At 41.0% G+C, this 71,194-nt stretch overlaps 4 protein-coding genes and 1 pseudogene across 10 annotated transcripts; 2 read left to right on the top strand and 3 right to left on the bottom strand.

Annotated features, from left to right (window-relative positions):
- Positions 1-2,787: 2,787 nt before the first annotated feature.
- Positions 2,788-15,463, bottom strand: ADIPOQ (adiponectin, C1Q and collagen domain containing). 3 transcript variants are annotated; one of them, XM_084872686.1, is made up of 3 exons: positions 14,968-15,019; positions 5,921-6,153; positions 2,788-5,054 (listed from the first exon to the last, which is right to left on the bottom strand). In XM_084872686.1, exons 2-3 carry the CDS (start codon positions 6,132-6,134, stop codon positions 4,534-4,536), a joined length of 735 nt encoding a protein of 244 aa, XP_084728812.1. In that variant the 5' UTR covers positions 6,135-6,153; positions 14,968-15,019; the 3' UTR covers positions 2,788-4,533. The 3 variants fall into 3 exon arrangements, with proteins under 3 accessions (XP_084728812.1, XP_084728813.1, XP_084728814.1); XM_084872687.1 differs by lacking the exon at positions 14,968-15,019 and adding an exon at positions 9,675-9,738 and having other exon boundaries at positions 5,921-6,142; XM_084872688.1 differs by having other exon boundaries at positions 2,789-5,054; positions 5,921-6,142; positions 14,968-15,463.
- Positions 15,464-25,903: 10,440 nt separating this feature from the next.
- Positions 25,904-26,602, top strand: LOC311615000 (histone H3.3A-like; annotated as a pseudogene). Its single transcript has 2 exons — positions 25,904-26,064; positions 26,283-26,602. The product of its transcript is annotated as a histone H3.3A-like (transcript).
- Positions 26,603-39,836: 13,234 nt separating this feature from the next.
- On the top strand, positions 39,837-58,879 carry RFC4 (replication factor C subunit 4). Its single transcript, XM_084872987.1, has 11 exons — positions 39,837-40,085; positions 41,547-41,689; positions 44,328-44,406; positions 51,402-51,481; positions 53,457-53,576; positions 55,500-55,643; positions 55,839-55,959; positions 57,021-57,146; positions 58,371-58,451; positions 58,529-58,645; positions 58,731-58,879. The coding sequence occupies exons 2-11, from the start codon at positions 41,559-41,561 to the stop codon at positions 58,824-58,826; spliced, it is 1,095 nt and encodes a 364-aa protein (XP_084729113.1). The 5' UTR covers positions 39,837-40,085; positions 41,547-41,558; the 3' UTR covers positions 58,827-58,879.
- LOC311617531 (large ribosomal subunit protein eL15-like) lies at positions 42,340-43,054 on the bottom strand. The gene is given in 2 exon segments (XM_084873886.1): positions 42,340-42,903; positions 42,905-43,054. Coding segments are annotated over 2 exon segments (627 nt in total). The 5' UTR covers positions 43,022-43,054; the 3' UTR covers positions 42,340-42,393.
- Positions 58,874-65,627, bottom strand: EIF4A2 (eukaryotic translation initiation factor 4A2). 4 transcript variants are annotated; one of them, XR_014794028.1, is made up of 12 exons: positions 64,950-65,091; positions 64,109-64,154; positions 63,890-64,022; positions 63,472-63,611; positions 62,560-62,728; positions 62,361-62,470; positions 61,979-62,122; positions 61,538-61,675; positions 61,203-61,292; positions 60,907-60,986; positions 60,380-60,490; positions 58,874-59,661 (listed from the first exon to the last, which is right to left on the bottom strand). XR_014794028.1 is itself a non-coding variant. In XM_084872985.1 (11 exons), exons 1-11 carry the CDS (start codon positions 64,976-64,978, stop codon positions 59,517-59,519), a joined length of 1,224 nt encoding a protein of 407 aa, XP_084729111.1. In that variant the 5' UTR covers positions 64,979-65,627; the 3' UTR covers positions 58,874-59,516. The 4 variants fall into 4 exon arrangements, 2 of the variants coding, with proteins under 2 accessions (XP_084729111.1, XP_084729112.1); XR_014794029.1 differs by having other exon boundaries at positions 60,384-60,490; XM_084872985.1 differs by lacking the exon at positions 60,380-60,490 and having other exon boundaries at positions 64,950-65,627.
- Positions 65,628-71,194: the final 5,567 nt, after the last annotated feature.

Raw genomic sequence — 71,194 nt, 5'->3', positions numbered from 1 at the left:
AATATAGGGAAAATAAAAACATTTTCAGATGAAAGGAAGTTAAGAAAAAGTATCACTAGCAAAAAAAAAGAAAGTTTTTGAGGATGAGGTGAAATTATATCAGAGGGAAATGTACAACTTAAGGAATAAAGAAAGAACAAGAGCACAACTGGTATAGCTCAGTTGTTGTGTTGACCTATGCACTGGTTTGATTCTGGTCAGGGTACATGCAGGTTGCAGTCTCAATCCCCATCAAGTGGACATGCAGGAGACAGCTGATCGATGTTTCTCTTTAATTGATGTTTCTATCTCTCTCCCATCCTCTTTCTCTAAAAATCAATAAGAAATATATTTTAAAAAAAACACAAGAAAAATGATGACTATCTGAATAAACAGAATGTTTTGTATTCTTAAATTCTTTAAAATATATATGACTGTTGGAAGCCAAAATTATAACAGTGTTTGTAATGCTTCAATGTATCTATATATAATCCTATATAATAAAAGGGTAATATGCAAATTTACCCTAATGGCTGAACAACCAGGAATGACTGTTCACTATGATGCACAGTTACCACCAGGAGGCAGACACTCAACACAGGAACTGCCCCCTGGTGGTCAGTGCACTTCCAAAGGGGGGCGCTGCTTAGCTAGAAGCCAGTTCATGCTGGCAAATGCAGCGGCAGGGCAGGAGCCTTTCCTGCCTTCACAGCAGCGCTAAGGATGCCCAACTAACGGCTTAGGCTCTGTTTTCATAGTATAAAAGAAGTAGATAAAGAACCTATGTGGTTATAGACATCTATATTTTACCTGAAGTGGTAAAATATTAGTGCTATGTAGACTATGAAAAGTTAGGTATACATTATTATCCTGAGAGCAACTATTAAAAAATACAACTAGCCGAAACCGGTTTGGCTCAGTGGATAGAACATCGGCCTGCAGACTGAAAGGTCCCAGGTTCTATCCCGGTCAAGGGCATGTACCTTGTTTGCGGGCACATCCCCAGCAAGGGGTGTGCAAGAGGTAGCTGGTCGATAATTCTCTTTCATTGATGTTTCTAACTCTCTATCCCTCTCTCTTCCTCTCTGTAAAAAATCAATAAAATATATATTTTTAAAATATAACTAAAAAGCAAACAACTACATTAAGATGAAATACTGCAAAATATTCAAATAATCCAAAAGAAGCCAGGAAATAAAGTGAAACACAGAAAATAAATAGAAAACATATAAAACAATATAAACCAATTAAGTGAAAGATATTTTCAGATGGAATAAAAAAATAAGACCTAATCACATGCAGTCTATAAGAAAACTTATTTTAAATATAATAATATAAATAGATTTAAACTAATGTGATGGGGAAAGACATGCTATGCAAATAATAATTAAAAGACAGTCAAGTGCCTATATTAATTTCAAATAAAGTAGATTTCAGAAAAGGGAAAATTACCAGAGATAAAGACAGACATTATATAATGACAAAGGGTAAATTCACCAAGATATAAGACTAAATGTGTATGTATCTAACAAGACAGTTCCAAAATACATAAAGCAAAAGCTGACAGAACTGAAGAGAAATAAAAAAATCCACAATTAGACTTGAACATCATGGGACCATTAATCCAAAATTCTTGCCCACAATTTCTCTCAGAAGGTGTTATAAAAATTGACCCTCTCTGTTCACACACACACACACACACACACACACACACACACACACACACAAAATGATCCTCCTCCTCCAGGGAGTTTAGAATGAGTGTGACATCGTGTTCGGTGCTGTGAGAATCCCACCATAGTCAGGTGCAGAACTGTAAGCATGGTCAGACATTAGTTACTTGATGAAATTTTAGAGAAAATCAATAGTAATTCTCCAGCAATATCTCTCTGAGAAAACTGAAACATAACATTAACAGTTTCTTGTAAACAAATGTTTTTACATTCATCATCTGTTCTTCCACTTCTGGTAACTGTATTCAGATTTTGCTTTAGGGAAAATACCCCTTCTCCAGATTGAGTCATGATCAACTTAACAGTCCAGCCCAGCTGGTGTACTCAGTGGTTGAGTGTTGATCTGTGAACCAGGAGGTAGGTACAGTTTGATTCCCAGTCAGGGCACAGGCCCAGGTTGTGGGCTTGATCCCCAGTATGGAGTGTGCAGGAGATAGCCTATCGATCATCTTCCCTCATCATTAATGTTTCTGTCTCTCCCTCTCCCTTCCTGTCTAAAATAAGTAAATATATTGTGTGTGTGTGTGTGTGTGTGTATGTATGTATATATATATATATATATATATATATATATATATATATATATATATATATATATATTTATTTATTTTAAGTAAGGGTAGTCCATCCTCCTGACTCCGGTGATTGGTCAAGGATGGACAGATAGCCCAGTCAGAGCCAATGAGATGCAAGAACATATTTGCTGGGGCTTCCAGGAGAGAACACTTCCTCTCTCCTCCTGGGAACCACCAGAAAAAAGAGGGTGTCCCTTTGGCTAAATTATGTGGTGAGAGTGTATGACAGCTGGCAGGCTACAGTCTTTTTTATATCATGAGGGAGAATCTAGAATTATATTGTGTAGAGCCTGAGGTTGAAGCCTGTGCTGTTTAAGACAAAGTGGAAGAACAGACAGAAAAAAAGAGCCTTTAATGACATCATTTGAGCCTCTGACAGAACAGCTCTGATATTTCCCATTATGCAAGGAACATTTTTCTTTTTTTTGCCTATTAATCTGAGTTGAGTTTACCCCTTCATTCCTCTCTAAACCCCATGTCTTACTCCAAAAATAAAAACAAAAGCCATGTGATGCAAATGTTTCTACCTTTAATGCTGAATGATACATTTATCTTTAGAAAATAATAATATAAAAGCATTCAAAAAGACAAAGTTTAATATGTAGAAATAATCACTGAATGAATATCAATGCATATATAAAAGGGAATCATTCAGAATTTAAAACTGTAAGCAAAAGAATGGTTTTACATTTCTATATTTATTCAGAATGCTATTAATTCTGCTCTTGCTAAAACATTTGAAGAACATCCTGAGAAGATATTTACCACTATCAACCACTAGTAGTTATTTTTTTTTCTTTTTGAGGAATATTTTATAATTAAAATTTTATATATTTAAGGGGTATAATTTGATGATTTGATATAGATATACATTGTAAAATAATCACCACAATAAAGATAATTACCATATCACCTCCAATAGTTTTGGGAATTTTTGTGTGTGGGGATTTTTTTTTAATAATTCTTAAAAAATAAGAATAGACTCAGAAGGGCAGGTCTTCCCAAAACCAGTTGTTACTCAAGGAAAGAATGGTTTTCAAATTCCTTCATGGGTTTTTGCATTACAGACTCAAACTATCTCCTCAAGGAAAAATTCTTCAAGTGTTCTGGAAAGCACAGTCATTCCTAACCTTGGTGAAAATCATTCAAATTATACAGTGGAACAAACATCAGGTGCTTAAAATAAGAGAGCTCCTAAAATAACAATATTTTTGTTGATAAGAATTAGTTCCATGAAGAGGCTGAAATGGAGTTAATTCTGAATTGATGTGGTCTTTGTGAGACATTGATCAAGGTCCTGCAAGGGGACTCAGACATGTAGAAAGCGTGGTACTTCTGGGAAGATGTCCTTGCTCTGAGCTGTCTCCCATGCCCAAGGCTCTCATCCAGAATCACACATGAAGAAACACAGGGGTGCAGTATGTGAGAAAGGTTTGCAGGGAAGAGCTTCCTGACCAGGTGGCTTTGAGAACCAAGGAAAACTTCAGCATGTGGAAATGGAGGTAGCTTTCTGGATTAGAGAGAAGAGCACGAGGAAAGAGAAGTGCAGGGGCCATTGAGTGGTCCAGCTAAAATAGGACCTGGTTATAGAACCACTTGTTCTGAGGGACCTCTCCTGGGGGAAAAAAAAAAAAAAAAAAAAAAAAAACTTAACTCGTGATGAGTTAAGGCCCTCGGGTAAGATGGATGAGAGATGCCCCCTATCAACATTCTAAGGAGAGCAAGTACTTCCAAAAAAGGACACAGTATAATAGAAAAAGTTCATGTCTCCGAGTGTGATTTCTAGCTCCACCACTTTATACCTGGATGACATTAGGCATTCACTTAACTCTGTAGATCTCAGCACCCCAAAAGTAAAAAGAGCAGAATAATATATTTTCTGTGTACCTCAGAGGATTGGCATGAACTTGAGGAGACTGTGGGCACAGAACAGCACTGTCAAATATTTTCCTGTGTCAGTTATCTTATCATGTATGTTAAGTTCCCCAGTAAATGCTATTATCCTTCTATTGACTTTATGTACCAGATCCTTGCAGCCAGGGAACATATCTCCTTTAGGATGGAGAAAAAACTATATAACTTTTTTTTTTTAAAGCACTTGGTGAATGAATGAGTAAATGCATGAATAATGTTCAGAACTCTCCAACTAAATAATAATATCAGTCTCCTAACTACACTGAAAACCTTTGGGCTATTCTTTGACTTCTGGGTTATTTGGCCCAGTGGAGGCTCTGGTTAAGTGGTCATTAATTGGTGTCATGGTAAAGAAGGAAACCTGTGAAGATGGAGTCATTTTCATTGTCTGCATAGATCCCATTATTCTCCCCTTCCCCATACACCTGGAGCCAGACTTGGTCACCCACATCCAGATGGAGGAGCACAGAGCCAGAGGCTTGGTCCACATCCTTGTCCTGGTATTGGTCATAGGTAAAGAGCACAGCCTTGTCCTTCTTGTAGAGGCTGACCTTCACATCTTTCAGGTAGACTGTAATGTGGTAGGAGAAGTAGTAGAGCCCAGGAATGTTGCAGTGGAATTTGCCAGTGGTGCCATCATAGTGGTTTTGCTGATTGTAGAAGATTTTGGTAAAGCGAATGGGAACATTGGGAACAGTGACCCGTGTCTCCAGTCCCACACTGAACGCTGAGCGGTACACATAGGCACTTTCTCCAGGTTCTCCTTTCCTGCCTTGGACTCCTGGAAAGCCTCGGGGACCTTCAACCCCAGTCACTCCAGTTTCACCAGTGTCACCCTTAGGACCAGCAAGACCTAAAGAATGAAAAGACCTCAGTGACCACAAGAAATAGAACCCCTGCCTAAGTTGATTCCAACCTAAAACACTGTCCCTATGGCCCCTATATACAACTTGCTTCACTTACAGAGCAAAGAACCAAAGGGGAGAGTTATACCTCCTATTTCCACATCCTCCCCATCAGGCTTCCATTAATTCTTTCCAACATTATGTCCTATAAGTCTCCATCATTGACCTGTCAACTATGTACTGTCTCCACCAACCATACTTTTGCTCTTCTATCCCTTTGAGTAGGATGCCCTCCCTTTTTTACTCGGTCCACTCATCTTTTAAGACCTAGCTTAAACCCTTCCTCCTCCTTAAAGCCTCACTGTTAATCTAAGTTTGCTCTAAGGGCACCTTTTCTCTGTTCCATAATTTAGAATTTGTTCACATTCAATTTGGCATAGTTGGAGTGGATTTCCCAATAGTAACTTTTCACAGCCTTGTGCATTAGGCGTCTCTTCTTAAGGAGCTCTCTAGGAGCAGGACTGTGACTGCAGGAGGTGAACACTAAATGTGGTTGAATGTCACTGCATGGAATGGAAATTAAGGACAAATAAATAGAAATAGGAATATGAACAGATTGGGACTAGGGATGGATGAGGGTGGGATGGGAAAGGGGACAGAGAAGAAGATACAGATAGAGCAGAATTAAGGATACTTGATTTTTCACAGGTACACCTATTGTCACCACTGGAGGCTAACCCAAAATCCACTTTAGGTTGCTTATGAGTTACATAAAAAAATAATAATAATAAATAAATAAATAAATAAATAAATAACTTTGCTTCTTTCCTATGTCTAGACCTTAGATAGAGAAGACCAAAAAACTTGTTCTTACCTGCATCTCCTTTTTCACCCTTCTCACCAGGAGTGCCATCTCTGCCATCACGTCCTGGGACCCCATTGTGGCCAGGATGCCCTGGGATGCCTGCCATCCAACCAGTGCAGACCCCCTTAGGCAGGGGAAGTAGGACTCCAGGTTTTTCGGTCGGGATATCTTGACCATGACTGAGCAGGACTAGTAACAGTAGAACAGCTGACAACAACAGCATCCTGATCCCTGAAATCAGACTAGCCATAAGAGACAGATCCCACATAGCACACTCATACTGGATCTAAGCAAGACTCACACCACCTCAGCAGAGTCCACTTCTGAGACTTACTCTCCCAATACTCACCTCTTCCAGGAAGACTTTTCTATTTCAATCTACCTCGATCATTTTCTGCCCTGATATTTGCAATATTTAACATATTCCTTATGGGTAACCACACTTCTTCAATAGGATTGTGAGTTCAATGATGGCACAACAATGTTACTCCAATTTTCTCATATCTGAGCACAGGACCAGGCACAGAGAAAGCTCCAAGAGTCAACTTGTCAAGAATCTTGCCGGGACCGGTTTGGCTCAATGGATAGAGCGTCGGCTTGGGGACTGAAGGGTCCCGGGTTCGATTCCGGTCAAGGGCATGTACCTTGGTTGCGGGCATATCCCCAGTAGGGGGTGTGCAAGAGGCAGCTGATCGATGACTCTCTCTCATCGATGTTTCTAAGTCTCTATCTCTCTCCCTTCCTCTCTGTATAAAATCAATAAAATATATTTTAAAAAAAAAAAGAATCTTTCCCTTGAGTTTTCCAAGGATGTTGACTCATATCATTGCATCCAATTATTTTTATTTTTTAAAATATTTTTCTTGATTTCTACACTCAACCACTAAGCCAGGACATTCCATTCTATTCTAACTGACTCCTCTCTCTTGGCTTATTTTGGTTTCTTCTTTACTACCTTGTCCCTTATTTTTTATGTATGTTCCTCCTTTTTCTCCCATTCTCTTCCTTCCTCTCCCCTCCTCCAACATTAAGCCATTTGGTATATTTTACACACACACACACACACACACACACACACACACACTTGCCTTGGATTAATCAGACAATAAGAGATACATTGTCCATTTGCCTGGGCCTCCCTTATCTGCATCTCCTCACATGTCTGATACCTATCCTTCAGGACAGTTAAGATGTCATCTCGCAGGAACCCTTTCTGGTTATCTCTCCCTCAACTGGGTTGGTTCTTCCTCCCCTGTGTTCCCCAGTGGCCTCACTTATCTTCAGCATTGCATTTCTTTCACTGTACTGTAATTTCTGATTTGCTCTCCCATTAAACTATCTGTGTGGGGGAAGGCAAAGCCTGACACTACCAGCATTTTCTTATAATAAGAAAAAGAAAGAGCAAAAGAGCCAGAGAGATGAAGGAAGGAGGAAGAAAGGGAATGAGAATAGAAGAAGACAAGAGGCAAGGAGTGTGGAGTATATTTGAAATATAAATTATAGAAGCTAAGCAAAAAGTTTAAGTGACAAAGGTGGCCAAGACTCTTTGTCTTAGAATCCCTCCATAACCTCTTCCCAGAAGATGTTCCTTTACATACCTAGGGACTTGTACCCTCATAACTTCTGCCTTGATATTAGGGTGATCTTAGCTCCCACATCTGATTGCCAGCTCCCCATCTCTAAAGTACACCAGGGAGTTGGAAGCACCAAAGAGGGAAATAAGTCCTAGGACCCTGCATCACAGGTATTGCTAAGACCTTCTGTCTAGTTTGAAAGGTGGTTATTCCCAAGAACCTGATATTAAATAAACACAGTCCATATGTAGTTTATTTTCCCTGAAGATACTATTTTTCATCAGGTTGATTACATCTTATAGATTACATGAAATCTCCAGGGTTTGGCTTTAGGAGACAACTCCTCTGTGAAGGGTGCAGGAAAGACCCTGATTGGCAATCTTACCTCCAAAGATGTGCATGGTGTCTGGAATCCACTCCTATGCCCTATTACCTGAGCTATATGTGACAAAACAGCCTTATCATCACATATATATACTCATCTTCCATATATATATATATATATGGAAGATGAGTATATATATGTATATATATGTGTGTGTGTGTGTGTGTGTGTGTGTGTGTGTGTGTGTGTGATGATAAGGTTGTTTTGTTAACATATTGTTTTGTTAACATAACAAATATATATATATATATATATATATATATAGATATATAGATAGATAGATAGATAGATAGATAGATAGATAGATAGATAGATTTTTAAACACATATATCCACACACCTGTGTGTGCATTCATTAAAATTAATAATATAAACACTTTGGAAACTACAGAAAACAAAAAATCCTCCATCCTAATAACGTCTCTGCTTATTTTTAAACATAGTGAAACATACTTTACATAGAAATTTTATTCCCCTATTTTTGTCTTTTCTAGTTTTTGCAGTCATTGTTTTAAATGTGTATGTGTCAGTCCATTAAATGGATACAGCTAAAATATATGTAACCATTTCCATTTTATTGAACTTTTGGGTTATTTCCATTTTTAAAATATTATTTTTAAATCTGTAACAAATAGCCGAGACCGGTTTTGCTCAATGGATAGAGCGTCGGCTTGGAGACTGAAAGGTCCCCGGGTTCAATTCCGGTCAAGGGCATGTACCTTGGTTGGGGGCATATCCCCAGTAGCGGGTGTGCAAGAGGCAGCTGATTGATGACTCTCTCATCGATGTTTCTAACTCTCTATCTCTCTCCCTTCCTCTCTGTACAAAATCAATAAAATGTATTTAAAAAAAATAAATAAAATAAATAAATCTGTAACAAATATCCTTAGGCATCATATAGCTTAACGCTAAATTATTATATGACATATTCTGAGAAGTAAAATTACTGGATCAAAAACTATGAACATTTTTTAAGTTCTTGATGCATATTCCCAAATTGTAGTTTGTTATATTGTTACCCAGTAGCATGTCAGTGTGTGTATCAAAGAGCCTACCATAACTACTCTTACCAGCTTGGGATATTATCATTAAAAACGTTTTTGTTGTTAATTGACTAAAAGAAATGATACCTCATTACTTTGATCATTAGTGAGTTATACATTTTATTAAGTGCCTATTTTCTAACTTAATTTCCTATTCTAATTTAATTTTATCATTCATAATACCCCTGTTAGTGTTTTTTACTTATGTAATTAGGACACAATATGCTTTTTAAATTAATTTGTGTGAGCTCTTTATACAAACACTTTATTACATAGCTGTGACTCTTTTCTCTAGTATGCAGATTATTTTTTGTTTATCCTGATTTTTTGGTGACAGAAGTTTTAGTTTTTATATAGTCAAGTCTGTTGATATTTTCCTCACTTCTTATATTCAACAGACCTTATTCATGCTAGGGTTTGATGAATATCCTACTTTATTTTCTTCTATTGTTTAATAATAAAATGACTGTTTCACTCTTTAGTCCATCTCTAATATTTTGTTTTAGTGTAAACTACGATTTAAAATACTCAAATGATTTCTTAGAGATATTTGTTTAAAGACATTTAATTAAATTAATTCTCTCTAGTGATCTAATGCATCACTTATCAAATATCAAGTTCAAATGTGACCTTATATATTAAGTGAGAATTGAGAATGAGATGGGTGGACAGAGCAGAGCACAGATAGATGGAGTCAACACAACATAGATAGGGATGCTGCCCCTTGTTGGTCATGAGTCTCTTGTCAAGGCTCACTCTTACCATCTACATGTACCTTTGTTGCCCTCTACTGGATGTAGAGTCAGGAAAGTGTTCTCAGTAGCTCCTAGGAATACAATGAGATGGCTTAGGTTTAGCTCATGTCAAGATAAGAAAGTGGGGGAGGAGGGAGATAAGAAAGAGCTGAGTTAAACTAGAAGCCAAAGAAGAGAGAGACCAGCCAAGCCCCTTTTGTAATTAGGAAGAATATTTGTTTTGAGATTTTTTAAATTTCATGTCTTTAAACTTTCCCACAGTTTGTCACCTCCATTCTTTTTCCTTATAGGATTATCACTAAAACTCCTGAGAAGACCCCTGAGAGGCTCTGTGCTTGTTTCTCCAGAAATTAGAAGGGTAGAACCAATGAGACTGTGTTTTCTTTTCCCACAGAGAGACAGGAGGAGAAGATCCAGATCGTGAGAATTGGAAGAACCCCAGAGATCATAGCAATGGAGGGCTGACTCCAAAGCTGTTAGGAATGTATTCTCCCAGCTTAAGGGATGGCATTCTGTTTCAACACTTCAGTGTGATCTATTTTTTCCACTAACAGGGACAGTGGGGTTCCATGACAGTGGCATGAGGTGAAGGTATTGAAAGGAGGTGGGGGGGGGGGGGGAGATGGGTACACGATCATAGAGAGTTCCTGAATGGAGGAATAGATTCTGATTAAACCCAAAAATTGTCTTCCAGTCTGATTCTGGGTGGATAATTTTGTAATTGATAAAAATTGACAGTCAGTACAGAGGTGCCTATATTTCAAAAAATTATTCCAAAATTGTTTGTGCTTTGTTTGGATAAAATAATAGTTACACTTTGATTTTGAAAGACTTCTTTATTAAAATTATTAAATGAAACTGTATTATCTAAGACTCAATTGTGTATATAAATAATGTATAAAATAATGTATAAATATATAAATGAATAATGAAGATCAGTGCCAAGTTCCACTTCTAATTCTTCATTGGGTAGAAAGTCTTACCTAACTTGATATTTCATCTCACAACCATTTTGAGAGACAATATGAGGCAGAAATAAAGAGCACATGCTTCATGATCTTGGTGCTCAGGTGAAAATCATTTGTGTTTACATGTAACATGTTTCAGATGAATGTTAGAGGATCTTGTGGCATAATCCATATAATGTACTTAGAACAGTGCCTAGCACATGTCATTGTTCAATAAATGTTAGTTCTGGCCCAGCCAATGTGTTCAGTGGTTGAGCATTGACCTATGAACCGAGAAATCTTAGTTCAATCCCCAGCTGGGGTGCATTCCTGGTTGTGGGCTTGGTCTACAATGTGGGGCATACAGGAAGCAGCCAATCAATGATTCTCTTTCTCATCATTGATGTTTCTCTCTTCCTTTCCCTTCTTCTCTGAAATCAATAAAAATATATTTTTTAAATGTTAGATCTGATTGTATTCGTTTTAGAGATGAGAAAAGTGATCTTCAAGGAGGTTAAGTGACTTGGCCCATGTCTCCGAACTACACATAGAGGAGCTGGAAATCAAACTCTGGCCTTCCAAAGCCCAATAATGAACTCTTAGGCATAGCCCAGAGGAGGAAAACAGCATCAGGGTCACACCTCTATCTTTTGCTATTCCATCCATAAGATGGAGACACCCAAAACATGAACAGACCTTTAGATCCTAATGCAAGTGACCTAGCTCCTAGTCTAAGCTCCACATTAACTTGCTGGGTGACTTACTTACCCCTGCTCCCTTTTGGACACCATGCTCTTTGCCTGAAAATGTGATTATTAATCTTTATCTCATTTATTTCACATTATTATTGTACAAATCAATTGACTAAAAGTATAAAAAGTATTTTTTTATAAATGTATGAAGTGTTCTGCACATGTAAGTGAAAAGAATGAAAGCAAACAAATATTTATGGGGAAGCTTTGTGGACCAACCCTTTAATCTCATTTCATCCCCACAATTCCAGAAAGTAGGACTCAATGCCCACAGGAGAAATCTGAGAACCAGAGAGGAGTGATAACCTCTGCCCCAGGATAACAAGTGGAAGCATGCAGAAGTGCCATTTGAAATGGAAGACTGGCTCCTCTCTACTGCACCAGTTTTCATGGCCCCATGCATAGGAACTGTTTGCTTTTAAAATTGCAAGGGCTTGTATGCATGCATATAAGCAGAACCAATGGACACAGACACTAAGGGGGTGAGGGCACAAGTGAGGAGGGCAATGGGGGGATAAGAACACATGTAATACCTTAATCAATAAAGAAAAAAATAAAATAAATTAAAAATCACAAGGGGATGATCAAGATGTTCTTTGAGTCCTCAAAGGCCATGTTATGATCTCTCATTTTCATATTGTATGTAATAAAAGCCTAATATGCTAAGTGTCCTGTCATCTGGTCATCCATTCAACCAAAGCATAATATGCTAATGATATGCTAAGGCTGCTCAGCTGCTTGCTATTATGTGCACTGACCACCAGGAGGCAGATACTCCAACCAGTAGGTTAGCTTGCTGCTGGGGTCTGGCCTATCTGGATTAAGCATAATGGGCCGGACATGCCCTGGAGCCCTCCTGTGGTCCCTCCCCAGCTGGCCAACCTACTATGTTCCTCTCCGGCTCTGATCATGTACCTGTGGGGTTGCTCGGCCTGCCCTGCACCCTCTTGCAATCCAGGACCCATCAGGAGATGTTGGAAAGCCAGTTTCAGCCCTATCCCACAGGCCAGGCTGAAGGGACTCCACTGGTGCACAAATTCATGGACCAGGCCTCTAGTATTAAAATGTATGAGAAATTCCACTTTGACCTGCTGGAATTTCAGTAACAAGAGCAGAATCTTGTGAAATACAAGGATGAGGTTTCCTTTGGGGCTGACAGGGGACAGAACAGTATTGGGGGAAGAAGTTACTATGCCAGGCGCTAACTCTTCCAGCAGGAAAGGGCAGTAAAGCACAGTTCACATAGCCCCTGGGAGACAAGAGGGCCCTCCAAAACCATCTCACCCCTTCCCTGCTTTTACAAATGAGGGACTAAGGGCAAGGAAAGAGTTGCATTTATTAGATTAACCTAGAAACTAACTCCCACACCAGGAGCTTTTACACACTATTCATTTTATTTATTACTAAATAGTATTTTAATCTTTATAAGAACTTCATGAAGCAAAGAAAATAACCCCAACTTTTGGGATGGGGAAATAGAGATTAAGATGTTTCCTGTGAGATTCCCATCTGGTTTCCAAACCAGTGAGCTTTCCATCACATTATACTGCCTTCCCAGACTCAGCTTCTTAATCTGCTAAACGAGATCATGTAAGATGAGTGCCATGAGAATACTTTGAAATTAGCAAGAGTACTTTGGAGCATAAATTGCATGAGGCACTTTTAAATCTGATTTCATTTAATCCTCCCTGTACCCTCGCTTTTTATTCCCCTATATAGAAGAATGAAGAGACCCAGTTGCTGGTTTAAAAATCATACTATTTTTAATATTTTTTTTCTCTATTGATTAAGGTATTATATATGTGTCCTTATGCCCCCATTGCCCTCCCCTGACTCTCCCACTCATGCCCTCACCCCCTGGTGTCTGTGTCAATTGGTTAGGCTTATATGCATGCATACAAGTCCTTTGGTTGATCTATCCTCCTTATCCCCGCCCTCCCCTACCTTCTCTCTGAGATTTGACAGTCTGATCAATGCTTCTCTGTCTCTATCATACAACTCTTAGTTTGTATTATATGAACTTGCCATTTTTAAATGTCAAAAAAAAGGTAGAATACTGGCAATTTCACATGTGCGACCTTATGCTAACTGGCAGAAGCAAGCATTAGCTCAGCTCCCAGGAGGGTTACCTAAAAGTTTTCACTCATCCCTGGGAAAACTGTCAGCATCTCCAAGCCCAAATCTCTCTGTCTGTCACACACACACACAAATATAACACACACACACACACACACACACACACACACACACACACACACATTCATTCACTCATGTTCTCAAAGAAGTAGTAAAGCAGAGCATCCCTCCACCACATTTTTAGCATCAGTCTCTCTGCACATGAAGGAATTCCTGACTGAAAGTTTCTTGTCTCCAGAGCTTCTACCTCCTGACCTCTGCCAAGTGTCTGTCTGAAGCTGCTGGTCTCCTGGCTTGACAAGGAGTAGATGGAAAGTTTGTCCCTGTAGCTACCTTAGAAAGAATAAGAACCAAGTCTTGTGCCTCTCTTTACAACTCCTCAAGAATTCTGGGAGAGTGGCATAAGGACTGACAATTAACCTGTAGAGCTGGCTTTCCACTGTTTTTGCTTCAAGAACAAAGTGGATACCCTCAGGCTCCTCTGGGCATATTGTGCCAGCATAAAGGGATCCCCTGCTCCCCAAACTTGTTAGGAGGAGCCAACCTTACCACTAAAAAAAGTAACCAGGACAGAGGCAGCTACACCCCATGCAAGGCTTGATCTTAAAACCAGAACCTTCCCGACGAGGGGCCTACGTCTTCTGACATACAAGGACTGGCCTGACATCTAAAGTGCCCCACTCTCGCCTCTACATTCACAGCTGGAAACAACCAGGATGCCTTAGACACTGCTCCAGGATGCCTTAGACACTGCTCACTGGGGAGAGCAGAATTGAGTTTGGCAAAGCCAGGCAGACCCAGCTGTTTCTATCAGAAATTGTCTTCTAAAAATAAGATTTTTCATAAGCCCCTCCAGTATATGCCAGGCCCTTTGCTCACTTTGTCTCATTTGAACCTCTTGATCACCCTTTGAGATGTCCCCCACATCTCTAGATATCTCCATATCCACAGATACTCCCAGATCTATAGGCAACAATGTCTCATTCATCTTTGTGTCTTGTGAACCTGTAAAATCTGCTCGGTAACATTTGCTGAGTAGAATCATGGGGTAGACCTGTTTTTCAAATTCAGTCTGAGGTCGGGGCTCAGACTTTTCCCAAACTGCCTCTTCCTGTGCTTCTTTCTATGAGAATCATTTGATCACTTTCTCCTCTTATCTAATTGGACTTTGGCACTGGACCATTCCTCCAGCTCACTAACCCTAACTTTTTCTCTTATCACAGAGGCATCGTGTCACAGAGTGAACTGGTCAAAACTCAAGATGGTCCCAGGCATTTTGACCAGAGGAATAGTCCCTTTTCTCTTGGAGCTGTGAGAGAATCAAGAAAGCTATCCTGGCTGAGCTTTGCTGTATCATTCGCCATGCTGCTGCAACAGAAGAGTATGGGGGCACCTGAGCCAGAGGCCCCCAGGCACAGCAGCCATCCCCATCCCCAGCCTCAAACTTTAATCACATTGCTCTTACCTCCAGGTGTGCGATCCACAGACTGCAGTCAGGATGGAAGAGAGGAGGAGATGTCTCGGCCTCAGCAGCCTGCTACTCATGGGGGCAGGCAGTCCCCACCTCACAGCTGTTCCTTCCCATTGGCCAACCCTATGAGGGCCAGAGACCAATGGGCCAGCACCTTGCCCCTGGCAGCTGCCCAAGTCTCTACTCTAGGGAGCTGGGGCAGCCCAGTATGGTCTGAAGAGGCCAAGTGGAGACTCAGTCAAACCCTCATGTTCCTTAGCCCTTATTTTTGTTTCCTATAACAGAAAAAAAAAGATGGGGTAAGGTTCAAGACCAGAAGCAGGAAAACAATATATTTCTGCATCATGTGAGAAATTTTCTCATGTAAAAGGGAATCATCCAATGGTCCAGGAGACCTCACTGCCCCATAGATTTGCCCTAAAAGTCAGAGGCACCAGTTACCACTATCACACTCCTGGTCACTGCATATGATGAAGTGTGAAACTGTATTGGCACTACAGAAAGTGGAACAGAAGAAGGAAGCTGCAATAGAGTAAGAAATAGAATACATCCTCCACTCCCTAGCCTGGCCCCCAGATTTGTGAGAGACTTTGTGTGTTAATTCTGAGAACTGACGTGAGGGGAAGTTTCTGGGTGATGTGGGACAGGGCCAGATTATGACCTTTAGAGGCCCTGAATTCTAAAAGATTATGGGTCCCCCACCCCTATGTAACTCATATTCAATATAACAGAAAACTTACATAAAATGTGATATTAGAATATTATTTACCAAGATATTTCTGGTTCCAAAATTCTAAATAAGGCTTTGAAAGCTAACTTTATGGTGTGGGTGTGTGTTTTCTTTTATCAGTGCCTTAACCATGTGTCTAATCCACCTATTAGGAAACCTAGCTCTGGGCTGGAGCAGCCTGGAGCACCAGACGCTGCCATCCACATTGGTGTTCCTAGAAGGCTTAGGCTTGAACTAGCAACATTCATCACTTTGGACTCTTTCTTGGCTGACTCAGGTTATTTTTTTGAAAGGCAGGATCAAAGTTGGTTCTTGCAAACCAGAACTTCTGATGCATTAAATGATCCCAGCAGGCCTTAAGATCCCAGTAACAAATTCTATAAGACATTCAGAAACAGAGTGTTTTCAGGCAGAGGATGGGCAAGAAAGTGTCTGCCTATCCCCCAAATATCACCTCCACTGGCAACACAGAGCCTAAAAGTCCACTGGCAAAGTAAAATAAAAGTATGATCCAAGGCATTGACTTTCTGCTAATATAGTAGGTCCTCACTTAATGTCATCCATAAGTTCTGTTTTATGAAGCAACATAAAACAAAACCAATTTTACCATAGTCTAATTGATATAAACAGAAGTTTGCCAAAACCGGTTTGGCTCAGTGGTAGAGCATTGATCTGCGGACTGAAAGGTCCCAGGTTCGATTCCGGTCAAGGGCATGTACATTGGTTGCGGGCACATCCCCGGTAGGGGGTGTGCAAAAGGCACCTGGTCGATGTTTCTCTCTCATCGACGTTTCTAGCTCTCTAGCTCTCTCCCTCCTTTCTGTAAAATATCAATAAAATATATTTTTTTAAAGGAAAAGAAAGAAAAAAAGAAACCAAGTTTTTTTAAAAAAGATATAAACAGAAGTTAAGTTCCTACAGCATCCGTAAATGTTAAAATAAAACATTGAATGAAATGATGTTATTTTAGGGCATGCTGTATGCAGATGTTTCCAGAGAAGTCACATTGAGCCATTAACATTTTTTTTAATTATTGAATTTATTGGAGTGACATCAGTTAATAAAATTAGTAGATTTCAGGTATACAGCTCTACAATACATCATCTGTATAATGCATTGTATGTTAACCACCTAAAGTCAAGTCTCCTTCCATCACCATTGGACCATTAAAATTAATCATGAGACCCTCTCCAATGGCCTACTGGCTTATATAAGGGGCCTGTGAAAATTATGTTCTATATAGTTTACTAGGTAGTTTGAACCAAAGAAAAAACACAGAGAAATTGCAGCAACTCTCTGTTTCATCACTGTTTCATTTTTATTGTGGCATTTTTCTTATTTATTTTGGTCTGTGTTACTATCTTTCTCTACATACTAGAATGTAAACTTTATGAAATCAGGCACATTTCCTGTTCAATATTGTGTCCCTTTGGCCCTGGAATAAGATCTATTACAAGTAGGCAATAACACCATGTTGAGTCAATGAATAAGTGAATTTGTTATAATCTTCCCTTGGAGATAACTATGATTGTTTCCCATTTTACAAATAAAGCATCTGGAGTTCAATGAGGTTAAGTGATTTGTCCAAGGCACAGATTCAAGATCCATCGGACTACAAAATCCTTAGGCTTTGTAAGAACTCATGTTCTTCACCCCTTCGGGTGAACTCTGAAACCCTAAGTTTTGTGCATGTATTTTATGGTAGTTTTAAGATTGGCATAAAAAGTATTTTTGCCCAGCCTTAGGGAGTACAGCTGGTTATTGCAGGCTTTAACTATTGCACAACGTGCAATGACTTTAGTTCTAAAATCTCACCGCGCCTGTGCTGGATAGAACTGTCAGCCAGTGACATTGCGAAAAGTCTGGCGTTCCGAGGCCCCAGGGAAATCTGCCAGCTACTACAAAGGCCACCATGTGGAAAGGAGCACTGCTGCTGCATACTGGTTTAGAGACTGTAACTGAAAAACAGTCAGAAATGTCTGGAGGCTAATCTTTTTCCCAGGACATAACTGTTACTAGAGTGAAATAATAATAAAAACGTGATCATTTCCTCCAGGGTATCATGGCTACTGTTCAAACCTCTTGAAATAGCAGGCCAATTGTCCATGAAGCATGGCTAAATATTGTGATATAGTTTTTCTTGTAGTGATTTTTTAAATATAATCTTAATTGAGCAAGAAGCATAATCACCATTTCAAAAAATAATACAGAAGATTGGAGCAGGACGGCAGAGGAAGCATACTCTGCAGCCTTCCATTTCATCCCCGAATCCTCAGAAATGTCAAAAGCAGAAAATATTCCTTTATATCTTCCAAAAATTTGTCTACAATTGCACTCTATTCAAGACAACCCTGGATACGAACTTAAGTATCTCTTTTGTCCCTCCTGCTTTAGACTAATAATAACCCACTTCTACTGGCAAGGAGGCCAGTTCAGATAAGAACCTTGCATTTATATCTATGAGAGCCTATCCCCTTGGACTACTTCCAATACCAAAATACTGTATCCAGCAAGGAAGTTGCTACCATAATTTTGGAAAGGCTAGAGAAGCAAAGGGAGGGAAATGGTGCAGAGAACCAATTCCAGCATGTAATAATTACAAGAGTTCCATCAAAAGGTTGATGGGACTTGGGAGCTCAACAGGGTTGAGTCAAATGTAGTTTACCTGTTGGAAACGGCTAAATGGCACTTCCCCCAAACCTGAATAGAATAATAGTTTGCTGCTAGACAGCTCAGGGCATTTTATTGCCTCCTGTTGGCCAAACACCTAAACAGCTCTGTAGGCTATTCCCCAAACTGACAATGCTCTGTACCCTTTGATACCTTACTCTTTGAAATGTATATTTCCACCTTGCCTTAGGTTAAATTGTGTTGAAGAAAAGCATGGTTAAGTTCCCTTTAGCTGAAGCTCCTCTACCCAATGCCTTTCAAAAATACCTTTCGTCCTTGGACTCCTTCTTAATCATCTATGCATAGCCCCTTTCTCCAGGATGCTGAACCCTTTGTAAGGCTGGGAAAAGAACCCTGGCATTTATTGTGCCCTAATGAGGGTCACCAAGATGGTGTTGCCCAGACATCAGGAAGTAGCTACAGTCCCTGAACTGTAGCCCATAAGCCTGAATTCACTGCCTGAACAAGGGCCACTGCCACGGGCACTGCCTGAAACACAATACTTCTCCCTTCTTCCCCCCTTCAATCATGTGTGACTGTCCTTCATTTGTAGAATCTAACTAGCACTCACTTGGCAAGGGAGTCCAGGATATGTCATTTCAGATCCCCAGCTTCAGGAATACAAAGGGGATTATAGCAAAGTGGAAAACCCAGATGGAACTGGGAATTCTGACTAAATCGATGAAGTAGAGCAATCTTCCTACATGCCCTTGACAGTTACATGAAATAGGAATAAACTTAAGTCATTATATTGTTGGACCTTTTTGTTACAGCAGCTGACTAATACACATGGCATGTGACATTCCACAAAGAAAAGAGTTCTGTAGTCAAAGAGTTTGAGAAATGGCAGGGTTAATAAAAGTATGCAAGTTTTCTTCCTATAAAAATTATTTGAGCTAGAATAAATGATTTCTTTTTCTCCCATATTGCAACTTGAGGGAAAATATTCTTACTGGTTCTGAAAGGCACATCTGGAACATACTGATTTGGATGATTTATATTTTCTCTAAATATTGCATAATGCACAGCTAGTGTTTGGTATACATTCAGAATACCACCAAATTTTAGAGAATCAAGGCTGGCTTTACTCCAACCACTTCAGCCAGAACATGTCATTTCTAGGGGGAGACAGGGAATATTTTAAACCATAAAGAATGTGAATAATTCTTCCAAAAAGTTTAGATTTTGATCTCATTGCTCTGTATTCTTTCTCATCAAACAAATGGAAAGATGACAAAAGTTTTGCCCACAGCAGAATCATTTCTTATTTATTTCTTTTCAAAGGGTTTTAAAAATGCACTATAATAAGAAGAATTCATCCAACAACATTTCCTGTGTGGCAACTGTGCATGAGGCCTTTGAAAAGATACAGGGTCCACTAGGTTGAATGGAAGGCCAGAGAGGACCACCCAGAGAGCCTAGGGGAGACATCTGGGAACACCGGCCATGAGGCCTGGCATCGCACTGGCTCCTCTGGCCGTTCACCTGGGATGTGAGGTTTATGGAGAGCATCTTCCTGGGGGTGCCCAGGGGGTTGGGCACTTTGCACTCAGCAGGTATGGCCATTTTCAAAGATTCAGAAAACAACAATGGTCCAAAGGATGGAGAAGGCTTTGGGCTGTGTTTCTGTAATCAGTGGCTGGCTAATCAGTGGAAAAGGTGTTTCAGAGGATGCAAGTTATGTGTTTCCCTACTGTTCTAATAGTCAGAACCCTGAGGATTCTTCTGTCCAGCTCTAGTTTTACAGATCCTCACCGAGAAACGCATGTCTTGTGATTGATAATGGGAGAGGCCAAAGCAGAGAAGTCTGCTGAGAAACCTGCATCAAGACTGCCTGTATGAATGTGCACTATTGCTGGGGCTCACAGGCAGACCCTGAGCAACAGATAAATGATTACTCTGACACACATTTCTGTGAAAAAGAGGGCTAAGGGACTGCTTGGTTTAAGAAACCAAACAGCCCTATTCACCTGCCTTCTTAGGCTTTTATTGTAACAACAGCTACAGTATCTAATTAACTATTAGATACTATTAGTAGGGTAATCATCCTTGAGAAGACACATGCGTCTGTAGAGTCCTTTAAGCAAGGATATCTAAAGACTAAACAAAGATTCCAGTAAAACACTGGGGGCTCATACTTTTTGGAAAAGTCAAGGCAGGGGCAGCTGCCTTTGGCCAGTCCCCCATCCCCAATAGGTTCCAATCTTTTGGAGATTCCTCCTTACAAACTTTCCAACCAAGTTCTGTGTTTAGCCACATCTCCCTTTTTTGTTTTTCTGGCTGCAGAAGACAGGGGGAAGTGGCAAACTTTCTGCTTTGGAATGTTAGGGTCCGTGAAGTACATTCACTGCTCAAGTTCCAATTTTGTAGACTATAAGATAAATAAGGTCAAAACAGGTTTGGCTCAGTGGATAGAGCGTCAGCCTGCAGAGTGAAAGGTCCCAGGTTCGATTCCGGTCAAGGGCATGTATCTTGGTTGCGGGCACATCCCCCATGGGGGGTGTGCAGGAGGCAGCTAATCGATGATTCTCTCTCATTGATGTTTCTGACTATTTATCCCTCTCTCTTCCTCTCTGTAAAAAATCAATAAAATAATTTTTTGAAAAAGATAAATAAGGAGAATTACAATGACAGCAATGGTTAGTCCGATCAGGTATCAATTGATTCTAGGAAATCATGTGGTAGGGTCTATATGCTCCTTTATCATATTCTAAGCAGAAATCTGTTTTTTCATGTTCATTGATAGCAAGTAAGAACTCTTTAATTTGCCTTTGTAACATGTTTACTTCTTCAGTAAGGTTATCATGAAAGATTTCCCATAGATGCTTTTTAACATCACTCCACTGATGGTGACTACTGCTCTATTTTAAGGGGGATGACACATATATGCTTATGCTCCCAATCACAATTGAGCACTTGCTTGTATATTATAGTGTCCTGTCTTTCCCAAAATATTCAATGGTTGCCTCTATTACCTGTAGTCTAGCTAGTATTTTTTTAATCTATGTGTTGTTGTATAGTGAATTCCCTAGTTACATTATAGGTCATACTGTCTACAAATGTGGCCGTCGGCACAGACTCAGAAAGAACCACCACAGCGACACTGGCAGTAGTAAGAATAACAGCAGCTGAGCCAAAACCGGTTTGGCTCAGTGGATAGAGCATTGGTCTGTGAACTGAAAGGTCCCAGGTTCAATTTCCAGTCAAGGGCATGTATATTGGTTGCGGGCATATCTCCAATAGGGGGTGTGCAGAAGGCAGCTGGTCGATGTTTCTCTCTCATCGATGTTTCTAACTCTCTATCCCTCTTCCTTCCTCTGTAAAAAAGCAATAAAATATTTTTTTTAAAAAAAATATTAACAACAGCTGAGATGATGGCTGCAATGAGCATTCCCCAAAATCTTTTGGACTGTGATTGGCTCAATGCTCTTTCTAAGATTTTGATATCTGATGAGTTTTGCCATTTCCTGGTGAGATTAACAGGTATTAGGATTTCTGCTTGTCTCCTAAGTACTATAATAGTGCTGATGTTCAACAGTTTAATAGTACTGGATGGTAATACAGGATACAAAATAAGCTCCTTCTCCAACCTGTATTAGAAAAGATGAACTATGGTTGATTAGTAGATTGGGCCCCATAACAAAGACATAGGGGTGAGTGGTGCAAATCAGGCTATTGTCAATATGATTATCAGTAAAAATCATACTATAGAAGCTCAGGGAGTTCTGGTAGTCACTGTGCCACAATTTCAAAGGGCTGAAAATATGGCTTAATCTCCATAAAGTTTCCTGAATTGGCAAGCCTTGAGGTCATGGGGAACTCATCCCTCCCTCAGGCCAAACCACAGGCATGCTTGCACAACCTATGTAACTACCCTGTTTCCCCAAAAATAAGACAGTGTCTTTTATTAATTTTTGCTCCCAAAGATGCGCTAGGTCTTATTTTCAAGGGATGTCTTATTTTTCCATGAAGAAGAATACAGTACACATTTATTGTTAAATGAAAATAAAGGAAATTTATTACCTGTATACGGTACGGTAATACAGTAGTTGTCAATACAAACCAGACAAACTGTGAATCCTACAGTATCAAGAATTTACTCATTTATTCAATGACAATCATGTCATCATCTTCTGGAACATCATCATAACAATCCAATTCCTGAATTTCCTGGTGAATTTCTTGTGACTCCATTTCTTTCAGAATCAGTGGACCAAATCTCTCATGTTTAGCAATAGCAATGTCTTTAAATGAGTACTTCTTGTCAAGGTAGCCTGCTCGCAGTATATTTGCAATGCAACTGTCAGTGATTTTCTCCCATGAATTCTTCACCCAAGTCACAACTTCTTGCAGTTTAGGTTTCACAAAGTTTCCATGCTGATTTCTCTCCATTCTATTTTCAATGTAGTCATTAATTTCCATATGCAAATTGTCTTTGAATGGCTTGTTTACTGAAATATCAAGAGTCTGGAGATAGGCCATCATTTCTTCGGGAATCATTATCTGATTTATTTTTCTTTCGTGAAGAAATGTCTTCATGTCTTTATCGCAGTGAGTGCTGGCTGCATTCCAGACTAGCAGACCTCTTTGGCTCCCTAGCATAACAAGCGGCAGCATTAAATCGACCCACTTCCTTATAACTGCTTGTGTGGCCCAGGCTTTTCCAGTTTCAAGAATAAAAACGCCCAAAACACGTTCAGTCTTTTCCTTCTTGCCCTTAGAAATGATTAAAGGTGGGATTTTAGTGCCATCCAGATGAATTGCCAAAATACAGGAAACATGTGCACTTTCATAAGCAGTGGAGGGAATGTACACCCGCTGTTCAATTGTTGTTTGAGATGATTGGCCCATAAACACTGCAGTTTCATCCATAGCAATCATGTTGGAAAGATTATTTAGAGAAGTCAGCATCATCAATAAAGGACTTGAATACAAGTGCTCACTTAATAACTTGAGTATCTTCCAACCTAAACAATGTTGTACCGGTAGATCTTCTTAAAAACAGTTCACTTCACTGAAGGAAATTATCCAGCCAGTGTTGTGATGCTTTGAAGTCTTTGGGGGCCATGTCAAACTGTGGTGCCATTGCAAGGGCAAATTCTTGAATCTGAGCCCTATTCACAACCAAAGCCTTTACTCTCCTGTCAACAACCCATTCACAGATCAGGTCTTCCAGCTCAGAAAATAATGGTTGCCAACCTGATCCATACTTGCGCTTTTTAGCATTTCCCTTGTCCACTTGTTCAATGAGGTTACCATACTCTGCTTGCCATTTTCAGACCAATCAGATACTCAACATCTTCTCTTTGCAGAAAGCAGTAAGATTTTGGCCCCAAGAGTCCTCCACGATTCCTTTCTTGTACTCCACGGAGTAGATTTTTCTTTTTGCGTTCATTTCTAGGGGTAAAAAAAAAAAAAAAAAAAAAAAAAAAAAAAAAGGAATTGGGATATCAAGGTGGGGGGAAGGGGATCACTTAAAATGACACAGGGGGGATCAGAGGGAGAAATCAAAATGGCACAGGAGAATCAGAGGGGGGATTACCATTTTAGTAACCCCTTTTGATCCTCCTGTGTCATTTTGATTGCCCCCTCTGATCCTCCTATGCCATTTTAAGTGATCCCCCTCTCCCCACCCCTGTGCCACTGGACACCTTCACCAGACATCCCCCTATCCCTTTATCAGACATTTACCCCCTGGGGCCTGCCTGGAGACTGTCACTGGGCTTGCTGGGGCCTGGATCTGGGCTGGAGCAGGGTCTGCCACTGACTGAGAACCTTCAGTCATCATGAGGGCGGCAGTGAGCATCAGGTAGCGTCACCAAAGACAGACCAACACTCACCACCTTCGCCGCATCCTGTCAGCTCTAATCCTCCTGTTCTTCTACACGCATCTGTGAAAGTCTCCTCCTCTCTCCCTCCCCGAGCTCACCTCTCACTCTGACCTCCACTCCACCTCCATACAGCAGTGACGGCAGGACTCCGAGTACCTTCACTGGTTGCTAGACGCCAGTTGGGGCGGCCCTAGCGACCAGTTTACGGTAAATTAATTTTCATTCTGAGACAGAGCCTAAGGGGGCCTTATTTTCGGGAGGATGCCTTATATTTTACTCAGAAGGAAACCTATTTTCAGAGGATGTTTTATTTTCGGGGAAACACAGTGTATTAAATGCACAGTGTACCAAAATGTCAGTGTGGTTGGCTTGCAAATGACCATGTGGGCTCCAATCTATAATCTGTTGGTCCCCTAGAACCATCAAATGGGCATGATTTCCTTGACAATCTTCCCAATGGAATGCTTCAGCACAGGGGTCCCACTGCTTATTTTGCTTATATGGAGGGGTGGGAGGTAAATAGTATTAGTCAGATTGCGGCAGGCCAGACTGCCTGCTGAGAGAAAGGCTGGGTAGGCTTTAATTTGATCATGTTTAGGAATGATATGTAACCAAATCTGATTGTGAGCTCTCATACAGTACGGAGAGGAATTGAGGAGGAAACACATAAGAGTAGTAAATTGGAATGAAAAGAGGTATTGGAGGGACAGGGAGAGAAATATATAGTTTACTAAATTGCTTTAAAAATGCTTCCTTATATCTGAAAAACAAAATGTTTAAGAATTAGCAATACTTTTAACAAAAGTTACAAAAACTATATTGCTGAGAACCAATTCCAGCATGTAATAACTACAAGAGTTTTACCAAAAGGTTGGTGAAGCTTGGGGAGCTCAACAGGGTTGAGTCGCAAGTAGTTTACCCGTTGGAAACAGCTACAAAGCATTTCCCCCAAACCTGAATAGGGTGATTGTTAACTGCCAGACTGCTCAGGGCATTTTATTGCCTCCTGTTGGCCAAACACCTGAACAGCTGTAGGCTATTCCAGAAACTGACAATCTCTGTAAACCTTTTGATACCATACCCTTTGAAGTGTATATTTCCACCTTGCCTTAGGACAGGTTGTGTGAATAAAAGCATGGGTCCTTGGTCAAGGAAGAGTCTTCTAGCTCCTTCAGCTGGAAGCTCCTCTGACCCTCAATGACTATCAAAAATATCTTTCGTCCACAGACTCCTTCTTAATCATCTAAGCACAGCCCTTTCTCCAGAATGCTGAACTCTTTGTAAGGCTGGGGAAAAAGAACCCCGGCAATTAATTCCCCAACAAGGGGCACCAACGAAGGGACACCAACAATTAATGCCCCAACGAAGAACACCAACACTATATAATCATTCATTCAGCCCTATAATAAATTTTTTTTGTTTTTCCTGCCAGCACTTTTGTAAGTCCAAATTCATTATAGAGTAATGCAAATGACATGGAATCTTGTCCTTCCTACAAAACAGTTTTCCAGAATAACAATTAGAACTATAAATGAAAGTATAATACACTTATTATTTGACAAAGCTTTCCATGTTATCTTAAGCAGAAAATTTTTGTTTATGAGAGAGAAAACAAACACCTGAGGCATTCCAGAGCCTATTGGAATGATCTAAAGACAATTCTAGGTCAAGGAAAAGTTTCTTAAAATTCAAGTTCTGGATGTTCACAGCCCCCGCTTCTAGATCGCCGAGCTCCAGTCGAAAGAGAAAGGGGGTAAGTAAAGAGGTCTCTATACCATGGCTATGTACAAAGCAGACTGCCCACAAATCGACGGGAGTAAAGCACTGAGGAAGCAACTGGCTGCCAAAGCTGCTCAAAAGAGTGCACCCTAGCCAAAACTGGTTTGGCTCAGTGGACTGAAAGGTCCTGGGTTCAGTTCTGGCTGGTCAAGGGAATGTACCTTGGTTGTGGGCACATCCCCAGTAGGGGGTGTGCAAAAGGCAGCTAATTGATGATTCTCTTTCATTGATGTTTCTCTTTATCCCTCTCTCTTCCTGTCTGTAAAATATCAATTAAAAAAAAAATTTTTTTTATAAAGAGTGCTCCCTCTACTGGATGGGTGAAGAAACCTCATCATTACAGACCTGGTAATGTGGCACTTCATGAAATTAGATGTTATCAGAAGTCCACTGAACTTCTGATTCCCACATTTCCCTTCCAATGTGGGATGCAAGAAATTACTCAGGACTTCAAAACAGACCTGGGTTTCCAAAGTGCAGTGATTGGTGCTTTGCAGGAGGCAAGTGAGGCCTATCTTGTTGGCCTTTTTGAAGACACCAACCTGTACTATATCAATGCTAAATGATTATGCCAAAAGACATCCAGCCAGCATGCTGCATACGTGGAGAATGTGCTTAAGAATTCACTATGATGGAAAACATTTCATTCTTTTAAAAATCTTTCTCTTCTTCCTGTTATTGGTAGTTCTGAACATCAGGTTTTTTTCCCCTGGAGTCAAAAGGTACCTAAGTATATGATTACGAGTTGAAAATAAGGGACAGAAATCAGGTATTGGCAGTTTTTCCATTTTCATTTGAGTGTGAATTTTTTTTTTAGTATAAATGCGGGGACATAAGCATTAATGCAAGTCAAATGTTTCAGTGAACAAATTTTAGCAGGTCAACTCTATAACAATATAAATAAGCCTGTTAAGGGCAGAGGATAGGGTGGGGACCTGATGGAGGGGAGCAATGGAGGGGGGGAAAATGAAGAACATTTGTAATAATATGAACAATAAAGATTTATTTTTAAAAATAAATAAATAAATAAATAAGCCTGTTAAATTTTTCTGGGGAAAAAATTCAAATTCTAGGAAGGTTGTCAAATACATTAGATTAGAAGACTATATATTATTATTGTTATCAAACAGTATTAAATAATCTTTTCATGCCGAAACCGGTTTGGCTCAATGGATAGAGCGTTGGCTTGGGGACTGAAGGGTCCCGGGTTCGATTCCGATTAAGGGCATGTACCTTGGTTGTGGGCAGATCCCCAGTAGGGGGTGTGCAAGAGGCAGCTGATCGATGACTCTCATCGATGTTTTAACTCTGTATCTCTCTCCCTTCCTCTATGTACAAAATCAATAAAATATATTAAATAATAATAATAATAATCTTTTCATGCAAAGTAATGAAATTCCTGATTAACATAACCTAATTATTTTAATAATCTTACATAATAAAAAGCTAATATGCAAATTGACCAAATGGGGGAATGACTGGTTGCTATGATGGGCACTGACCAACAGGGGGCAGATGCTCAATGCAGGAGCTGCCACTTGGTGGTTAATGTACTCCCACAGGGGGAGCGACGCTTAGCCAGGAGTCCTGAGCCAGGCTCACAGCTCGTGAGTGCAGCCGCAGTGGCAGCAGTGCTAAGGACTGTCAGCTTAGGCCTGAGCAAGCCTAAGACAGAAATTGGACATCCCCCAAGGGTTCCTGGACTGCAAGAGGGTGCAGGCCAGGCTGAAGAACTCACCTCCCTCCCCAGTGCAAGAATTTCATGTACCAGGCCTCTAGTATAAATATGAAGCTTTTGCTTCCTAAGCAGTACTGGAAAAACTTTTTTTTTTTTTTTTTTTTTTTTTACTTTCAAAAATAGGCTTACTTTTCCAATAGAAAATATATTCTTTTTTTTAAATATATTTTATTGATTTTTCACAGAGAGGAAGGGAGAGGGATAGAGAATTAGAAACATCGATGAGAGAGATACATCGACCAGCTGCCTCCTGCACACCCCCCACTGGGGATGTGCCCAAAGCCAATGTACATGCCCTTGACCGGAATCGAACCTGGGACCCTTCAGTCCGCAGACCGACGCTCTATCCGCTGAGCCAAACCGGTTTCGGCGAAAATATATTCTTAGGAAGTATAACAGAAGTAACATAACCTTGACAACTCTCAGGAGGCTGGAGAAAGGGTGGATGTGTATGTGTTGAGATAGCAGGTTCTGGGATTTATTTCCAGAACTGCAGTAACTTCTGGGTCTCTAACAGCTTTAATGTAAAAGTACTACTTTTTTTTTTCTTTTACAAGGAGAGTGTTCCCCAACCCTACTGTTGCTGCTTCTGCAGCTCCAGCTCTCCAGAATAAATACTTGGGAAGTTTAAATAGTTGCTTCCCATATTTTTATCTTTTTGAATAGATTAATAATATGAAATCTTGTATATAAGACGAGATCTTAAAAACGGAAACAAAAAACCCATACAGCAAATGAATGAGTCCTCACAAAAGGATGGACTAGGAGAAACCAAGATGGGGGCATAGGTGAACAGCTGGTCTGCCACACGCACAACAATTTAAAAAAATTAAAACTAATACAAAGGACATCTATCATCCAAAACCACGGGAAGGCTGGCTGAAAGAGAAAGGAGTGCAAGCACTGAAAAGCTGAGGAGCCTAGGTACGGAGGCATGAGAATGGGACTGGTGGCAAATCAGGCTGGTGGCAGGCGACTGGGCATGCGGCGCAGCTTTTCTTTTCAACCCGAAAGGAAACAAGCTCCCTATCACTTTGAAATCTAGTTTCTGGGGTCACTTGGGGGACCCAGACGTCTATGGGGAGAACCTGGTCTGTTGGCCATCAGGTCCGAAGTGAGGGCAATTCTTGCAGAGGTGCGCGCAATAATCATTGTTCACTGCGCTAGATGGCAGGGAAGAAGCGGGGGACTTGGAAACATGGAAGGGCAGCCATTGCTGTTAGCCACGCCCCAACCTAATTAAATCCTGAGAACCCGTCCCACTCTGAGGCCCTGCCCCACCCTGAGGCCCTGCCCCACCCTGAGACCCTGCCCTGAGGCCTTGCCCACAGATTCTACAGACCTGCCCTGGCCCACAAAGCTACTTTTACATATGAATGGCCTGTATTGAGGCAGCTTAACCATATATAAACTGCAGCTCCAAAAAAAAAAAAAAAAAAACACCAAAAACCCACCAAGTCCCAAGCAAACAGGAAAAAACTGTAGTTCTCACTGTAGCTCCTGCAGGGTGGCTTCAGACAGATCCAGAAGCCAGTGTTCCTAGTGGTCAATTTCAACCACTTACATCTATAAGTGACACATTCGGGAGATGGACTCAGTGAGCACCAAAGCTCCACTGAAACAAACCTTGTCTCCAGCGCAACAGTTCTTCCTTTATAGACAGAGCAGGTCCTCACAGACAATTGGCCTGGAGATCAATTCCTCCCAGAGTACCAACAGCAAACAAGGCTTAATTATACCAAGACTTTGCACTCAGCCCACAAAGGGATATACCAAAAGCGACCACAGAGAGAAAGGGAGAGGGAAGGTAATTGGGGAAGCTGATAGGTCACCTACCACACAAAGCTACTCCATCAACACAGGGAGGAGACACAGAAACATGTCACGAATGGGAGAGATGGAGGGAAGTAAACTACTGGATGACACAGAGTTCAGAATCATATTTATAAGATTACTCAAGAATCTTCTAAAAACCTTTGAGAAACTTGATGAGACCTCCAAGAAGCTTGGTGAGAACCTCAAGGATCTTAAAGAGAATACCAAAAAAATGGAAAAGGACCCGTCAGAAATTAAGCATACAATCTCTGAAATAAAGAATATACAGAAACTCAACTATAGATCAACATACCCCAAGAATCAAACCAAAGGTCTGGAATATAAGGAAGAAAAAATCACCCAACCAAAGAGGCAGAAAGAAAGAAGAATCCAAAAGTGTGAGGATATTGTAAGGAGCCTCCGGGACTGCTTAAAATGTACCAACATCCGGATTTTTGGGGTGCCAGAGAAGAGCGAACAGGATATTGAAGGACTATTGAAAGAAATAATGATAGAAATCTTTCCCTACCTGGTAAAAGAAATAGACTTACAAGTTCAGGAAGCATACAAAATTCCAAACAGGAGGAATCCAAACACACCAAGACACATCATAATTAAAATGCCAAAGGCAAAAAACAAAGACAGAATCCTACAAGCAGCAAGAGAAAAACAACTAGTTACCTACAAGGGAGTACCCATACGACTGTCAGCTGATTTCTCAACAGAAATTATGCAGGCCATAAGGGAGTGGCAAGAAATATTCAAAATGATGAACAACAAGAACCTACAACCAAAATTACTCTACCCAGCAAAGCTATCATTCAGAATTGAAGGTCAGATAAAGAGCTTCACAGACAAGAAAAAGTTAAAGGAGTTCATCAACTCCAAACCAGGATTACATGAAATACTGAAGGGTATTCTTTAAGGAGAGGAAGAAGAAGAAGAAAAGTAAAGGTAAAAATTACAAACAACAAAAAGACATCAAATACATACCTACCAACAAGCGAATCTAAAAATCAATTGAATAAAAAATCTGAAGAACAAAGTGGACTGGTGAACATAATAGAATCAGGGACATAGAAAGGGATTGGACTAACAATTCTCAGGGGGAAGGGAGACTGAGGAGTGAGGGAAGAGATTGGACAAAAATCTTACACCTATGGATGAAGACAGGGGCGAGGGGTAAGGGCATGGGGTGGAGTTGGGAATCAGGTGGAGGGGAGCTATGGGGGAAGAAGGGAGAAAGAGGAACACCTATAATAATCTGAATAAAGATTTATTATTTAAAAAAAAAAAAAAAAAAAGAGGATGGACTGGGACATTAGCCTTAGAATCTTATCTCACGCTAACCCAACATGGCAAATGGGTTCTGAGTGGCACAACACCCAAACAGCAGAAAGGAAGAATCCCCTATATTTATAAAATGGTGAAGTGCAAACTATAAGTCACCCAAAGATAAGAAAACAAGTAAAGAATATCAATCAGTAACCAAATTACATTGCAAACAGATAAGAACTTCCACTAGCTAAGCATTTCCAGTGCCTGATGCCTTGAAAGGGAGAGCAAGAAGGGTCCCCAAGATTAAGAATTTGTAGCAGTTGCTGGGAAGTTCCTGCAATCCTTGCCACATGTTCAGCCTGCCACAAGTAGCTGGGGCCACTAGCAAAGTGAAATATGCCCCATTTTTAAACAAATTAAAACCAAAGAACAAAAACGCAAAACAACAATCAACAGAGATACTCTGTGTACAATATTTATAGGTGCATACAACCCACAGACAAGACTTAATAAATTAGATAATAATTTAATAATTTCCATGAATTTTTCAGAAGATGTCTTATAGTGCCCAGGTGTGGTCACCAGCCCAGAGGACTCCCAGGTGTGGTCACCAGTGAACACCTACAAATAGCCTTTTGTTTACAGATCTCATCATATTCTGCTCTCCATAATATACATATACTGGTGGCTAGAGTTATTTTGGCTAAAATCTGCCAGTCCCAAGGAGTCATGTGATAGTTTCCAGACAAGGTACTAAGAAGTCCCTTTGTAAACAGACTGTTAGCCCCATTTTTCCTAATACTCTTCCTTATTTCCTTAAAAGTGTTAAAGGAGAGTGGTTCACGTATATGATTACCTTGCTGATCTTGCATAACTGGGCAAGTCAAGAGCTCTCCTTCTAACATAGCTTTCCTGACACATCCTTTCTAATAAAGAGGGAATAAGAGCGTCGGCCTGCGGACTGAAAGGTCCCGGGTTTGATTCCGGGCAAGGGCATGTACCTTGGTTGCGGGCACGTCCCCAGTAGGGGCTGTGCAAGAGGCAGCTGATCGATGATTCTCTCTCATCGATGTTTCTAACTCTCTATCCCTCTCTCTTCCTCTCTGTGAAAAATCAATAAAAATATATATATATATATTAATAAAGAGGGAATATGCTAATTGACTATCACTTTGTCACAAAGATGGCTGCACCCACAGCTGAGGCCAAGTTCCCATAAGGAGCTTTAATGAGCTATCAGCAGGGACTGAGGCTACTTCCTCCCCTGCCCCCATGGGGCTTGACAGGGGACCTCAGGCTGTTTCCCCCACCCTGCAGGGCTTGACAGGGGACCTCAAGGTGTGCTTCCTGTCCTGGTGTTGGGCTAGGGGACCTCAGGTTGTTCCCCCCGCCCCAGTGCCAGGCTGGGGGATCTCAGGCCATGCTCCCCAGCCCAGCATGCTTGACAGGGGACCTCAGGCCGCACCCTGCCCCAGCACCAGGCCAGGGGACCTGAGGCTGTGCCCCCTTGCCTGGCTGGGCTTGACAGGGGATCTCAGGCTGTGTCCCCTACATGGCAGGGCTTGATGGAGGACCTCTAGGCACGCCCCCCGCCCCAGTCTGGGCTGGAAGACCTCAGGCCATGGCCCCATCCTAATGCCGGGCCAGGAGGCCTGAGGCTATGCCCCTGCCTGGCAGAGCTTGACAAGGTTGGGACTGGCTGAGTCTGGATCTAGCCCATTGGGGCGGGGGGGGGGGGGGGGGGGGCGGGGTTGGCTGGGTCTGGGTCTCACGTGATTTTGAGATGCATGTGGGTGGGCAGGGAATTGACTCTGGGTCCTGTGGTGAGCCCCAGACTCTGACAGGAGGAAGATTTTCATATATATTTTACTACTTTTCTTTCATCTCTGACACTTCTATTATAAAGGGCAAATAATAATATTAAATTATTTCCTCTAATTAATTCCCTTTTAATGTGCACAAATTTCATGCACTGGGTTACTAGTGATCCTATAATTGGGGATCTTATTGCTGAGCCTTCCCACACCAGAGGAGGAGGATCAGAAAAGGGTTCCTCTGATGGCAGAATCTTAGGCTGTTTCAGGTCGTGGGGGTGGTAGTAAATCCTCCTCTCGCTCTGTAGGGTTTGATCCTCTATATGAAATGAGCATAGTACAGCTTGAATAAGAGACCACATAGTTAATGATGACAAAGGGCACTTGTTTTCCCTGGGCCTGATTTCTCTTTAAATTCCAGCCCTCTTCTTTTCAGAGATTAAGATCTAGTATTCCAGCATTAGGGAATGAAGGATTATAAACTATAACAGTCTCTTTAGTTCTTCTGTAACAGAAGCACCACCTGCTTTTGATAACTATTTAAGCACTGTGATATATTGCTGTTGTTCTGTGGACAGCTGTTGTCCCATGGTGAAACCTTAGCTGAGAAACAATCCCCTCGCCTTGGAAATCCCAAGTGGGCTCCAATGACTTACTGCACAGTAACTTTGGTTTTCTTACTCTTCATTTTTGAGGTTTCCACAGCGTCTCATTGTTTCCTTGTTCCTCACACAGGAAACCACTTTCTGGGGCTGACTGGCAGGCCCTGAGTGATGGATAAATGGTTACTCTGACACACATTTCTGTGAAAGAGAGGGCTAAGGGACTGCTTGGCTTGAAAAACCAAATAGCCTCATTCATCTGCCTTCTTAGGCTTTTATTGTAACAACAGCTTGAACTAAAATTAACTATTAGATACTATTAGTAGGGTAATCATCCTTGAGAAGACACATGCGTCTGTAGTGTCCTTTAAGCAAGGATGTCTAAAGACTAAACATAAGGATTCCAGTAAAATACCTCAGACTTGTTTGGCCAGTCCCCCATCCTGTGCCCCTCCTCCCCAAGGTTCTACCCTGTTTCCCTGAAAATAAAACAGTGTCTTATATTAATTTTTTCTCCCAAAGTTGCGCTAGGTCTTATTTTCAGGGAATGTCTTATCTTTCCATGCGCTAGGTCTTATTTTCGGAGGATGTCTTATTTTCGGGGAAACACGGTAGTTCTAATCTTTTGGAGATTCCTCCTTACAAACTCTCAAACCAATTCTCATGCTTCACACACTATAAGAAGTGTGAAAACATGCCAGCATACATTATACTCTCTTGTGACTTGGTAGACATGTCTAGTGCTGTTCCTGCAGCAAAAGGCTCTGTGTGCTTTCTAAAAATCACAATCTGTGCCAAGACCAGTTTGGCTCAGTGGATAGAGCATCAGTCTGTTGATTGAAGGGTTCCAGGTTCGATTCTGGTCAATGGCATATACATTGGTTGTGGGCATATCCCCAGTGGGGGATGTGCAGGAGGCGGCTGGTCGATGTTTCTCTCTCATCGATGTTTCTAGCTCTCTATCCATCTCCCTTCCTCTCTGTGAAAATGAATAAAATACATTTAAAAATAAATAAATAAATAAATAAATAATAAAAGAAGCAGCCTTTGTTATTTAAAAAAAATTAAAAATTAAAAAAATAAAAATCCTAATCTGTGACAATAGGGTGCTAAAGTTGTGTGTGAGGGAGGGGAGGGGGCTAGAGGGGCTAAGTGGGGGAAAGGGGGAATATGTAATACTTTCAACAGTGAAGAATTATTTTTATTATTTTTATTATTTTTTTTATATATTTTATTGATTTTTTACAGAGAGGAAGGGAGATGGATAGAGAGCTAGAAATATCGATGAGAGAGAAACATCGACCAGCTGCCTCCTGCACACCCCTACCGGGGATGTGCCTGCAACCAATGTACATGCCTTGACCGGAATCGAACCTGGGACCTTTCAGTCCGCAGACCAATGCTCTATCCACTGAGCCAAACAGGTTTCAGCACCTTGAAGAATTATTTTTTAAAATCCCAGTCTGTGGATTCACAAACTTGGGTTGGGTCTAAAGCAGGTTCCCACCTTTGGGGAGGACATCCTCACCACCCTTCAACGGTTGCTGAGTGCAGAAAGAGGAGGTCAGGGCTGGTTATGCAGGAGCCTAACGAAGTTGCTCTGCAGAACCTCCCTGAGACCCTGCAGTGGCTATCCTGTGCCTCCTCTGCAGCTGCCCTCTCCTGTGAGTCACACCTGACCTCACCTCAAGTCACAGCTGGCTGGTCTCAATCCCCTCCCCACTTCCCTACAGATGTTTAAGAAACTGCAACAAAAGGTGGAGGAAGGTGGGACTCATCTTCAAGGGTGCATGGGAAGGAGTAGGTGGACCAATGAGAAAGACATAAATGAGCTGAAGAACTCTAGGAAGAGCAAGTTTAGAGGGGCTCTCACATACTTGTCCAATTGACTGCATTATTTCAGGGTCACCTGAGTCACTCCCCACCTCCAGGTGAGGGTTTTTCTGAACTTGGAAAGAGGAAGGATTCTCCCAGCACTGCCAAGACTCGGATGCCACTTCCCTGCTAGGGACTGTCAGTGCACATGGCCTCCTCAGCTCATAGTGCCATTGGTAAGGGTGAAGGAGCAGGTTTTTCCTAATGTCTTAAAATGCATCATGACCCAGTGTATACACACATGCAGGTGCACATTTAAACAAGTTTTACAGAATGCAACGCTCACTATGAGTGATGCCCTTTTATAGTTTGCACTGTGTTATTTAAAAGCACCATTCTAGGCAAGGATAGAGGAGAGGGGAAGATAAGAAAATCAGAAGGAGAATGGAGGTAATATGGAAAAGGAAGAACAAAGAAAGGTGAGGCAGTGGTGGGAGGTCACAAAGAGGCCTGTCATGATGTCTCTTCAAGAGCATTTGCTCTATAATACCCACATCCCACTCTGTGTGTGCCCTCACACTGTCTTTCCCAGTGGTCCCTGGGCTACTTGGCCAACTGCCCGATTTGGGGACCTACTAGCCAACTGCCCCTGCCCCTCCCCTAGCCAGCCCCACCCCCAATTGACCCCCCACCACCCCAATTGTGGTGGAGCTGGCCAGCTAACCTCCCATGACCCCTTCCTTTTGCCAACCTGGCCTGATGGGTCCCCATTGGAGCAGGCGGGCCATACCTCAACCGTGCATGAATTCATCCACTGGACCCCAATACTCATCAGAAAACACATGTTTGGTAAATTACAGATGTTGACAACAAAATCGAAGATTAACTATTTTGCTCTAAATTTCTCTCTTCCCTTCTTGTCCACTAGATGGTAGAATGGAACCACTCTAGATTCTGTTAGTTCAGAGGCAGCTCTTACTACACAGATTTTAAATGGTCAAACTATATTTTTGTTTTGGTTCCTTCCATATTTTCCTCTCACCTAATGGAAAAGGAAGGTAAATATTCTATATGCAAATTTTAAAGAAATTTTTTAAATATGTTTTTATTGATTTCAGAGAGGAAGGGAGATAGAAACATCAATGATGAGAGAGAATCATTGATTGGCTGCCTCCTGCACACCTCTACTGGAGATGGAGCCTGCATCCAGGGCATGTGCCCTTGACTAGAATCGAACTCAGGACCCTTCAACCCACAGGCCAACATTCTACCCACTGAGCCAAAACAGTCAGGCCTTTAGGGCAATTTTTAGTATATAAATAGGGTCACTTTGACTGGGTACTGTAACTGCCTTAAAGAACCTCTTATTCACTGAGGGCCTGAGCTGTCTCCTCTTCCTTTAGACAGAACACTGGAGAGTACCATGATGCATGTGAGCGAGGCACCGTGCTAGAAGCTCTGTCTTGTTCTGTTCCAGCAGCTTCTACCGGTTTGGCTCAGTGGTTAAAGCGTCGTTCTATAGAGATAGATATGTATTGTCTTGGAAGGGAAAAACCTTTATATAATCAAACTTATACATACATCCTCAGCCTTGTTCTATAGAGAACAATCCAACATTGAGTTTCTTAACAATGCTAAAGACCTCTCATTTGCACATTGCTTATCACATTGGACTAGAATCCTGTATCCTAAGAATAGATCCCAATAGTGGCCTAATGGTTTTTTGTTTTGTTTTCTTTTCTTTACATAGTATATCCCACTTCTCTGGGTCTTTTTATATCTCCCTCCAGTGTTTGCCACCATAGTTCTGTCATTTCCACTTTGCTTAATGAGGATCATTTCTTTTCTTTTTTTTTTCTTTTTTTTTTTTTAATATATTTTATTAATTTCTTACAGAGAGGAAGGGAGAGAGATAGCTAGAAACGTCGATGAGAGAGAAACATCGACCAGCTGCCTCCTGCACACCCCCCACCGGGGATGTGCCCACAACCAACGTACATGCCCTTGACCGGAATCGAACCCGGGACCTTTCAGTCCGCAGACCGACGCTCTACCACTGAGCCAAACCGGTTTCGGCGAGGATCATTTCTTTTTCCAAGCTTCCAAGGGCCAACCAAATACTATCACCTGGGGTCTTTGCCAAGGTATTAAATCCAGTGTCATAGGTCTATTTTTCCTTTTCCAATTTTATTTCCTGTCCCCTTCCATCCAGCATAGCCCTGTACATGCTCTCCTGCTTTGCCGGCTTATATTGCCCAGTCCTGCAGTTCCCTCAACACATAGTCCTTTACTACCTCTAGCCGGCCCAGCATTTCTCCGGTGGGGCTGCACTGTACCTTACTTAATCCTGGCTATCCTGTGGCTTAATCCTGGCTCTCACTCTGGCTGAGGGTGGTTGGGAGTGGAGATTGGGAAATAAGGGGAGATATGTATTGTCTTGGAAGGGAAAAACCTTTATATCATCAAACTTATACATACATCCCCAAGAGAGGGCCATTAGCAGTTGGCGGAAAAGAATGGGTTACTCTTACGGGTCAATAGGGTTCAGGGAATGTGAGAGTTTCAAATGCATTGACCCAGGTGACCCATTTTAAGTCTCAGCATCCTCCCCAACCATACCCCACCAATCAGGGCCTTGACCTTGGTATAACAGACTTGGTGGAGTTGAGAATTTAACTCTTCTGGAACTCTGCTAATGATATAATTTAGATTTTGGCCCAAAGATTTTGTTTGCCCTCTGGCTACAGGATATATACATCATTCTATATGCAGCCAAAAAAGAGCCTCTGGCTTCCACACTTGGTCTGATACTGGCAATTAATCATCCTGTTTTTCTTTCATTATCTTTCTTTAATAATGTTTCTTTCATCCTGAATTAATGAGTTCTCCTCCCAAACACACACACGAATGGCCATGCAGTTCCAAAATTCTTACAATTACTATTTCCTAAAGGCCCTGAAATACTGCATCTGTTGGTGCACTCCCTTCGGCACGCATCCCATTCTAGTTTGCCACTGCTGGAAGTTTAACAATTGCCATAGCATTCCAGGGACTATCAGTGCTACACTGCCACCAGGGTTCTCATTCCCAACAGGCTGGCAGGTGACCCAACTTCAAACTTTCACCTTAGAGTCTTTTTCCAGGGCCACTTTTTGTACCAACTCTCATTGGTTGAATTCCTTAGGAGACAGATTCTGAGATTTTCATGTGGAGTTTTATTGGGTGGTACTCTAGAAGCCAATACCTGAGAGAGGTCAGGGAGGCAGGATCGGCCAGAATTTGTACTGTGATGCAAGGGCAGTAGAAATCTAGAGCCCACAGTACCTGGTGGGGTTAAACATTATCATCAATCAGGTAACTTTTACAGAGTGTCTGCACCACCAGATTTCTGGGCAGGGCTCCACGACTAGAAGATGACCATAGCTACATGGCAAGGTCTTCCCTCTCACCAAGGAGCAGACACTAATAAAGGTATAGCCATATGCACTCAAAAGAGGTAGGGGCCCTGGCCAATTGGCCTCAGTTGGTTGGGTGTTGCCAAAAGTTTGCCTGTTGGGAGTCCTGGTCAGGGCACATGCCCCAAGTTGTGGGCTTCATCTGGTCAGGGTGCAGGAGGCAGCGAATGGGTGTTTCTCTCTCTCTCTCTCTCTCTCTCTCTCTCTCTCTCTCTCTCTCTCTCAAATCAATAAAAGATAGCCCAGCTGGTGTGGCTCCGTGGTTGAGCATCGACCTATGAATCAGAAGTCCCATTTAGGTTAGATTCCCAGTCAGGGCACATTCCTGTTTTTCAGCTAGAGTCCCACTAGGGGATGTGCAAGGTGCAGCCCAGCAATGGTTCTTTCATTGATTTCTCTCTCTCTCTGAAATATATATATCAGCTCTAATCAGCCTTTGGACCAAAGTGTCTTGGGTTCGATTCCAATCAAGGCCATGCACTTTGGTTGCAGGCTCTCTCCCGCTGGCCCCTGGTCAGGGCCATGCAAGAGGCAACCAATTGATGTGAGGATATTTCTCTCAGTCTTTTCCTCTCTCCAAAAACCAGTGGGAAAATATCTTTGGGTGAGGATTTAAAAAAGTAAAATCGAAAACATTTTTTAAAAATAGGGGGTAGGAGGTGAGGAAAGTCATTTCTGCCCTTAAAACACACTCGGTTTACTCCATAGTGACGAAGCCGAAGGGAGGCCAAAGTGGGGAATAGGGAGCCTCAGGGAACCCTCTTCTGGCCAAAGACAGACTCCACCCTCCCCCATTGCCGTCCTCGGGGAAAAGCAGCTCGAAAGCAGAATTGTGTCCGCTCGGAAATGCCAGCGAGACGCTCCGTTGGCATTAAGTTCACAGTGACGTACAGGCCATGCAGGTGGAGAGGGCCTGAAATTGGAGGGGGGGCCTCTTGTGACCTTGGGTGGATCGCGGGATTCCCGAGGCCCGCACCCCCTCTCCCTCCGCCAGTGGTTGGCGAGTGGCGGCCAACGCCTCTCCCACCCCCATCCCCGGCGCAGAGCCGGCGGGGTCGGGCGCCAGGTCTCCCGCGGTCGGAGACCCCAGACCTCAGTCCCCAGTGGGAGGACTGCACGCGGACAGGATGGGACTATATGTCCACCTCTTCAGTCACTCGTGTTCCATCTACGCATCCCTAAAAGCCTGTGTGCCTCCTCGGAAGGAAACGGCTCCTTTAACCTGGGGCGGGAGCTGGCGGACCGGAAGTGGGAAACGGCTCCTTTAACCCGCGGCCGGAGCTGGCGGACCGGAAGTGACGTTCCCTGCGAATTCCCGGCCTGCCCTGCGCCCGCCCTTCCTTGGCGGGAACTGAGGCGGCTGAGCCGGCCGTGGCACATCAGTCGCCGTGTCAGGCCGCTCGGGGCTCCATGAGCCTCGTATTTTCAGGTTGAGGAACGGAGCTGAGACTGCGACACCGCCTCGCCCCCTCCCTGTCCGGGAACCCCAGGAACGAGCCGCTCGGCAGCGTCCTCGCTCCGGAGTCGGGCGGCTGGGAGGCCCCGGCGGTACCCGGGAACCCGCGCTGAGAACGGGGGATAACAGGTGACCAGCTGAAGAGCGGGCGAAGGCTGCCCTCTCCTCCCTCCGCTCCTGCCCTGTGATGCCCCTGGTCCTGCCCTGTGATGCTCCTGGGCCGCTTTCCGCACCAGCCCGGGGCTGGACCGCCATCCGGTCTGGCTACCTCCCACCCCTTGGGGACGTGAAAGCACAATGCATACAGCATCTTTCAGAGTCCTGCTCTGGGATGTATTGCTATTGAGCAGCCTGTGGCAGGGATGGAGGAATTCAACACCTTAAATTAAAAACCTTAGCTGCTCACAGATATTTACATTGTATTTTGTTTGAGTATATATATATATGCGTATGCCAAGCACAGAACTATGTGTTTGCACAGTTCTTTGATTTAGGTCAATTATGGAATAGGCCTTAGCTCCCTTTGCAGGAGGGGAACCTGTGCCTCAAATGGTAATGCAGTCATCAGATATTATGGAGCATGGGTCATGGACCAGTCAGTGCACAAGGCCTTGGGGATATAGCATTGACAACTATAGAATTGCCACTAACGAAGGGGAATTTTCAGGCAAGCTAGTGATGCCTTTCTATCCCTAAAAAACGTATTTATGTTTATTTCAATGTTAATTGTGGTTATCTTCAGGGTGAGATTTTGCATGAATTTTTAAACTCTGGCTTTTCAGCAATGTTTTGCTCTCTTCAAATGAGCAAAAACAGCTACTTCCATTTTAACAACAGACTCTGGGATGGTAGAACTCTCCCCTCCAAAAAAAAGCCTCTGAGTCCTAGTTGATTTGGCTCAGTGGATAGAGCGTTGGCCTGTAGACTGAAGGGTCCTGGGTTCAATTCCAGTCAAGGGCACATGCCCTGGTTGCAGGCTTGATCCCCAGTGGGGCAGGCATGCAGGGGCAGCCAATCAATGATTCTCTTTCATCATTGATATTTCTGTCTCTCTCCCTCCTTCTCTGAAATGAATGTTAAAAAAAAAAAAAAAAGCCTCTGAAGCCAGTAATTGGCGCTGCCAGTAAAACAGACCCCTGAGTGGAACTCTAACTTCTACCCCCATCTCCCCCCACTCCCCAAAGTGAAGGTTCTCATTGGTGGTCTCAGCTGACTCCTAACTGCTGAACCCATTCCAGAGTCTGATTAGAACTAGGTCCATGATTGAAAGAGAAGAGGCTATAGAGGTCCATGTACAGTTTGGTCATTAATGACATCACCTTTATCAAAAAGTTGAACTCAAATTTTTCTGACATAAGATTTTCTTTATTCTGTAACTTCCTCACTTTAAGTACATTCTGATATCCCTAAGCATTTTGACCTCTTTTATGTCCCAGCAGCCTTCAGCACAATGCATTCAGAGGGTGCTAGGTCATGGGGTGATGTTCTTTATTAAATAAGTAATTATTGAATATCTTTGCAGAAGGTTAAGTGCACTTCTTCATAATGGTTTCAAAAGAGCTTTTCTTTTTCTGTCTTGCACCTGGTCAGGGTGAAGTAACCATGCAGGCATTTTTAAAAGGCACATCTATCAGTACTAAACCACCATTGATCAAGGATCGAGGAGTAGCTGCCACTGCCGGAAGTAGTGGAGAGAACAAGAAAGCCAAACCTGTTCCATGGGTGGAAAAATAGTAAGAACTCTTGTGTTTTTGTTGAAATTGTTAATAAATTACATCTCTAACCAGTTATAAACCCTCCACCCCCCCCCCCTTTTTTTTCTTTCTTAATGGAGGATGATTTGCTTGGTTTAGATGTTGTCCTTAAAAATCACCCAAGGATGTAAGTCATAGAACCTTGGTACTGAAAGGTACCTTAGAATGATCTAATTTAATTCCCTTATTTATGAACTAAAGTCTTATTTATGAACTAAAGTCTTCTGTATATCTCAGGTCTATGGTTTTAGGGGCCGGGATACATACAGCATTGAAGAAAACGTGGTTTTTTTTTTATAAGCCTGCTTTTGATCAGGAGTTCTACTAAGTCCAAGTAATCTGTTCCCCTTTCATTACTGATAGGTGGAAATTGTTGCATGTTTGTTTTTTATACGTTTTGGGCAAAAACAACACTTGAAGTCCCACTTAAATTTCAATCAGCTAAGTAGTAGTATAACAAATAGTAGTTGTAACTCCAAATGTAGCTTCAGTTATTACCAAGACTTTGCAGATTACTTATAGGCCAAAAAGGCCCTCATGTTTTATTTGGCACCAACAATTCTTAAAAATGGAAAGTTTCACATAAAAATCTAGATTTTTTTATTTTTTTATTTTTTATTTTTATTTATTTTTTTTTGTCCTAAATTGTTTATTAGATAAGAATTTTACAAACATTACTTATATTAGCGGTAACGGTGGAGCTGGAGAGTATTGCGCCTTCTCCAAGCTGCGCGGCGAGAACCACCAATAGTGTGGTGGAACTTGTGGCCCTTCCCAAGGCCACGGCTCTTGAGGCCTGCAGATGTCAGCCCTCGCATCTCCCTGTGCTTGTGGACAGGTTTGGTGATCCATTGGGTGTCAGGATTTCTTCTGATAGCTTTATGGAATGGATCAATGAGGATAACCTCAAAGAATTTGTATGTGGAATCTTCGCCAACCCAGTAAGAATTCAGGACTCTCAGAGCCCCACAGTGGCGTCCAGCTCTCTCTTCGGCAACAGACTGAAGGCTTCGAGCAAACTTCAGCTGGTTAACACCGTGATGGACGGGCTTGCCATAGGTCGCACCCTTAGGAACAGGGCGTTTGCGGCCACCACGGCGCACACGAATCCGATATATCACATAACCTTGCTTGGCCTTGTAGCCCAGCCTGCGCGCCTTGTCGGGCCGGGTGGGGCGGGGGGGGGGGGGGGGGGGCCCTGTGCAGCGCGGAGAGCTGGCGGTACTGCCAGCAGCGCACCCTGAGAAGGAAGCGCATCACATCCGACTGCTTCTTCCTCCATAGCTCCTGGATGTACTTGTAAGCGCCCATCTTGGCTTACCTTGATGGCTGCGGCCAGACAGAAAGCAAATCTAGATTTTTTTAAAAATTAAAAAATATATTATGCAAGGGGAGAAAAAAAATCTAGATTTTCAACTCCTCAGTAGATTAGGCAGCCACTAGATGCAAATTCTCACCTGACAGCAGTTAGATGGACTTAGATACTGCTTCTCATTTTGGAAAGGTTGTGTGTTCCTCAATTCATCATAGTCCCTATTTTCTCTTGCCTTATACTCTGCTTTCTTCACTCTTGTTGTCTACCTGGCCTCTGCAAGTGTTTGAATAAAAAAACTGGTTTATAACATACACTGTTTTTTTTTTCCTAGAAAACATTATCTAACATGAAATTCCTGCCTGGCACTGACCTGAGTACTTAGAAAAATATGACTTAGAAAGTTTCTGATTAGTAAACTAAGCACAAAGCCTAATCTTAGGGTTGGAAGTATAACTGTTCGAGCTCTTAAAATCACTAGTTAATGATTTAAGAAGAAAATTATATGTTATACTTCATATTGATTAAACTTATTTTTTTAACCCTTAGTGAAGTGAATAGATATGCATTTTTTGTGCAGTTGAGTAATGGAAAAATTTGATATTAACCAATTAACAATGTAATAACTATATTTATATAGATGTATTAACTAAAATAGTTGTCTATCATGAGGTTACTAAATAGTTCTCTCTTTTAACCTGAAATGCATGATCTTGTCAACATATAATACTTTTGGCCCTGGCTCAGTTGACTGGAGCATTATCCCGAGTGTCAAAATGTTATAGTTTGATTCCCATTCAGAGCACATACCTAGGTTGTGGGTTCAGTCTCTGGTCGGAACGCATATAGGAGGCAACCACTGTTTCTCTCTCACATTGATGTTTCCTTCTCTCTCTTTCCTCTTCTCCTCCCCTCTCTCCTCCCTCCCTTCCTATCTCTAGAAAAATCAATAAAAAGCATATTTTTGCATGAGGATAAATATATATACATATATATCATATTACTTTCTAGGCAAGTGTTCACTTTAAATTTTTTAAGCACTTGGCATTTATGGTGTAATAAAATCCTCTTACTTAATTTTTGTAAGCATAACATGCAAATTATGTGTCTGAACAGTGAAAAATTACTTCAGTCCTTTAGTATATTTGTTTAAGGCACAAATGGGGTTTCCAACTACTTCCAGTTATGAAAGTTTCTCATTACCAATATGAGAATTATCATCAGTATTTTAGCAAAAAGAATACTTGAAAACGTCTCTGTGGCTACTATAATATACAAAATAACCTTTGTTGTTGTTTTTTACAGTCGTCCAAAATGTGTGGATGAAGTTGCTTTCCAGGAAGAAGTGGTTGCAGTGCTGAAAAAGTCTTTAGAAGGAGCTGATGTGAGTAGCAGATGATGTTTAATGTCATTGGGAGATTCACCCTCTTCCTTTATTACCCCCACCCCCTTTAAATACTAAGATATCTATACAGTGGGCCCATGATGACTATTTGTGCAATTGATGATTAGTTCAACAAGTATTTATTGAGCATCTCCAATTCTATCCCCTGGCATTGTTATATAGTACTCAAGTATAGACCATTGAGCAAGACAGTCTGGGCCTCTTTGCTCGTGAATTTTTATTTTGGTGGGGAACAACAGAGTAAACATAGAAACCAAATAAGTAAGGGAATTCTAGATAACGATATGTGCTGTAAAGAAGAGTCAAGAGATTCTTTGAAAGTATAATTTCTCTGGTAGTTATAAAATTGTCACAAGGCAATTTTGTACAGCATAAGGAATATAGTCAATAATTTTGTATGGTACCAGATGGGTACTAAACTTATGGGGAAGGGATCACTTCTTAAGTTATATAAATGTCAAACCATGATGCTGTACACCTGAAACCAATATAAAATAATATTGAAAGTTAACTATAACTGAAAAAGAAAGTATAATTTTTCACCTAATTTTAGGATTCGGTTTGAACTACAATACAAAAAAAAAGGAAAATGAGTCTTTAATTCTGCTTATAGCATTGTGTCGCCTACTGTGATGAGTGGGATAAAATGTCCTTGAGTGACTTGTAATTTAGATCAGCAGTCACCAGTCAGTGGTCCGTGAGGTCCAAAAAGTTGGTTACCGCTGCTTTAGATTATTCAGAGACAAACTAAACCTATATAAAGAATTAACAGTTTAGGGACATTTGTAATACTTTCAATAATAAATACTTAATTTTTAAAAATTAGCAGTTTAAAATTTCATATGATAAAGTGCTTTAAGAACTCAGTGAAGGAAGAGAAAAAGTTACAGATGAAAGTGGTATTTAGTTTTTGCTTTATTTCCAAGGTTGGCTTTCTTCCTCTTAATCTGGCTGCTTTGAAGTAGAGATTCTTTTGTTTTTTTGCTTCCATGTTCTCTTCCTGGAATTACAGTACAACAGTGCATATTTTGAAAGAAGTTATATTTATAAAACTATTCAAAATATTTTTCTAACCTCTGTTCAGAGGGTAGAGCAGCAGCCAACACACCGAAGGGTCGTGGATTTGATTCTTGGTCAAGGACAGGTACCTGGGTTACACATTTGATCCCGGCCCCAGTCAGGGAGCAGCGTGTGGGAGGCAAGTGATCAATATGTCTCTCTCACATTAATGTTTTTCTCTGTCTTCCCTCACCCCCTCTCCCATCCCTGTCCCTTCCACTCTCTAAAAATCAATGGAAAAAATATCCCTGGGTGAGGATTAACAACAATAATAAAAATACATAAAATATTTTTCTTTACCAGGATTTGTTTTGATATGATCCAAATATTTACCTTTTAATTATATAATAGTATACAACTATAATTGCTTAGTAATATTTACACAGATTTTAGGACAAAGTATATTTTAATTGCTAGTATTCTCAACTTGAAGCAAATCTAGTGGGATTATAATTCAGTTCTTTTTTTTAATATGTTTTTTATTGATTTTTTGTTTTTTACAGAGAGGGTTAGAGAGTTAGAAACATGGATGAGAGAGAAACATCGATCAGCTGCCTCTTGCACACCCCCCACTGGGGATATGCCCGCAACCAAGGTACATGCCCTTGACCGGAATCGAACCTGGGACCCTGCAGTCCCCAAGCCGGAATCGAACCTGGGACCTTTGAGTCTGCAGGCCGACGCTCTATCCACTGAGCCAAACCGGATACGGCATGATTCAGTTCTTTATACTATCTAATTTATGAGGCTGAATTGAGAACTTGAACCACTTGTGTTTCTTTTCAGACTAAATTTGGTAAAACTTAAAGATGAAGTTGTGTTTTTTTTTCAATTCTAAAAGAATACAGGAAAATAATTCCTTCATTTGCTTTAAAAAGTTTTAAGGTAGAATTAGGAATTGTTTTGTTTGTTTTGTTATTTTTTTCAGAAATCAATTTTAAGAACTGATTTGACATAGAATTCTTTTTTTTCTCCCAGGTTTATTGAGATATAATTGATATAACATCACTGTATAAATTTAAGGTGTGCAGCATAATGATTTGACTTACATATATTATGAAATGATCATTGGAATAAGTTTGGGTAACATCATCATGTTATGTAGATTCAGAAAAAATAATAATTTTTTCCTTGTGATGAGAACTCTTAAGAACTACTCTCTTAACAACTTTCATATATATCATACAGCAATGATCATGTTGTTCATTACTTATTTTGTAACTGGAAGTTTGTAACTTTTGATAGTTTCCCCTCTCCCAATCCTCGGCCTCTCTTTTTATTAGTATTTTTTATTCCACATATGAAATCATATTGTAAATAAGTCTTTCTCTGACTTATTTCATTTAGCATGAGGCCCTCATGGTCCCATCTATATTGTTGCAAATGGCAGGATTTCCTAGTATTTTATGGCTGAATAAAATTCCGTTGTGTGTGTATCTTAATTAAACTTATTGAGGTAAGATTGATTAATAACATCCTATAAATTCCAGGTGTACAATATTTAATGTACTGTATTGCATGCCTACCACCCAATCTAGTTTCCTTCCATTATCATATATTTAACCCTTTTGATCCAATTTGTCATTTCCCTGACACTGGTAACTACCATTCTGTTGTCTGTATCTGTGAGTTTGTTTTGTTAGTTTGTAACTTTTTGTTTTATACTCCACATGAGTGAAATCAAATAGTTTTTGTCCTTTTCCATCTGGCTTACTTCACTTATGCTCTCAAGATTCATCCATGTTGTCGCAAGTGGCAATATATATATATATTTTTAATGGTTGAAATATTCCATTCTACATGTATACCACATCTTTATCCAGTGTCCGTTGATGGACATGTAGGTTGTTTTCATGTCTTGGCTATTGTAAATAATGCTGCAATTAATATAGGATACATGTATCTTTACAAATTAGTATTTTCATATTTTGGAGTAAGTACCCAGAAGATTTACTGGATCATATGGTAGCTCTATTCTTAGTTTTTTGTTTTTTTTTTAAATATATTTTTTATTGATTTTGTACAGAGAGGAAGGGAGAGAGACAGAGAGTCAGAAACATCGATGAGAGATAGACATCGATCAGCTGCCTCTTGAACACCCCCCACTGGGGATGTGCCCGCAACCAAGGTACATGCCCTTGACCGGAATCGAACCCGAGACCCTTCAGTCCCCAAGCCGACGCTCTATCCACTGAGCCAAACCGGTTTTGGCTATTCTTAGTTTTTTTAAGCAATCTCCATACTGTTTTCCATAGTGGCTGCCCTAATTCACATTTCTACCAGCAGTATACGAGGGTTCCCTTTTCTCCCAATTCTCTCCAACACATGTTATTTCTTTTCTTTTTGATAATAGCCATCCTGACAGGTATAAGGTGATAACCTCATTGTGTTTTGATTTATATTTCCCTAATAACTTAGTGATCCACATACAGTTCTTAAATGTACCATATATGTGTGTGTGTGTGTGTGTGTGTGTGTGTGTATGAAGCATTATAAATATTGAAGTATGCATGCATCAAAATGATAGTTATAACCTTAAAAATAAAGGAGCCTAGGGGTGTTTTTTTATTTATTTTGTTTTGTAGTGAATCTCATAGTTTGTATCTTAAGCTATTTGTTACCGATGTAACAGTAATAGTTTTCTAATTGATATATTTATTTAATATATGCTGACTTACTTACTTGGCATATATTGAGTACTGCACAAGATGCTGAGCATACAGATGTGAAAAGAACAAATATGGTCTTGACCTTCTTTAACTTACAATTTAGTAAGGTAGATGGGTATTTTACAGTTAAACCCTACAGTTAAATAATAAATGCTAGTAGTAGTTGCATCCAGTGCAACAAAGACTAATGAGTGATTAATGGATGAGACCCACTTTAGATTGGGTAGTCAGGGAAGGCTTCTGACGTGTAATGCTGTAGGAGTTGGCCAAACAGAATAAAGGAGTCAGACCCTAACTTGTGTGGGACAGCATATGTGTAGGCCATAAAGTGCTTAGTTTCCTATGTGCAATTAGTTCCCTACATGAAAGGATATACTAAAGAATGTATAGTTTTGTAAGAGAGCTCAATAGAATTTTTTTCATTTATTAATTTGTACCACAGATCTATTGCCTGCTTTATAAGGAGCCAAGCTAGCTATACTTAAGGTATAAAAGAAGATAACCAGTTATTTAACCTTAGCGTTCTTTTTCTAGTGAATTCTCCCTGATATATCAGGCATCCTACAGAGTACATGATCATGATGTGGAATACCGCCTGGCATTTAATAGATACTTAGTTCTTTTAATATTTCTGTTTTTGCAACCTCAGCTCATTCAAACCCCTAATATGTTTTTTTACTCCTTTTTCCTCGGTATTGGCCAAATCCAATTACTTGTTCATTCTATTTCCACTTTGAAATAACAGACATCTTTATAAAGTATAAAATATTGCAAAGCGGGGGATAGGGACCTGGCAAAAGCCTGGGATTCTGAAAATGTTTCTAATTTCAGCTTTGAAAATTCCACCTAAATAAATTAGGAATAGGACAATCATAAATATGATTCAATTTAAGATATTAGAAAAACATATTGGGGAAGAAGTCATCTATCTTCTATCCTATCTAATAAAAGAGTAACATGCAAATTAACCACCACTCTGCTATACCCACAAGCCACACCCACCAGCCAATCAAAGCAAGTATGCAAATAAACACAACCAAGATGTCTACAGCCACAGAGAGCAGGAGGGAGGCTTGGGTTTCCCAGGCAACCGAAGAAGCCAAGCTTTCTGCCTGCCCTAGCTGGCCTAAGCCTCCACTCAAGACTATAGTTTCAATTATAGAAGGTAAACAAATCCAAACAGAAATGGCTGCTGGCTATGGAGAAAACAGGAGGGTTGGCTCCACTCCAGGCTACAAATTTCAATTGTAGAAGGTAAATAAATTCCAGATACCAGGGCCTCTGCTTGGGTCGCCAGAGGGCGTAGCTGGCCTGCAAACCACCTCAGACCACTCGCTCAGACCACCCCACATTCCAAGGGAACCCCCACCCTGATCCGGGACACCTTTCAGGGCAAACCATCTGGCCCCCCTATGCACCAGGCCTCAATCCTATCTAATAAGAGTAATATGCAGGCTGAAACTGGCTTGGCTCAGTAGATAGAGCGTCAGCCTGCGGACTGAAAGATCCCAGGTTCGATTCCAGTCAAGGGCATGTACCTTGGTTACGGGCACATCCCCAGTGGGGGGGGGGGGGGGTGTGTGCAGGAGGCAGCTGATCGATGATTCTCTCATCGATGTTTCTAGCTCTCTATCCCTCTCTCTTCCTCTCTGTAAAAAATCAATAAAAATATATTTTTTTAAAAAGTAATATGCAGATTGACCATCAATCCAACACACAATAGCTGCCCCCATGTGGTCAAAGATCCTGTCCCTATCTGGACACAAGATGGCCAGCAGGGGAGGGCAGTTGCTGGCACCAGGCCTGCAAGGAAGGGCAGTTGGAGGTGATCAACCCTGTAGGGGAGGGAAGTTGGGGAATGAGCAGGCCGGCAGAGGAGGGAAGTTGGGGGCAAACAGGCTGGCAGGAGAGCAGTTAGGCATCAATCAGGCTGCCATGGAAGTGGTTAGGGGGAAATCAGGCTGGCAGGCAGAAGCGGTTAGGGGCAATCAGGAAGGCAGGCAGGTGAGCAGTTGGGAGCCAGCAGTCCTGGATTGTGAGAGGTATTTCCAACTGCCGGTTTAGGCTCGATCCCACCGGAATCGGGTCTAAATGGGCAGTCGGACATCCCTTGAGGGGTCCCAGATTGGAGAGGGTGCAGGCTGGGCTGAGGGACAACTCCCTCTTCCCTGGCCCCATGCACGAATTTCATGCACCAGGCCTCTAGTATATACATAAAAATCTAATATGCTAAGTGTCCCTCCTCCCTTCCGACCAGTCACTATGATGCACACTGACTACTGGGGGGCAGACACTCAATGCAGGAGCTGCTGAGCTGCAGTGACTTGGCAGCAGCAGTTCTCGGGTGACACACCCCAAAACCAGAGAAGGAGAAGCCCAGTTCCTCCAGGGCCAAACAATTCCACTTTCAGCCATGGGTTATGTTGTTGCTGGGACACTGTTGGCCCCTAATCTGGTTTATTGCACACCTGCCACTTGCATTTGCATTCCACACCCTGTATAACAGCAACTTTGCAGAGTGTCCTCTGACACTCCAGGGCCCCTCAGGGGATGTCTGAGAGCCGGTTTTAGCCCAATTCCTGCACGCCAGGCTGAGCGACCCCACCTGCCAGAGGGATCCTGCTCACTCCACAGCCACCAGGGAGGGACCACAGGAGATTGGCTACAGGGCATGTTAGCCTGTCTCACCCAGTCCTGCTCTACTGGCCACCTTCTAATTAATTTCTTTTTCGACGTGCACAAATCCATGTAGTTGTATATGGAAAAGCTGGATTTAGAACTGTGAATACTATGATACCAGTTATATTAACCCTTTGCACTCCGCTGTCCCCTCTCAGGGGACATTGGAATTCTAGCATATCACTCGGATGTCCCCTCTCAGGGGACATTGCAGTTTATTAGTGATTACGGGGAATTGAGTTATTTCAACGCACTCTGCCGCAAAGTAGCGTTGAGTAGCTGGTAGCCAATGTCCAGAATGGTTCGGAGTGCAAAGGGTTAAGAAACCTGTTTATTAAGATACTAGAGACTTGATGCACAAATTCGTCCAAGGGGTTCAGCCCTCGCAGCCTCAGCTGGCCCTCGCAGTCTCGGCTTCGTCTGCTATTCAGTCTAATTAGCATATTAGCTGTTTATTATATAGGATATGTACCCTCTCTATTGGAAATTATTGCAGTGTTCCAGACATTTTCAGCCTTCCTTTATTTGTGCCAGAGTAAGATTAAAAAAAAAAATTAATTTCTACAGCTCCCCAATCTCCTGTTTTATGGGCCACCTGGAACTGGAAAAACATCCACAATTTTGGCAGCAGCAAGGGAACTCTTTGGGTAAGTTGAAATATCTTTTTTTTAAAGACTTGACACTGAAAACCTCTGGTACTGCTTTTCTTTCTCTAAAAACTTGAATTTGTTTTTTCTGTGAAATTGTTGGTTTGTTTTTATTTCTGAATTTTTTATTAATCCAGTGGGCCCATTTCCAGTTCCTCCCCTCCAGTAAATTAGCTTGCCTATGTCTTTTGTGACCTTCATTCTGAACCTTATTCAATGTTTGAATATATTACACACAGGGAGCCCCATGACATATATATATATATCTTATTATTTTTTTTAATCCTTATCTAAGAATATGATTTCGTTGATTTTTAAAGAGAGGAAGGGGAAGAGAGAGAGAGAGATGAGAGAAACATAGATCACTTGCCTCCCGTATGCTCTCTGACCAGGGATCGAACTTGCAACCTAGGTTATTGAGCCCACAGCCTTTTGGTGAATGGGATGGTGCTCTTACCAACTGAGATACCCAGCCAGGGCATGATTTTTTACATATATTTATTCACAGAGGAAGGGAGAGGGAAAGAAACATCAACAAAGAGAAAATCATCTATCGGCTGTCTCCTGCGCTCCCTCCACTGAACTAAAGTGGCAAGGGCTTATCACTATATATTATGATTTTGGGCTCAGAAAACCCAGCCTGTCTCCAGTCACATTGATAATTTCATCACACTCTCTTAATTATTGCATTAACATGTTTCGTATGATCAAGTCTGTTGTGTCCGATGCTACTGACCCATACCACCTCTTTAGTTTCTTCTTGCACTGGCTTTGTTAGGCCCTGCCTCTGGAGTGGCTGGGCCAGATCCTTACCCTCAGGCATCCTAAGTGTAAGCAGAGTATATGGTTGCCGATACAGAATGATTCTAAGTATAGCAGAAAATTTCTGAGCTAACTTCCTAGAGTCCTCTTCTTAGATTCTGTCTTGGCTTAGCCAACCATTGTTTAGGAGCCCTCTACCTAGAAAAGGTTTTAGCCTGGGTCTGATACCCATCAACATGCTCCAGTATAGCAAAGATACCTTTTTGGGAAAATATTTAGGAAAAATAAAACAAATTTAAATCTAGGAGTTTTTTTTAATTAAAAATATGTAGAAAAATTACTAGAAGGAACCTTTCAAAATAGTGCTTTGGGTGTGCCAGTTGCTTTAATTATCTTTTGATTTCTCAGATTTCCCTACAGTGAACTACTTTTAATTTCTTAAAAACTCACTTTAAGCTCTAGCCGGTTTGGTTCATTGGATAGAATGCCAGCCTGCAGGCTGTAGGGTCCTGGGTTCGATTCCAGTGAAGTGCACATGCCCGGGTTGGGGGCTCAGTCCCCATTGGGGGCATGCAGGAGGCAGCCAATCCATGGTTCTCTCTCATCATTGATGTTTCTCTCTCTCTCCCCCCCTAACTCTCTGATATCAATAAAAATACAATAAATAAACTCATTTAAAAATAACTATTCATGTTTTAATCTAGTAATTTTCCTTATAGCAAGCTACCCGATGGAAATAATTCAAAATATACTGTATTGCAGCATTATTTAAAATTTCAACATACTTAAAATGAAGCGTCTAACAATAGAAGGATGCTAAATAAGTAAATGGTGATACAATCATAGGATGAAATGTCACATAGCTATTAAAATGGCATTTCGGGAGCTTCACATAGCTATAAAAATGGTATTTTGATTGGTTGCAAGATCGCAAGATGATTATGATACAATACAAAGTGGAAAATTGATTTAAAATTTTATATATTATGTGATATCATTTACCTATATTTTTTAAAAAGCATGGAAGAAAGCCAAAATGTTAACTGCATGTCTCTGCAAAAGAGAAAATACAGAAGTAATTGTGTACCTTTTATCCATATTGTTTAGTAGGTGGATTTTAAACTACTGCAAGATGTGCAAATGTTAAAATGTGGTTAAACCTCAGTTACTTACATGCTCTATGACCTTTCATATTTGCTTCATTTTTACGTAGGCATGAACTTTTTCGATTAAGAGTTCTTGAGTTAAATGCATCTGATGAACGTGGAATACAAGTAGTTAGAGAGAAAGTGAAGAATTTTGCTCAATTAACTGTATCAGGAAGTCGTTCAGAGTAAGTTTCTCTATACCATGTCGTTGTATTTGTTTAAAATACATATTTCTGCCAAATTTACAACTTTTTTCATGTTACATCATATTTTTATCTAAATTATTTAAAGCCAGAAATAAACTTTCCATTATAATTAATTTTGCTTAGTTGTCAAGGGTTTTCCACTGATATTTGTCTAAGAAGTATTTAATCAAATGTGATAGTTGGGTGGTGCATGCATAACAAAAATCCTGACTTTTGCTATTGTGTTATTTAAAAAAAGTCAACTATCTTAGGCTTCAGTGTGTATTTCATAGTAGGGTGACCATATAAGTTCTTATCCAAACTGTGATGCTTTCAGAATGAAAGAGGAGGTATTATTAATAATTAAATAGGACTGCCCTAAATTAAACAGGGATGTTTAGCCAACTACCTATACTCCTCAGGTGCAGTTTCAAGATTACATTTTTGGTTCCTGACCTCACTCACTGACATATATTTAAATTTATATCAGAGCACACATAAGAATTTATAGGAAGTGAAGGACAATTTTTGATATCCACCTTGAATTGACAATGCATATAGATCATATCTGATAAGGCACTTATATCAAGAATATATGAAAAACTCGTACAACTCAATAATAAAAACACAATCTAATTTTAAAATGGGCAAGGTATATGAATTGATATTACTCAAAGAAGATACACAAATGGCTAATAAACAAATGAAAACATCATTCACATCATTAGCCATTAGAGAAATGCCATTCAAAACCATGATGAGATGCCACTTTACACTCACTAGGATGGCTATAATAAAAAATACAGAACAGCCGAAACCGGTTTCGCTCAATGGATAGAGCTTCGGCTTGGGGACTGAAAGGTCCCAGGTTCGATTCCGGTCAAGGGCATGTACCTTGGTTGCGGGCATATCCCCAGTAGGGGGTGTGCAAGAGGCAGATGATCGATGACCCTCTCTCATCGATGTTTCTAACTCTATCTCTCTCCCTTCCTCTCTGTAAAAAATCAATAAAATATATATTTTTTTAAAAAATACAGAACATAGTGGCAAGGATGTGGAGAAATTGGAATCTTTATACATTGCTGGTTGTAATGTGAAAAGATTCAGCCACTTTGAAAAGTTTGGCTAAAAGTTAAACATAGATTTACCACATGATCCAGTAATTCTACTCCTAGATATATACCCACAAGAAATAAAACATGTCTATTCAAAATATGTACACAAATGTTCTTAACAGCATTATTCATAATGGTCAAAACATGAAAACGACCCAAATACCCATCAACAAATGAATGGACAAATAAAATGCAGTATATCCATTTGCCATATTATTTAAAAGGAATGAAGTAATAGCACTGCAATAGGGATGAACCTTGAAAATATCATGCTAAGTGAAAGAAGTCTATCATAAAAGACAACATGTTAGATTGACATCATATGATTCCATTTATGAGGCAAGGAGCACAGATTCAAGCACTGGTGAGGTCTCTCGGCCTAGCCTGTAGGGCTCAGGCTAAAACCGGCTCTCTGACATCCCCTGAGAGCTCCTGGATCGCAAGAGCATGGTTCTCGGGTAAGGGACCTGGGAATTGGTCTTTCTCCTCTCTGGTTCCAGGTGCATCACCCAAGAACCACAGCTGCCAAATCACCATAGCTCGAGCGTTTTCCCTCTGGTGATCAATGCAGGTCAGAGCTACTGGTCAGACAGTCACTTAGGCTTTTATATAGATAGATGTCCAGAATACGCAAATTTGGAGACAGAAAGTAGAGATCATGATTGCCTGTGGCTGAAAGAGTTGGGAAAGAAGAGGAGTAACTCCTCTTGGGCATGAGGCTTTTCTTTGGGAGGATGAGTATGTTATATAAAATTAGATTGTAATGATGATAGGTGATTTATCACTCCTATGTGTTTCTCTGAATCAGTGGGAAGCCATGTCCTCCTTTTAAGATTGTGATTCTGGATGAAGCAGATTCTATGACCTCAGCTGCTCAGGCAGCATTAAGACGTACCATGGAGAAAGAATCTAAAACCACCCGCTTCTGTCTCATCTGTAACTATGTCAGTCGGTATGTAATGTATATTGCCTTGAAGATAGATACTAGCAGCTTTATTTTGCTAACCCTCAGTTAAGAAGAGAAAACATTTTTTTTTTCAATGTCTCAAGGCTACATTAATATCTTCATCAAATCTTGATAAAAATGAGTTCTTTGGGGGAAATCCTTCTTTAGCCACTGACATGTTTTTTTTCCAATATTTTACAGAATAATTGAACCTCTGACCTCTAGATGTTCTAAATTCCGCTTCAAACCTCTGTCAGATAAAATTCAACAACAACGATTACTAGACATTGCTGATAAAGAACATGTCAAAATTAGCAATGAGGTAAGTACTAATTATTAGTTCTTATAATTACTAATTACATTGATGAATACATATGAAGAGGCCCTGAAAGGAGTCGTGTGTTGCTTCAATTTCTGATGCCAACAATTCTTCAGGCAAAGTTAAGCTAAATGAACAACAGTTGGAATGTCTAGGAATTACAGATTTAATCTTTCTGTTACTATTAGCAGTTTATAATCTACTAGAGGCCTGGTGTGTGAAATTAATGTATGAGCATGTTGGGGGCGGGGGGGGGGGGGGGGTGTTGTCCCTTAGCCCAGCCTGCACCCTCTCTAATCTGGGATCTCTCACAATCCAGGACTGCTGGTTCCCAACCACTTGGCTGCCTGCCTGACTGCCCCTAAACACTTCTGCCTGCCAACCTGATCTCCCCATAACCACTCCCCTGCCAGCCTGGTCGCCCCCAACTGCCCTCCCCTGCAGGCCTGGTCATCCCTAACTGCCCTCCCTTGCAGGCCTAACCTTTCCCAAGTGCCTCCCCTGCCGGCCATCTTGTGTCCACATGGGGACAGCCATCTTTGTGTTGGAGTGACAGCCAATTTACATATTACTCTTTTATTAGATAGGATCAGTATATTAGAGACCCCAAACTAGAGCAGATTTCATGCATATAATGCAAATTCTGCAGCAACAAATCTCTATCATTTTAGTCTCCTAGTTAATAACTCCAAAAACTTATTTGGAATGAAATTCTGATACAGTGATAGAATATATAGGCCTTTTATTCATTATAACAATTTAACCATAATTTGTATTTCCTTTATGTAATCAAGAAAATAGGATGAGAAGTATGGAACGTTTCTGCCACTTACTTTCAAAGGCAAGAGATCTCTATCCTTCCATTGGACTGAGGCTGTCTCCATGAATTCTGCCACTATAGGACTAATAATATTCCCTCAAAAATGGAAATAAGTTTCATTCCTCCTCAGTAACTCTTGGCTAAAATATAGTGCTTTTCACTTTATTAAGATCAAAAAACCTTAATTGGTCATCATAGGTAAAAACACATACCAAAAAAACTTTTTTTTTCTTTTTCTTTTCAGGGGCTGTCTTGTCTTGTTAAAGTATCAGAAGGAGACTTAAGAAAAGCCATTACATTTCTTCAAAGTGCTACTAGATTAACAGGTGGGAAGGAGATCACAGATAAAGTGATCACAGACATTGCTGGGGTAAGAGTGTTATTCTGATATTCTTTTAGGAAGTTTTCACCCAAGTATATATAGAATGCTTTGTATGTGCTTAATCCACTCAGGCTGTTTTAGCAAAATACCAGAATGGGTGGTTTACAAACTACAGAAATTCAGTTATTAGCTCTGGAGTCTGGGAAGTCCAAGGTCAAGGTGCCCAGATTGGGTGGTGAGGACCCACTTTCTATTTCTTAAGACTCCCAATTCATAGATGGCCTGCATCTTCCTATGGCAAAAGGGAGCTCTCTGGGCCTTTTTATAAAGACACTAATCCCATGACCCCATAGCCTCCCAAAGGCCTACCTCCAAATACTTCAGGGATTTTTTTTTAACATGAATTGGGGAGGGAGGTTACATTTAGTCTATAGCATGTGCCAAGTACTGTGCTAGGAATAGTTAACAGATATTTAATGTCCCATACCTCCAACATCACCCCTCTGATGTCTTTTCTTATAAATGTAGTCTGTTTTGACAAAGGGTCATATAATTAACAAGGCACATGCATTCTTCAACTTTGAGAAATCTTTTGTTAGAGGGCCACACAGGTCTTCAAATATTCCTTTCAGGCTTTATTGAATTTTCATACCACAAACAGCATTAATCCTTTTTCCTAGGTATTAGGGGTTAAACCAATCTCTTTAGAGAACTGCTTTGAGGAAAGACAGCCACTAAGATATTGGCCACTATTAAAGTCATTAAGTCCAAATCTGAGAATGTTTTCAAAGAATTTTAAAAGCAAGTTATGTACCACCCTTATTGCATTGTAGTGACTGGACTAATGTATTGGCATAGCACCTTGAAAGTATTTTTTTTTTTAAATATATTTTATTGATTTTGTACAGAGGAAGGGAGAGATAGAAACATCGATGAGTCATCGATCAGCTGCCTCTTGCACACCCCCTACTGGGGATATGCCCGCAACCAAGGTACATGCCCTTGACTGGAATCGAACCTGGGACCCTTCAGTCCCCAAGCCAATGCTCTATCCATTGAGCCAAACTGGTCCCGGCCCTTGAAAGCATTTTTAAATTTTAGGTCCAATACCTTTTTCTGTATTACCTCTCTGCTCAGAGTTGAGCATAAAGCTTAAAGACCCCTTTCCAGGACTCAACTCAGCTTTGTCATTTGTTTGGTGAACCAACCAAGCATGGAATATTAGGAGTGGGCATGTCCAAACCACCGTCTCACCAGAAAATATCTTTTTAGGTAATACCAGTAGAGACTGTTGATGGAATATTTGCTGCATGTCAAAGTGGCTCTTTTGACAAGCTAGAAGCTGTGGTAAAGGTAAGGGTTTAAGTTATTTACTAACTTTGGGGAAGAGAAAATTCAATGTTGACACCGTGTAATTTTTTTTGTTACAGGACTTGATAAATGAAGGACATGCAGCAACTCAGCTTGTAAATCAGCTTCATGATGTAGTTGTAGAAAATGATGCTCTTTCTGATAAACAAAAGTCCATCATTACAGAAAAACTTGCTGTAAGTAGGCATCTTTGCACATTTCAGCAAAAATACTTATACCTAAAAAGGACAATTATTTAATAACCCTTTCTTTTTCTTGTAGGATGTAGACAAGTGCTTAGCAGATGGTGCTGATGAACATCTACAATTGATTAGCCTCTGTGCTACTGTGATGCAACAGTTAACCCAGAATTGTTAAAACCACGTTCAATTCATACCATTTTACAATAAAATAATGAAAGAACCTTTAAAGTGAATATACAATTTATTTAACATTCAAACTTCATTAAGACATGTGCAATATGGCAATTTTACTGGGGGTTTAACCCTACCTAGGATATGATTGCTTGCTGGGGCTTAGCAACAGGGTCCAGTTCACACTTAGCACTAATTAAATACTTTATTGAATAAATACAATACCAAACAAAATGCATTCAAATGCTTCCTAAAAAAAATAAAATCAATTTTAAAGGCCTTCTATTCAGGCTAATGACAAACACAATAAAGGCAGATAAGCTAGTTTAACATAATTGGCTGATTTTATACAGCACTTATATCTTTTAGTCCACAAGTATATTATTAAATGATAGAGAACATCTAATACAACCATTTCTACATAACTAGGAAATAAATTTTTAAGAAAAAAAGATTTTACAGACCCCATCTTTTGTACCCAACCCCAACAGTCTAACTCTAGAGGATAAAGCCAATGACTCTCCTCACAAGAGCTCACGACTAAAGTCGCTTTGCTATCAAAATCTGTATTTCTGATCCGTTGTGAGCATTGAGACAAGATTCAAATATTCCCAAAGAAAGAAGCACAATGCACGTTGTGATCACCTAGTCAGCAACAGCGAGCACTGCATTCAAAACTATCTCATCCCGGGAATTAAATAAGGTCAGCCACATTCATGGGCATTTCCTCCACTGTAGTATTGTAGAAAGTCTCAATGTCACGAAGAATCCTCTTGTCTTCTTCAGTAACAAAGTTTATAGCCACACCTTTCCTCCCAAATCGACCCCCTCTGCCAATTCTGTGTAAGAAAAGAAAATAGCAATTAGAATGTTACTTCTAACAGAATGCATGAGTTACTGAACATGATGATCCACTGTTAACCATCAGCTGCTGTGTTTACTTATCAAGGTTATAGTTCGTGCTTCTAATTGGAGCACTATCTGCTAATCAATATCTAGAGGGAAAAGAAACCTTCCTTTGCAGTTAGTGCCATAAGGATTCAAAAGCTTGTCTGGCTGCAAAATGAGATTTTATCAAGTGCCTTGAGCATTATTATTTTTAAAGCAGATGACAGTATTGTGTTTGGGGTAGTGAAATTTAAAAAAAAGCCCATACCAAAGTGGGCCAGCCAAGAGCAGAAGTCAGCCTGGGACATAAGTAAACACACCGGACGAAGCAAAAAGAACAGTTATATAATCCATATCGGCGCACTTCTGGAACCGTAAACTGTAAATACAAATGCTGCACGGTTAACTATTGTCTAAACTCACAACTTTTTTCAGTGGGAAAACAAGTATTTGGTATGGTAACCCAAACTCATCACTGCTTTTTGCTCTGTTTCACACGTTATAACTCAAATTACTCAAACGTGTTTACCTCCAAAGCAACTTTCTTCCCTCTCCGATAGAAACCGGACAATATAAAACCTCCTAATAGGCTAATATACAAAAATGCCTTGGCTGGAGCAACTTAAAACATAAAATAATCATTGACAAAAGAAAAACAAATATAAATACCGACTCGCTCTTTATTCAAACAGTGTGCTGTTTCGCTTATGATTCCACGTCCTAAATTACGTCAACGCCGTTTCTGAGTGCCATCTCGTCATCAACTGCTGCTATCGACTCCTGTTTTTAAAAAGTCTTTTTTTACATCATATAACAAAGTACAATTCAATTTATTTAGGGATAAAGCCACTATAACTAAACCAGGGACCGCTCAAATTGCTACCAGACGACACCAAGAAAATCCCAACTATAATCACCAAGAAAGCACAAGAGCATCACAAAAAATAAAGCTCAAAAGTAAGCTAAGACCAACAAATCTAAACTAAAACAATCTAATCCATAGGTATGAAAGTCACAATTTGGGCCAATTGTTTTCCCACTGCATGACCAATGTTCCCAAGTACAATTTTTCATCTTACCAATTTGACACTGTCTACTGAATCAATACCCTGAGACTTTATCTGGAAGGTAACTTCATCAGTAGAAAATACATGAGCTTATCTTACCAATACAGTAACAAGGTGCCATCTACTCACCTGTGAATATAGTTTTCACGATTGGTAGGTAGATCATAGTTTATAACCAATGACACTTGTTGCACATCAATCCCACGAGCCTGAAATACAATGGTATGGTATTAAAATTCTAATTGATAAACTACAGACTTATGTAATGTAGGCCACAAAATAGTAATGGGCTATATGTTAGTGATATAGCCCACTGTGGAGTGTGGTCTTTATTCTCCCAAAGAGCCTAATTGGTAAAGGTTACTAAAAAACCTTCACCCAAAATAAAACTTTTGGTAGATCAAAAGAGCAGTTGATTTACTTACCAACAAGTCAGTAGTGATCAGAACACGGCTTGACCCTGATCGGAATTCCCTCATGATAACATCTCTTTCCTTCTGGTCCATGTCACCATGCTGCAAATTAACAAACCTTCATTCAAGAATCACCAGTCAGTCAATATTTAATTTTAACAATTATGTATGAGACCAAGCGTCCCTGGCTGCTACAGTAGTCTAGCAGACAGGTATAGTTAAGAAACAACTTTATTTCGAGCAGGGGGAACGACAACACAGCACTTAACAGCTATATTGTAGTCTAAATCCTGCTTTAATATGAGAAGACATTGTAATTACCACTACTAGAGCAGAACACCTCTTACCAGAGCAGAAACTGTGAAGTCCCTGGCATGCATTTTCTCAGTGAGCCAGTCCACTTTGCGCCGTGTATTGAGAAAAATAACAGCTTGTGTAATCGTCAGTGTCTCATACAAGTCACAAAGTGTGTCCAACTTCCATTCCTACAATATTTCAAAGAAAAAATTAAGTTTAAAATGGTTTCCAACTTATAATTAAAAATTCGCTGTTAAGGTGATCAGAAGACATGTTGCACCAAATTTTAAGACAAAGGACACTGGACATTAAGAAAGAGGTCCACCCCAGTCTTTATCATCTAGTGCAGTTACTTTTCTTCTTGTGTGTACTCTGCTAGCATTATTACAAAAACCAAGATATAATCCTAGTTTCTGCAATTTTAGCACAGTGCTTATACAAGAAGGTCAAATATCTGGCTACTTTTTTTGTTTAGTAATTAGACAAGTTACCTCTCTTTCAACATTGATATAAAACTGTTTGATTCCTTCAAGGGTCAATTCTTCCTTTTTCACCAGAATTCGAATTGGATCTCTCATAAATTTTTTGGTCACCTCCAACACATCAGTTGGCATTGTGGCAGAAAGCAACACAACCTTAAAAAAATAGTAAACTGTTATCACACAAGTAGTTAGCTGAACTTTTACAATATTGAAAAAACTATGTTTGAGGCCAAGCGTCTCTGTCTAGCTATGGAATTGTGCTAGACAGAGATAGTTATGCATCAATTGCTTTAAGCAGGGGGAACGACAATAAAACACTTCAGTTGTATTGTAACTGTTCCTGCATTAAAACCTGACCTCCAGCTATAGTAGGGGATGAAATAAAGCTCACCTGAATACTTGTATTTAATTTTTGGAAAATCTCATAGATTTGATCCTTAAATCCCCGGCTCAACATTTCATCTGCTTCATCCAAAACAAACATTTTGATCCATTTTGGAGCTGTTAAAAATAAAATCATACTATCATCCCTAAATTTTCAATTATAGTAAAAAAAAAAAAAATCTTTGCTCAATTGACACAATACTTACAAAGATATCTTCTGTTTAGCATATCAAACACTCTCCCTGGTGTACCAACAACAATATGTGGTGCTTCGGCCTGCAGTTTTTGCATTTCATTGCGAACATTAGTTCCACCAATGCAGGCATGACAAGTTGCTCCCATGTAGTCTCCAAGTGCCAGAATTACCTTTTGGATCTAAAAGGCAAAAGCCTTAATTATTATCCAACAGAATTACAGATTGTGACTAACTTCCAAAGCATAATGGCAAATATCTGGTCTACACACAGCTTTTATGCATGCATAGCACTTTACTACTTCAAAGTTCAAAATGGAGACTGATCTAACTGCTTAGAGGTAAAATTGCCTTGCAATGTTCTGTGCCTTGTCAAACTTGGGATCCTATTGTCCCAGGTACCTGCTAGATTAAGAACTAAAAATATGTCCTTTATTCTTCATTGTGTAGGGAACCATAAATAGTGGAGCACGCTCTGCAATTTCAGCTACAACAAATCCGTTGCTACTTTAATTTTTCCCACAGGGCAGTGACATTGACCTCAATAAAGCCTAGTTTTTATTAGCAATGTGTACTTCAGTCTTTATCAGCAGTGAGTCTTGAAAACATATCATGCAAAAAGATGCATCACAAACTATAACATTGTCACTGCAGTTTTCATGTTGCACAACTGCATTCAAACTTAAAAATGAGACCAGATCTAGTCCACCCTGAACAGAAATCTTTAGTTTCTCCGTCTGTTACATAACCCTATAAAACCATACTTGCACACCCAGTCCCTATTTAACTTTTTAAAAACTCCCTGCATGCATGGACAGTTAAAAGGAAGTTTCTGATAGGACCAATTTATACTGTTTTGAATTCTTCAGTTGTGAAACCTGAAACCTATGCAACACGCAAGCGGTTTTAACTACACTATCAATACCTGTTGTGCCAGTTCTCTGGTGGGGGCCAATACTAGTGCTTGGGTCTCCTTGAACTCAATCTCCAACTGTTGCAGGATGGAAATAGCAAATGTGGCTGTCTTGCCAGTACCTGACTGAGCTTGAGCAATCACATCATACCCTAAAAAAAGTAGGATACATATTTACCGATCCCACATCAAACCGTCACCTCTAGTTTACACTATGTATTCCATTTGGAACATGAAATATGCCCAAATAATCAAGTGATCAGCAATGAGCATTCTCTTCATTTCAGGTCAGTCCCGAAAGATGTTTGCCATCATTTCACTTTAAGGAATACAAGTAGGTACTAGTCCCCCAGACTATTTTCCCTTTTATAATCCACGTCTACGTAAAACAATGTTTCACTGTCACTAACTGCCAACGAATTCTTTTTACCTTTAATACAAGGAATAATAGCTCTCTGCTGAATAGCTGAAGGCTTCTCAAAACCATAAGCATAGATGCCCCGGAGAAGAGACTCCTTTAAATTCATATCATCAAAGTTATCAACAATCTCATTCCAGTTGCTCTATAAGAAATAAAAATTTAAAACGGAATAAGTAGGATGGCCAACCTCACCTTTCCACAGTCTCAAAATCCACACCCATTTCTTACCTCGATGACACCATCGGGTTCCATTCCCTCTGGGCCGCCATGTTCTCTGCAGACAAAAAGGCTGCAGTTAGAGAACATCATCTCCAACCCCCCATCTGCACATCAGGGAGGGGGGCAGCTCTTCACTACCTCTCCCTTCCGGATATCCCTCCCCCCCCCCCCCAAAAAAAAGAAAAGGTCATTTCCTACAGAAAGAGCAAAGGAAGCTGGCGGGGCAGGGCACACAATTCATCTCCCGGGTGCCTGCCGGGAAGGCTGAGAGCGGGGACGAGCGGAAAAGCTCCCGGCGGCCGGCCATTCCCCCAAGCCCCGCGCTCCTCCAAGTCTCGACGGCAGGCCGTCTCGCGAGAGCTCCCCACGCCGAGCTCCGCCCCTTACAATGCGCAAGCCGAGTGATTGACGCGGGCAGACCCTGGCCTGGGCTAAGCCAACGGTTCGCCGGCCCGGCGCACCTCCCGGTCCTGTCCAGGAGGTGCCTCGGCCTCTCTCCCCGCCCCCAATTCCCTCCACCCGCGCCCGTGGCCGCACATAAAGCTTCAGGCCCGGTTACCCTGCACGGAACGCGGCCTGCGCCACGGATTTCCCCAAATGCCAGCTCCGTGCAGGCACGGGAGGCGCCGGAAACTCAAAAGGGTCTCCGGGAAAAGCCACCGCGACCACTCCATCTCTGTACAGGTTTTCCCTGCAGCCCGTGGCCCTGCCCATCATGGAAGCTTCTCGAAGGACACAGGCGTAGCGTACCCCAGGAAAAACACCTAGGAGCCCCGAGTCCCCCTGCCTCCACACACCAGCCTCTCCCACCCCACCATGGCGCCGCGGGCCCCGCGGGAAGGCGCCGTACCTGTTATAGTCCGCGGAGCCACCAGACATGTTCCGAAGAGCCGCTCAGCGCCCGACTGGAAAGACAGCGGGCCCGCGCCGCCCGTTTTTTATAGGCTCGCGGCCGGAACCCGTTTCTCCGGCGGAGGAATTTTCCTGCCGCGCTTCGGCTTAGCCACAAAATTGTGATCCTGGGAGCCTGACCTCCGAAAATATCCCAGGCGAGTCTGCGGGGGAATCCCAGTGGACGGTTGCAAGACATTCCAGGGTCGCTGGAGGCCGCAGGACGCCGCGGGGAGGTTGGCACTCTTTGCTTTGGAGGCGGAAGAATATTGCAGCAAGCGGTTGACCGACCGCGTTCCCCTCCCACCCTGCTCCTACGGGGTTTCCGCGTCCCTGAAGCGGAGGCGCCGGGCCGGGCCGGGCCGGGCCGGGCGGGAGGCGGAAGCCGGAGGCGCGCCGCGTGCAGGTGGCCCGGCTTTCCTCCTACCGGGAGTCCTTGTGCCGACCTCGTCCTTCGCGGCGCCCGGGGCCAGGGAGGCAGGGCACCCCCACTCTGCACCGGAGGCTGGTCGGGTGATTCCGCCCGATGACATAGCGATGGGAAAGGGGTGTTGAATGTGACAATGAAGGGCTGCCCGGCCTTTAGCCCGAGCACTTAAAGCCCATTCAGATGGTAAAAGCGTGACAGTCGTTGGGAAAGTCGGCCGCCCTGCGCGTCCCCGGAAGCCCGGGTCACCGCCCTGCGCGGGGCGAGCGAGGACGTGCGGCAACCTCTGCAAGCGTCTCTGGAGCAGCCAACTCTGTTCCTCCCCTGTTGTTGTCTCAGGTCTCCTCTAGCTCTCTTTCAAACAATGCTTTTCATTCTCACCATGGTGAGGGATGCCTGATAAAGTCATTTTAAAACTTTTGTAATTGGATGACAGCTAAGGAGGAGTCATGTTTCCTTACAATGAAGACATTTAAGTGCATGCTCCTGACATATGCAGCTCCATGCTGTTTGGGGACGAGAGGTTTTGGTTCTGGTCTATAGAGGTCTGTCTTTAAAGACTTGAGTTTTAATTGCTTATTCGTCATGAATGTTCATTTACTGAAAGTGAGATCAACACAACACTTGCTGTTCAAATAAACTGCTTGATTCTTGAAGGTGTAGAGATTTTCAACTGCAGTCTTAACCCAGGCCCGTTGGTAAAAACGTTTCTACTCATGTAACTCCCCTCCTCCCATCCCCCCCCCCCCAAAAAAAAATGTCTCACAAAACAGCAGCATATACCTCTGAAGACAGGAGGCAAAATAATGCTAGCTCTGTGAATTTTCTCTTCTCGTGCGAATCTATAACTGCCACAGAGCGACAAAGAAAGAGCTCAATGAGAAGACATACTCGTGTAACTTTTAAATACAATTCTTCTGGTGCAGCAAGATATCACGAATATTCAGGAAAACGTTTTCTCATTAATTCAGAAGACCAACCTAAAGTCTGAGACTGGAAATACTGATTCTTAATTTTCTATATTTGTGTATCATATTTGATATGATACGTGTATTTTTATCTTTATTTCAAAATTATTGTGCCATGAACTGACAAAAATAAATACGATAAAAAGGTGGACCTCAGTCTGGTGATGTGGTTCCTATCCATCTGCCTGTAATGTTCAAAACTGGACATTTTCTGAGAATGAACATGAGAGTGGCCAACCAACCATTTAGTCTTACCCTAAAGACTCAAGTGAAACTAAATGGTGAAGAAACCAATGAAAATACTGAATCAGAAAAGTGACGTATTTTCATTGGTTTCTTCACCATTTAGTCTCACTTGAGTCTTTAGGTTGTAATCATCATTCATAGGGTGAAATCAATGATTAACGCCTAATTGTCTTTACATTTAACACTACTGTTAAATGCTGTGCAGGATTTCCAGTGTCTTAAGAGGAAATAACCAAGGGCTAAACTCTGGTTTAGGTCACAATTGTTGAAGTGATTTTAATGTAAAAAAGCTCTATAATCCAAAATTCAGTGAAAATCCACAGTCAAAATCCAGAACCCCATTGCCTGCAACCCTGCAATGTATTTCTAATGAATGCTGTGCTCACCACATTTGTTTATGCTTACTCAATAGCATTCATGAATAATAAATGAGTTAAAGATCTAAACACAAGTTTTGCATATCAGTGTACAAGCACACGCTTTTATGGTTGAGGAAAAAAATTTCTACTTACTTGAGATCTAAAATTAGATATCCTTCGCAAAGTCAACAGTAAATGCTTCTTTGCTCACCCGGAGTTCGTGAGGACATTTATTCTGCAAATGATGCTAAAAATCAGATTATTTCCCCTTGTGAGCCACCTAGTTTAGTTTTGCTCTTTAGTAGCCTCAGCTGACAATTTTAAACCCATCTAGCAATTGTAAGCCAATATTCACCAGAGGAGAGGAATCAAGGAATTAGGTAGTTCAAATTTGTCAGTATGACATGGAAAAACAGTAACAAAACCTTAAAACAATATGCTTAATGTTGGTAGTGACATCATCCTATAGAAGTATTATGTATTCTCATTATTCAGGGAATATTGTATGCCACCTTAAGATCCTCACATTATTTTAAGTTCATTAGTTCATTTTGTGGTACCTATACATTCAAAGCACAGTCTTGCCCTGACCTGTATGGCTTAGTTCTTTGGAACATCATCCCATACAAGGAAGGGTAGCAGGTTCAATTCCTGGTTAGGGCAAATGCCCAGGTTGAGGGTTCTATGTGTGGTCGACATGGGGTGAGTATGGCAGGCAATTGATCAATATTTCTCTCACAGATTGATGTTTCTCTATCTCCCTTCCTCTCTCTAAAAATCAACAGAAAACACATCCTTGGGTAAGGATTAAATAATAATAATAGTAATAATAAAGCAGTGTCTTTATAAGCTATTAATATCCAAAAATATGTTAAGGTATGTGTTTCAGATCTTTAACTCATTTATTACTCATTAATATAATTTATTATTTAGTAAATACACACTATAATACATGCTGTTCCTCCATCTATAATTTAAGTGTTTAAAAAGAATTGCCATGAGCTGGATAGAAACAGTAGTGTTCACCTCTTTATTATTCAACTGTGGGAGGAAATTAGAGGTTAGATTGTGCTTAAATATAGGCAGTGTCAACTGAAGCATTTTGGAAGGTGGCACTCACTGCCACAATCTTTACAATAATTTTTGGTCATTTTTAAAAGTTAGTGTAAAGATCTTGCCATTTTTTAAAAATATATTTTATTGATTTTTTATAGAGAGGAGAAGGATAGATAGCTAAAACATCGATGAGAGAGAAACATTGATCAGCTGCCTCCTGTATACCCCCTACTGGGGATGTGCCTGCAACCAATGTACATGCCCTTGACTGGAATCGAACCTGGGACCTTTCAGTCCACAGACCGATGCTCTATCCACTGAGTCAAACTGGTTTTGGCTAGATCTTGCCATTTTAAAGCCATTTACATGAAGACAGGTGAAGATATAAATAGAGTTGAAGAAAATGGAGAAAATTGAGGAGGGCCATGGAAGGTTTTACTGAGCTATATAAGGACCGGATTTAAATCCATTAATCCAAGGTTATCAAACTCTATTGTGTAACCACAATATGGCAGTTTTTCTAGCTCTACCCTTATAAAGACTAAAATAAAAAATTGTACTTCAGTATATCTATAACTGTAGAGGGAGATCTAGTTTAACACATATACATGTGGACTCTGCCCTCCCACCTTTTCAAAATAAAAGGTGGGGTCAGCTTTTTATTTTTTAAAATTCTAAACTTAAAGAAAAATTGCAAGAATAAAGCAATGAACACCAAATGTTTGCCACACTTACCAACTCGTACCAGTTTACTATATTTGTTCTCTCTCATACTTACCTATGACTTTTTTCTGAAGTTTTTGAAAGTCACAGAGATAACAGTATCACTTCACTCCTAATAGTTTAGCATTACCTCCTAAAAACAAAGATATTCTTCCATAAAACCAAACAATCCTATTAGAACATGAACAGAATACATGAAGGAAAGACATTTTGCTGAAGAGGATATACAGTTGGCAATAAGCACATGAAAAGGTATGTAACATAATTAAATACAAATAAAAACCACCATGAAATATCACTATATATCTATTAGAATGGCTAAAATAAAAAATTGTGACAATACCAAATCCTGTCAAGGATGGGAAGGAACTACATCACTCATACATTGCTGGTGGGAATATAAAATGGTAAAGCCACTCCAGAAAAACAGTTTGGCAGTTTTTGTTTTTGTTTTTGTTTTTTAAGTGCAAATACCATATATTGCAGCAATTTTACTCCTGGTCATTTATCTGAGAAATGCTCACACAAAGACTTGTGCATGAAAGGCCATAGCAGCTTTTCTTACAATAATGAAAAGCTGGCAACAATTCAGATGTCTTTCAGTGGGTGAATGGTTAACCGGCACTACATTTATAGCACAGAGTACCACTCAATAATAATCATGAAGGATATGTTTATTAATATAAACACAGCCTAGATGAATCATTAGACTATCATGTTGAATGAAAGAAAATCTCCATGATTCTACATTTACATAGCATTCTTGAAAAGACAAAATTATAGAAATGGAGAACATGTTAGTAATTGCCAGAGATTAAGGAGGGGGTAGGGACAGGAGAGAAGTGCATGGCTATAAAAGGAGCACAAGAGAGATCCTGTGGTGATGGAAGTGTTCATATCTTGACTGTATGCCTGTCAATATCCAGGTTGTGATGTACTGTAGTTTTTCAAGGTGTTACCATTGAGAGACATTGGGGAAAGAGTACATGTATGATCTCACAACTGCATGTGAATCTATAATTATCTCAAAATAAAAATGAAAAGTTTAATAGTAAACAGAATAATTGCTAAAGGTAACATGGTATTCTGATTGGATCCTGATACAATAGAATGATGAGGTTACTAGATCTGTTTGAACCAATATGGAAAGATATTCAGGATATATTGCAAATGGAACAAGCTCATTGGAGAACATCATGTTGTTTAGTAACATCCTATTTGTATTTAAAAAGAACTATATATATATTAGCATGGTCTATATCTAGTGAGAGGTCTCTCCTTGGGTGGCAGATAGGAACCTTCTCAGTGTGTCCTCACATGGCTTTTCAAAACACATTAGTGTGTTAGAGTGGAGAGAGAGAGAGAGGTCTGGGGAAGGAAGGGAGGAAACTTAACTATAATTATTTCAAACACTAGTGGTCTGGTGCACAAAATTCATGCATGGGGCGAGGGATATCCCTCAGCTCAGCCTGCACCCTTTCCAATCTGGGACCCCTTGGGGGCAGTCGGAATGTCCAGGACTATTGGCTCCTAACTACTCACCTGCCTGCCTGCCTGATAGCCCCTAACCACTCTACCTGCTGGCTTGCTTGCCCCAACGGCAGATCCCCCTGCTGGCCTTCTCATCCCCAACTGCGCCCCCACCAGCCCGCCCACCCTCAACTGCCCTCCCCTCCTGGTCTGATCACCCCTAACTGCCTCTGCCTCAGCCCCACCATCATGGCTTTGTCAGGAAGTTCTCCCGTTCTAATTAGCATATTACCCTTTTATTAGTGTAGATTCCTAGAAGGACACATTTCTTCCAGAGAGAGTGCATAAATGAGAGAGAAGGAAACTTTTAAATTTTACTTGACATACTTTTGTTCAATTTATTTTGTACCATTGGCATACCAATATTTTGTACTGGTTAATAATGCAGATTTTGTAATCAAAGAAAACATGATAATTGCGAGAGAAACATCAAAAGTAATGTTCATCACTAACTACACATTTCCCCCATCTTTCAGGTAATTTGTGGACACTGTCCGGATAAAACATTTCTTGTTTTGAGGCAAACCATTCAGAGACTCAATTTTCCACTTCTTTGTACGTTTTGAAGTGCTGCTCAGAAAATCAGAACAAGTGGTAATCTGAAGGAGCAAAGTCTGGTGAATACAGCGGGTGGGTTAATACTTCCTGGTAAGATCTTTTAACGTGTCTTCAGCTGGTTTTAAAGTGTGTGATGGTGCATTATCATGAAGCAAAATTACTTTGCTGTGTTTTCTGGCACATTCTCGTCATTTCATGATCAAAGCGTGGTTCATATCAATTATTTGTTGTTGGTAGTGATCAGTATTAACAGTTTCACCTGGTTTTAGAAGCTCATAATACACCACACCTTCCTGATCCCACTAAGCGCAGAGCATTGTCTTCTTTCCTAAGCAAT

This window comes from Pipistrellus hanaki, assembly GCF_964339955.1.
Source record: "Pipistrellus hanaki genome assembly, chromosome: 2".
NCBI classification, from domain to species: Eukaryota; Metazoa; Chordata; class Mammalia; order Chiroptera; family Vespertilionidae; genus Pipistrellus; species Pipistrellus hanaki.
The sequence above is the reverse complement of the archived record's forward strand: the minus strand, read 5'-3'. Positions and strand labels throughout refer to the sequence as shown.

Bases quoted from the DNA above. Each gene is read 5' to 3' on its own strand.
- EIF4A2 (XM_084872985.1), bottom strand. From the start codon at position 64,978: ATGTCTGGTGGCTCCGCGGACTATAACAG. The intron at 62,729-63,471 runs GTATTGATAGTG...TTTGCCTTTTAG, and splicing joins CCAGAGAACTGGCACAACAG to ATCCAAAAGGTAATTCTGGC. The intron at 59,662-60,906 runs GTGAGTAGATGG...TTTCTTACACAG, and splicing joins CGTGAAAACTATATTCACAG to AATTGGCAGAGGGGGTCGAT.
- ADIPOQ (XM_084872688.1), bottom strand. From the start codon at position 6,134: ATGCTGTTGTTGTCAGCTGTTCTACTGTTACTAGTCCTGCTCAGTCAT. The intron at 5,055-5,920 runs GTAAGAACAAGT...TTCATTCTTTAG, and splicing joins GGGTGAAAAAGGAGATGCAG to GTCTTGCTGGTCCTAAGGGT.
- RFC4 (XM_084872987.1), top strand. From the start codon at position 41,559: ATGCAGGCATTTTTAAAAGGCACATCTATCAGTACTAAACCACCATTG. The intron at 55,644-55,838 runs GTATGTAATGTA...AATATTTTACAG, and splicing joins ATCTGTAACTATGTCAGTCG to AATAATTGAACCTCTGACCT. The intron at 57,147-58,370 runs GTAAGAGTGTTA...ATATCTTTTTAG, and splicing joins TGATCACAGACATTGCTGGG to GTAATACCAGTAGAGACTGT.